This window comes from Lactuca sativa, chromosome 7 (genome assembly GCF_002870075.4).
Source record: "Lactuca sativa cultivar Salinas chromosome 7, Lsat_Salinas_v11, whole genome shotgun sequence".
NCBI lineage: Eukaryota > Viridiplantae > Streptophyta > Magnoliopsida > Asterales > Asteraceae > Lactuca > Lactuca sativa.
Genome location: NC_056629.2, coordinates 159,546,002 through 159,618,090, shown reverse-complemented (window position 1 = coordinate 159,618,090; position 72,089 = coordinate 159,546,002). Strand labels below are relative to the sequence as shown.

Sequence of the window (72,089 nt, the reverse complement as noted above, 5' to 3'; positions counted from 1 at the left end):
ACAAATGCCATTATTTGAGCACATCAGTATTCAAAAATCACAAATACCAAAAGGTACTAACTTGTGTCTATGTCTATGATATATATTCTTTTAAATTAGAGATGAATAATTGAATTCGTAAATTTTAGGAGGTTTTCTGCGATAAACAATTCTTGATTCTGATTAATCGAGTTAAATGGGTGAATCACTGCATGTGATTTTTGAGCAAAAGTAACAAATTTCCAAAGATTTATAAATATTGGAGACTTAACTATAGGATACAGACTAATTTAAAGAGATAGATCGCATGATCTTATGTTTCTAATCGGGATACTAAGATCCTTTATACTACATCTTTCTTCAAAATTTGTCCTAGTTGCTTAAAATCGTTTTTTTTTAGTCTTAATTAACAACCACATGTGTACTTACAACTCCAGTTAAACATGTTTTTCTTACCTATACGTGACCTTTTATTATTTATAATAACCAGAATTGGTAGGGTTGATCGATCCCTCATGGATTATGTATAAATCACGGATATCACTCGGTGATTTGGTCCTAGCTAGTCTACAAAGGTAGAATCGTTTGATTAAGCCAAACCAGATCGTATAGATGCATGGGTGAAGTTTTTATATGTATTAACGTTCATATCAGATTATATTTTGTTTAATTGATTCTCGTTTCATTTTATATTAATGTGTGAAATAAACTAATACCTATGGATACATTGTTGCTTTCCCATAACAATAAATAATGGTACTTTTACGCATTAAGTCTAGTGGTTTTGAAATATATGTTTTAAATAAAATTATGAGAGGATAAGGCATGCATAGTATATTGATAAAGTGTTAGCTAGGGTCAATTTTGTTTTCCCGTACATATTCCATGCATATTCTGCACCACATATTCAATATCAATAGTTGAGTTATTAGTTTATTTTGTATGCCCCTTCAAGGTTCCAATAGGCATATAAAACCTACTTCGTTCCTTTCAATTTCTTCATTTATACAAACACTATATATACACACACATAGATGCATGTTTATACAACACATATACAAACAAAAACAAAGAGATGGCTGGGAAAATGGCAATATGGATGAAACTAATGGAGGTGGGGTTTGAGTTTATAATGGAGTTCTTTGAAGCATTCAAGATTGCAATTCATCAAACAAACCCAAAAAGCATTTCTTTCACCTCCTCAACCCCTTACATTAGTCTTATTCTTTAAACAAAAATTGTGTAATTCTTTTATTAGATTTTGTTAGTGTCTCTTAGAGGCGATTCTTCAATCTCATGTCTAGCGGCTTATTACACTAATGAAGCTTTAGGGTTTCGAGAATTTGGTAGAACGGTCGATGGTGGAGGCTTCTAGTTTTGACTTGCGGTATTGTAACATTCGTTACTTTGACTTTTTGTTGAGACTTTCTGTCTATAACCTCATGCTATTGTATATTACTCTTAGCATATCCATTTTTGCACTTCAAGATTGTTGCATAGATGAATTTCTTTCTAAATATATGATTTTTGTAGCTTTTTTGAGAATTTGAATGAAGTTTTTATTCGTTTGGTTTGGAATCAGAATTGAATCGGTTTATTTTGTTTTTTTATTTTGTACTTTTCTGGTTATTTTTTTTTACTTTGCAAACAAGAAGAGACATATAGTTTTACGTTTATATTATAAAAATTGAAAATATACGAATTGAGCTAATTCAAAAAAGAAATCAAACCATTTCGGAGTTGTGGGAGGTGGGAAAGGACTAAGGGGGAAGAAAATATGGCTTTAGCAAAAGGGTAACATAAGAAAAAGAAAAAAAAAAAAAGTGCATGCGGTCGGGTGCGTAGAAATGTTTTTTAACATATAATTAACGGTTAATTTATAAAAGTGGCTATACAAGATTTTAAAGTAAAAAAGGATCATTAGGGTAAAATTGCTTAAACATAACCTTTTAGAACCTATATGGACCATTTTTTAATTTTGTCAAAATTAAATTAAATAAAAGAAAAACTGTAAAGAGGATATAAAATAAAAAAGTTAGCTATTTTATATGACCAAAACCACAAAGAAATCGTTGTCTAAAATACTTTATTTTTAGCAAAATTAAACTTTTTTTGATTACACCACCATATATACACCAGGTTAAAAAATTGTATCGGACAGACATCCTTTCACATCCTTCAGGGAATCAGGGTGTCCCAATTATCATCTTAATATGTTAAAATTAATCCGTTGGAAATTTTATTACTTAAAACTCAATCACAATCTCATCCATTACATTGACATGAATATTTTAATTTCAGTTTGCAACAACATCCACAACTTTAATTTGCAAAACATCCACAAGTTTAATATTTAACAAATACTATATAAATATAATCATCACCAAACAAAATTTATTAATATCCGAATTTCATTATAAACTAATAAAGATCATAACATAAATATTAAAGAAATCTAACAATTTCTAATTACATAACAAACTTTCTAGTATCACATATTATATTATAATACAACTTTGAAATCATACATAATAACAATAAAAGTAATTAAGTATTATAAGAATATAATGGTTCGAGGATGGGTAATTCGAGTTACCATAATTGGACGGGTATAACTGTAATATCATAATCATCCTAAACCCATGAAAACTTTTAGAAAAAAATCCCATACCCAGTCCCATAACTATTTCCCCAGTCCAAAACTCATCCAAAAAGTTTTTGTTTCGATTTTTACCATCAAGTTTGAATATTTTTACATCCCAGCCTCCAGCTTCAAGTCTTTTCTCTCTGCATGGAACTAATGAGAGGCATAAAAAAAACACTAAAAATTTCACGAGAGAATATATATGGTTCTCCCTTCCCAAAAACATGCATGATTTCGTCTGTTATCCATAAATATTGCAGCTTGGTATTCCAAACAATTAATAAAATGTACCATCACCTCCAATGTAACCTAGGTCAAACCCTATTGATAAAAGACTATTTGGTGTTATAGTCAAATTACCAAAATGCCAATTGAAAAATTATGGTTTAAAAAATCCAATTGATTTGTGTAAAAAATTATTTTGTCAAAAGTTCTTAGTTTGGATTTCCATAGAAACAATAAAAATGACAATAATGCGAAAATTGATTGAATTATATCAGACATGAAAATGAAGAAGAAATAAGATGAAAACAAGCATGTAACAACTAAAATGTTCCATTATAATATATTTATGAAAATACAAAGTATTGTACAATTGAGTACACTTCATAATATAAATTTGAATAATTCGTTCCTTTGACAAATGATAAGAAAATAAAATTTTCTCAAATGGATATGATAAATATTCTCTTTTTTCAAACGGACTGTAGGCCCGGTAGGGCGGTCCAGTCAGGCCGATGACCCAATATGCATGATGATTGATTGATTGTTACTGATATGGTATTGTCAATGTGGTATTGGTATTTTGGGGGTAGCTCACTAAGCCTCGAGCTTACAGTTTTCAGTTTATTGTTTCAGATACTTCAGGAGATCATGGAAAGGCGAAGGCGTGACCGTACCGCTCCTCATCCTTATGTTATGGTTTTTGGGACACTCTGATGGAAAATGATTTGAAAACATTTTGTAAACAATACTATTTGGTTTTTATTTATGATTGAAAAAGTTTAAATTTGGCGTTAAATTTATGGATGTTACAAGTTGGTATCAGAGCCTTGGTTTGAGTAAATTGGAGGAACACTCATGTGAATCCAGTCTTAAATCAAGGAGATTTTCGGAAAATAAGTTTTAAAATGGTTTTCAAAATAAAGGATGGAGGATGCAGAGGGTACGATCAGTCGGAGCCTGTAAGTAAACCCTAAAATACCATGCAGTTATTTGATATTCTGATATGTTAGAACGACATGCTAGTGCTAGGCTAGGGATCTTCAGGAATCACATGATAGATTTGCCTGATTGCATGATGCCTATTAAACTAGGATTTCTTGTATGTGGAATTGATATCATAATTGTAGATGTTTAGTGTATGCATCACGGCTGTGCATAATAAAGACCTTATAGCTTGAGAATGTTGATCCGGCCTTCGGGTAGGATTGGATATTCGAAAGTCTATTGGGTCCAGCGTTATGTGCAGCTAGCACGCACCAGCGCTGCAGGGGATGATGGAAGTTTCATGGATGTGTGAGTCGAGATAAGTGGTGAGACTAGATGCGAGATATTTGGTGTTCCCCTAGAAGTGAGGGTTGGGCGCATTTCTATGTTAATGATATTTTTAGGGCGTTGTGGTGATACTTGAGACAAATATGGGTAGGTGTGGAAGGTAGTATGGGCCCGTACTACTGAAAGCACAGGACCCATATGCGTAGCAAGGAAATCACAACCTCTAGAGTTTTGGGGGCTTTGGTCTCCCGACATTATGTTATTTATCTGATGACTTGTATATATTCCAGTATGGTGGTGACGAGACGTGTTGCTTCGGGATCAGGATCAGGATCGGGGTCAGGAGACGGAGGGTTGGAGGTGCCGGTAGCACATGAGGCCGTGGTTCAGATAGGGACTGAGGAGTTGGATGCCAGGATCAGGGAGATCATGCATGACGAGATTGCTGCTGCGTTCCGAGCGCAGCTGCCAGAGATGTTTGGGTCGACTAAGACCACGATGGTTGAGTATTTTGATGAGCGATATGCAGCTCTAGCAGAGACAGCTGCCGCTGCAGCCACTTCGGCTGTAACTGTGGCAGAGGTTGGAGGAGGAGCCGACAGGGCTTTCCAGTATCGGGACTTCGATAATACGAAACCCCCCGACGTTTGATGGTACACAGGATGCAATTAGGGCTATGAGGTGGTTATTTGACGTGGAGGACTGTTTCTTCACGGGCTCATGTCCTGCTGACCAAAAGGTTAGGTGTGCCCTGAACCTGCTGAGGCTTGGGGCAAAGGACTGGTGGAGGCTGATGACTGGAACGTATACTGATGATCAGCGGGCTGCTGTTACTTAGGAGCAGTTCAGAGATATGTTCCACACCCGCTACGTTCCATGCATTGAGCGGGAGCGGCTTGCACAAGAGTTTTAGACATTGAGACAGGATGGGGAGTCTGTGATGGAGATTACCCGTATGTTCACGGAGAGGGCTATGTTTTGCCCGGAGTTTGCTTCAGAGCAGTCTCAGATGACTCGTTATATGAGTATGCTCAAGACTGATATTCGACAGTTTGTGTCTACATAGCGATGTGATACCCTCCTGGACCTTCAGGAAGCCGCGCGGCGGCGTGAGTTAGAGATAGAGCTGCAGCTGAAGGAGCAGCATCAGGCACTGGTACAGTCTCAGCCGGCGCCTAAGCGGTGTAAGACCGCTGATACACGATCCAGGGGTCATCAGAGCCGCACTTGTGGATAGTGTGGCAAGGCTCATTCGGGGGTTTGTCGAGCAGGAGGTGGGTGCCACAAATGTGGCAAGAAGGGGCACTATGCTAGGGAATGCCCTCAATCCGCCCCTCCAGCAGATATGAGGATTTGTTACCATTGTTATCAGGTTGGTCATGTGAAGACCAACTGTCCGCAGCTCGCCACCAAGCCGGCGCAGGGTTCCGTGCCAGCTGCTGTGAGGATTGGAGATGGGAGGCCAGTCAAGGTGGAGACTCCGAAGGCTCAGGGTCGCGCCTTCTAGCTCACGGCCGAGGAGGCCAAGTCAGCACCGGATGTGGTTGCTGGTACGTTTTCTATTCTCTGTCTTAGTTATTGTATTCGTGTTATGCTTATTGATTATACCTGTGATTAGGTACGTTTTTAGTGACTCTTTGCCCGCTTTGGTATTATTTGACTCAGGGGCGAGTCGATCGTTTGTATCTTAAACCTTCTCTAGAGGGTTCAGTGTGCCGATAGATGATCTTGAGTGTCCGTTGCGAGTCTCGATCGCCAACGAGCATGGGGTCTCTGCTTCTTCGATCTTCCGGGGATGCGAGTTGGAGATTTTAGGGGTGTCCTTCCCGATAGATTTGATCCCTATTCCCATGAGGGATGTATGCGTGATTATAGAGATGGATTGGCTTAGCCGTTTTGGCGCCATGATTGACTGTGAGGGGCAGCGGGTGGTGGTTCGAACCCAAAGTGGGGGAGAACTTATAGTATATGGTGAGGGCACCAGGTTGGGATCAGGGTTTTGTTAGGCAGCCAGGGCTCGGCAGTATATTCAGCACGGGTGTGTCGGTTATTTGGCTTATGTTGTAGATACGCGGATTAGAGAGCAACTCTCAGTTTCTGAGGTCCCGGTGGTGAGGTAGTTTGCTGATGTGTTTCTGGAGGAGTTACCCAAAGTGCCTCCGGAGAGGCAGGTTGAGTTCAGGATTGACCTAGTGCTAGGTGCGACCCCTATCTCTAAGGCGTCGTACCGACTGGCATTGCCAGAGATGCAGGAGTTGTCATCCCAATTGCAGGAACTGCTGGGTATGCAGTTTATTCGTCCGAGTAGTTCACCCTGGGGAGCACCGATCCTTTTCGTCAGGAAGAAGGACGGTTCGCACAGGATGTGCATTGACTATAGGGAGCTGAACAAGTTAACGGTGAAGAACCGTTATCCGCTTCCGAGGATAGACGATCTTTTTGATCAGCTGCAGGGTGCATCTTGGTTTTCCAAGATTGATTTGAGATCAGGATATCACCAGGTCAGGGTGAGGGAGGAATACGTGGAGAAGACCGCGTTCGGGACTCGTTATGGTCATTATGAGTTCGTCGTGATGTCGTTTGGACTCACAAATGCGCCATCAGTGCTCATGGATCTGATGAACCGGGTATACAGACCGATGCTTGATCGCTCAGTAATTGTGTTTATAGATGATATCTTGGTGTACTCCAAGACTCAAGGGCAGCATGAGGAGCATCTCAAGGAGCTGCTGGAAGTTCTGAGGCGAGAACGGTTATATGCCAAGTTCTTGAAATGCGATTTTTGGTTACGGGAGGTCCAGTTCCTCGGACACCTCGTTAACCAGGAGGGGATTCTGGTCGATCCAGCCAAGGTGGAGGCGGTTATGCAGTGGGAGACCCCGAAATCTCCCTCTGACATCAGGAGTTTCTTAGGTTTAGTAGGGTATTATCAGAGATTCATTCGTGATATCTCCAAGATTTCTGTACCCCTCACTCGTCTAACGAGGAAGGGGGTGGATTTCCGGTGGGGCCCTGAACAGCAGAGGGCGTTTGAGACCCTCCGACAGTGTTTATGCGAGGCACCGGTGTTGACACTCCCCAAGGGAGTGGAGGATTTTGTGGTATTTTGCGATGCATCCATCACTGTCTTGGGAGCAGTCCTCATGCAGAGAGGACGGGTGGTAGCCTATGCATCACGACAACTGAAGCCGCATGAGACGAGGTACCCCACGCACGATCTTGAGTTGGGAGCAGTGGTTTTCGCTCTCAAGATTTGGAGGCACTATCTGTACGGGGTCCGTTGCACTATATACACGGATCACAAGAGTTTGAGACACATCATGGATCAGCCGAACCTGAACATGAGGCAGCGCAGGTGGCTGGATGTGGTCAAGGACTATGATTGCGAGATCCTTTACCATCCTGGTAAAGCGAATGTGGTTGCGGATGCTCTAAGCGGTAAGTCAGCTGGGTCCTCGACCCCAGCCAGGTGTATGAGGAGAGCGGTGGATTCCCCACTGGTGGGTTTGATCAGGGATGCTCAGATTAAGGGCATGAGACCAGAGAACTGGAAGTTGGAGAGGATTAAGGGTGAAAGCGCCCGGTTTGTTCAGGATAGCCGCGGATTGTTGACCCGTTACGGTCGGGTTTGGGTTCCGATGTCTGGAGGGGTCCGGCAGACAGTGATGGAGGAGGCTCATAAGTCTCGTTTTTCGATTCACCCGGGAGCCACCAAGATGTATCATGATTTGAGTTCGAGTTATTAGTGGCTTGGCATGAAGTGAGATATCGCTTGGTTTGTTGAGAGGTGCTTGACCTGTAGGATGGTCAAGGCCAAGCATCAGAGGCTGCATGGTAAGTTGGAGCCTCTGGAGATTCCCATGTGGAAATGGGAACGGATCGCGATGGATTTCATCACGAAGTTGCTGAAGACGGCAAGGGGGTTCGATTCTATATTGGTCATCGTGGATCGATTGACCAAGAGTGCCCATTTCCTAGCCATATGGGAGAGTTCGTCGGTAGAGAAGTTGGCTGACCTGTACGTCAGAAAGATCGTCTCTCGTCATGGGGTTTCGGTTTCTATCGTTTCCGATCGAGATGTCAGGTTTACTTCCTGTTTTTGGCAGAAGTTCCATGAGGAACTGGGTACACGACTGCATTTTAGTACAACATTCCATCCGCAGACTGATGGGCAGAGTGATCAGACCATTCAGACCCTCGAGGATATGTTGAGGGTGTGTGTCATTGATTTTGGTGGGAGTTGGGATTCCTACCTACCGCTTGCAGAATTCGCCTACAACAATAGCTATCATTCCAGTATCGGCGCCCCGCCTTTCGAGTTGTTGTATGTGCGGAGGTGCAGGACCCCAGTCTGTTGGGGGGAGGTTGGGTACAGGGTGATGGGTCGGACTGAGGTAGTTCTGCAAACTACCGAGATGATACAGCAGATTAGACAGCGACTGCAGACCGCTCAGAACTGAGAGAAAAGTTATGCCAACCGACGCCGATCTGAGTTGGAATTTCAGGTGGGTGACATGGTTCTTCTGAAGGTCTCACCCTGGAAGGGTGTGATCCGCTTCAGGAAGAGGGGAAAATTGGGTCCTTGTTACATTGGACCGTTCAGGATTGTTGCCAGGGTTGGCAGGGTGGCTTATAGGCTAGAGCTTCCGGAGCAGCTTAGCCGGATCCACAACACATTTCATGTTTTGCAATTGCGAAAATGCATTATGGACCAGGAGGTAATGGTATCGTTGAATGACATTCAGGTCGATGAGCGCTTGAACTATGTGGAGAGGCTTGTGGCTATTTTGGAAAGGAAGAAGAAGATTCTACGGAACAAGGAAATACCTTTAGTAAAGGTACAGTGGGAACATCAGAAGGGATCCGAGTGGACATGGGAGTCGGAGGCGGAGATGCGCGAGCATTACCCGACGTTATTTATTCCAGCAGACATCGAGGACGAAGTCTAGTTCAAGTGGGGGAGAGTTGTAACGCCCCGATGCTTAGGTATTGCTTAAATAAGAATTATTGGGTTAAGCTCTACTCGATGAGTTGGTTGACCTACTTGTCGAGTAGCAGCTGGATGAGATCGCGTTTTAAGTGACCTACTCGACGAGTCCATGTTGGGACTCGACGAGTAGGATCTGGCAGTGGAAACCCTAAATCCTGGGGTTTACACCTCTATTTAAAGGAGCCTTAGCCTCCTTTGGCCTCTTTACATTATTTGAGAGCCCCTTAAAACCCTAATTCGTGTGTGTGTGTGCCTTGGTGTGGTGTTTGAAGCTTGGAGAAGAGAATCTTGGAGGAAGAAAGCTAAGGGTGCAAAGGAAATTGAAGCAAGGAAGGAGTGGGAAGCAGGAATTACCTCAGCTAGCATCCTTTGGAGGTATCAAAGGATTAAGTTCCCTATTAAGCATGAAGTTCCATTAAGAACTTAAAATAAACATTTAGAGCCTTTATAGCCATGCATGCACGTAAATTTTGCAACTTTACGTGATAAGCATGCCCCAGAAGCTTGGATCTATGAGTTAGAGCCGTTGCATGGCTCAAAATATGTATGTATGGAAAAGAAGGACTGAATGGACTCGGCGGTCGCAAAGTGACTCGGCGAGTCACATGAAGACGGCCGTGAACTCAACGAGTTGGATGATCAACTCGGCGAGTCCGATGAAGATTGCCATAAACTCGACGAGTTGAAGAACAACTCGGCGAGTCGGATGAGTTTTCTCTTGGATATGTACGAGTGAGCATCCATCGAGTTGCAAGGAGGGAACTCGATGGGTGGCCTTTAAGTTTGATCGAGAATTAAAGGAACTCGACGAGTCACTCCGATGACTCGGCGAGCTGGAATGTACTTCAGGGAACTCGGCGAGTAGCCAAGGGTACTCGGCGAGTTAAGGTCAACATGGACTATTGACCTTGACTGAGGACTTTGACTTTGACCAGGGATTTACTAGTGGGTTATGGAGTACCTTATAAGGTTAAGGAACTTATGAGTATGTTGTACTATGACGATAAATGGTGGAGCCTGTTTCAAGTGATCCGAGAGTTGGAGTTTGCCTTTTGAGTCGACATCTGTGAGGTGAGTTATCCTCACTATATCGATAGAGTCTACAACACCAAGGCCGACCCTTTAGTTGTTATTGTTACGGTATGGTACATGTGGTTATGATCTGTTAGATCGGAATCGGGGTAGACAGTATGTTATGCTCTTATGATCTGTAGGGATTTGTATGTTAGTGACCTGCTAGGTCGGTACTCTAGTTACAGGAGAATTCTATAATTGATGTCAGTGTGACATATATGTTTGATGTTTGTATATGCCTGTATGTGATAGTATGCGCACATGGTTATTTGTTGGTGGTTGGGTTGAGGCGGTCCTGCTTTGTGCTGAAGGCCAATATACCCTATGAGCGGTTCGGGGAGACTGTAGGCCCACGTGGCGGACCAGTCATGCCGAAGGCTCGGGATAGATTCAGACGGACTATAGGCCCGGTAGGGCGGTCCAGTCAGGTCGATGGCCCAATATGCTTGATGATTGATTGATTGTTACTGATATGGTATTGTCAGTGTGGTATTGGTATTTTGGGGGTAGCTCACTAAGCCTCGGGCTTACAGTTTTCAGTTTATTGTTTCAGGTACTTCAGGAGATCATGGAAAGGCGAAGGCGTGACCGTACCGCTCCTCATCCTTATGTTATGGTTTTTGGGACACTCTGATGGAAAATGATTTGAAAACATTTTGTAAACAATACTATTTGGTTTTTATTTATGATTGAAAAAGTTTAAATTGTTGGATTAATGTCTAAGTCCATAACTATATTTGGTATGTACTTGACCCGACCCGGCATGGTCCATTTGGGTTGCACTTCACCGACACAATTGATATGGATAATCTTTTGAGAATAGTATGTTTTGATTAATATTAATATATTATAAGTTCTAATATATTAATATGGAATCATATTATTTAATTAGAATTGATCAAGAATTAATTTATAATTAATTAAGTGATCAAAAGGAACTAATTAAATATGGACTCTTATATATATGGAATGGGCCAAGTTCATTTAAGTTGGGCTAAGCTTTCATGGATAGTCCATGGAGTGTTTAACCCATGGATCCTAGGAAATGAAAGGTCATGGGTATTAGGGTTTAACCCTAATCCTCCATACTATATAAAGATGTCCTTGGTTGGTGAAATTGGTACTAGTGTGGTACACTAAGAAGGGCTAGCCAATTTCACTAGAGAGAACCAAGTATCCATATTCTCTAAAGTCTTCCAAGGTGTTTTGGTGATTTGTGATTCCATTTGATGCTTCCACGCTATTGGGGCTAAGCTCTTAAAGCTTGAAGACATCAAACTACATCAAAAGGTATGTCATCTAACTAGTACTTTGTAGTATAAGAACTTCATAATATGCTAGTTAGGATTAAAGCCTTGGAAAGTTCTTATTTGCATGTATTATAGAGAAAACATAGATCCAAGGTTTATAGGGTTGCATGTACACCATAGGAGTGTTAGAATGCTCAAAACCCAACAGTGGTATCAGAGCCTAGGCTTGTTTTTTTTGTTATACTTGCAAAACTGCTTAAAAAATCGAAATTGTTGCTGTCTGATCATCAGACTCGGCGAGTCCATGCCTAAAAAGTGATCAAATCGATCCAACTCTCCGAGTTGGTTCGTGCACTCGACGAGTTGGACCCCCAGACAGTATAACTTCGACTTTTTTGGCTGAAATTGGACTAGGAACATTACCCTAAGATGTTTTTGAACTTATAAACTTGTTTTTGATGTGGTAATGTTCATGCTAATCCAATTTCAAAGATAATTGTCAATAGATTCATGTTTTGTATTAGTTTAAGGTTTAGACTAATTACATGAAAAAGTTTGATTTGAATTATCTTGTTCTTATGAGTTGCTTAGATTAATAGAAAAGTTGAGTGAAATAGTTGTTTTCAATCCTAATTAATCTAAGAGTTGATTCTAAAATGTGTTTTTGTAACTTGTCCTCAAGTTATATGAAAAGTCACATTTAAGTTTCATAAAACTCATAAAAGTTGGCAAAGGTTACAAAAATGAAGAGTCTAGTTCTAATTAAATGGTTTTATGACTCCATAACTTGTCCTCAAGTTATGGAGGACCAAGAGTCTCTTCATTTAATAAAATAAAATAAAAAAAAAGGTGTAACCTTAATTAATTCCATAAGTTATAAAATAAAGAAAAGTTAATTCTTTTATTAGTTTAAAGTCTTCCATAACTTTTCCTCAAGTTATGGAACTTGAAGAGTTTTTTGATTAAAACTACTTTAAACACATAAGTTATGGAATTAACTAGTTTTGAATAGTTTCAAAACTTGCCCTTAAGTTTTGGAATTTGTAAAGTTTTCTCTTATGAATACTTTAATTCCAAGTTAGCCCTTAGAATTTTAAAAAGTTAAAATTCAATCCTTATACTTTATAATATTATAAGTTAATAATATATATATATATATATATATATATATATATATATATATATATATATATATATATATATATATATATATATATATATATGTATAAGAGTAAAGTCAGTCTTACCGCTAGTACGCCTCATTCACGAATCCGGTCTATAAGGTGGGTATAAGGTTGTTGCCTATAAATTGGCAACTTAATGGGTGTCCACTCTCACCCACCGCTTGCTTGACTGGTGGAGGGTCGTTAGCCGAACGGGTTTGACAGGACTATAATTCTCCCTTCATTAAAAGTATTAATAATAAATACTAAGTAACTAAACTCTTAATAGTACCCAATCTTAGTTACTTAGGAAAATGTGAATAAGGTGCTAATCCATGAAATTACACTTTGCACTTTGTTTAAATCGGTTAGTGGAGCGTGTGTGGTTAACCGGCACACTAACTCGTATTTAACAAGGTAGGCAAAGGGTAACTTAATGTTTATCATAGTATCGATGGAGCGTGTGTGGTTAACCGGCACATCGATTGAGGGGTAAACACTTAAGGGTACCAAGTAATTTGCATGGTTACTTCACACCTTGTTTTGTGATCCTCGACATCCCAGTCACAAAACCTGAAGGGCACACTTGAGATTGAAACATGCCATTGAACAGTTCAATGAATCTCAAAGATCTAGGAGTTTCAAATCCAATTAAAACCTAATAATACATTTCGTTTATCTTGGTGGAAATTGGTGAATCGTCATTCACCTACCTTCAAATATTTTATAGCTTGGATTACGACATACGTCTTCTAAGTTATAAAATAGTTTGTTGGGTCCTAGCCTTAATATTTCATATTGGGTGTCATATTAAGGACTTAAGATCAATTATCTTGAATATCTCCCAAAAGATGCCTGGTTTAGACATTTATGATCTTCCCAAATCTTTTGAAACAAGCTTTCCTAAATGAAGATGATGTCCCATGGAAATCATACTTCTTTCTCCTCCTCCAATTATTCTCCCTAACCCACAAGTTCAAGGTCACTCAAGCCCTATTGGCAAGGCATGGTCTAGGTTTGATCACATCTTGGAGATGTAGTCAAATATTGACAAGCCGGGAGAGTTGGGTGTCAAAGTCTTGAGAAAGTTGGTGGTTCAACTACTTTCTAAGTCACATAGTGAGTTCTTTTGGAACACCTATGGAACAGACTATGAAAAGACCCTTAATTATCTTATCTATTTTTTAAGATCAACTTCCTTAAAACTTGATGGACATTGACAATAGTGACACAGGAAATCCAGAAAAAAAAATTCTCTTCCTAAGGAAAGGGATTGACCGTAGTCAACTCGGTTGACCAAATGGTAAAGAGAAAAGCTAAGTCTGTGATAGTCCCGTGTACCATTATCAAAGGGTCCATATGTTTATTTTGCCAAAGAAAGGGGCATTGGTTGAGAAGCTGCCAAATTTACCTAAGGATGTTAAAGTCAATAAGTTTGACTCTACTTCAGGTAAAGTCCACTATCTAACTCTGCTAAGTTTCTATTCTGAGATTCTTATTACATGATGTGACTGGGTCACATGTTGATGTTTTAAGAATCAATGAAAAGTAAAGGAACTTAAAGAAAGAATATGTTGAATCTGATCGCGTAGATGGATTTCTATCGCGTAGTTTGAAGATCGGATTCTTGAGCTACTTCTTAGGAGTTATGAGATATTGCTTAGGAATAGATAACAACAATTTTTCATATGGATTGTAAGGATAAGTTTTTCCGCAAAGTTTTAAAATAAAAGGAAAATTTTTGATTTTATTTATTTTAAAATATCCTTACCATGGCATTTGAGGAAAAATTGTTGCTTATATGATTCCATTAATAGCAAGAGCGGAAATATGAAATTTATTCTTTCATTTGTGGTAATGTCTAAATTTACCAAATAAGGAAAGATTCTCATCACCCAAGTTTCAATTGGACCGGAACTTGGAATCATGCAAGTTGTATAGCATGATGAATGAGAACTTTCAAGTATCGAAAAATTAAGACTAATTACTTGTTCACATGGATGTGTGAGTCAAGTAAAGGACTAAGGGATGGAGTACACATTCTTGTGTACTGGTCAGGTCCACCACAAAAGATCGATAAGATTATTCGTCATTATTTACTATAGCTCAGTAAATATGGTTATACTTACAAGCTTAAGTGTAATTCTGAGACATTGGAAAAAGGTTCCAATGTATGGCAGAGCGAATAAGAAGAATCAAATTAGGCAGAAGGATAAAAGTTTCTCAAATATGAAAAGATGGGAGAGTACTTTAGTATCAGTTTTGTGATCATCTTAATGATTAAGAAACCATATCAAAATGAGTCCTCTAAGGAAAATCTTAGTGCATTCTTATGACTAAGAAGAGGAACTTGAATTGTAGAAGTGGTTAAATCAAGAAGATGAGGCATACTTCGTTCCAATACAAGTCTTAGAGTCATACTCCAAGATTGTAACTTAAGTGACATGTCTCAAAGAAGGTTTAAAACACTTGTCAAATGTAAGAGTAAAAGTTTTCTACTATTGTACATTTGAAATTGGTAAGTTGTGATGTTTTGGATAAAACAAAGACCAACTTAGGCCAATTGTGTGAAGTGTTTCTCTTGGTTAGAATCCACACTATCTCTCGGATGTTTGACAAGGGAGTCTTATAGGTCAAGAGGACAGTGGGAGTCTTAAAAGTCTTGAAAGTCTCAAGAACTAATCAAGAATAGAACCTGAAGTTCTTCACTAGCACACGACTTGAGGTTTATAATCTATCGTGTTGACATATTCTGTGCCCATTCTAGTTAAAGTTGTCTTTCCATATGAGTTCTTAGAGTTCTCAATGTGTTGCATAACAACTTGGAAGCAATGGCAGGCCCTTGAGCTGCCAGGTGGCTAGAAATTAAGATTGAGTTCAATCCATATGAGTTTGGATTTGTCATTATCCTTGTCTTGTGATTATGGTTTTGACAAATTCATATGGGTAGGAACTCATACACCATAAAAATCTAAGTGTCATAAGGTTTCTCTCCGATCCATGAAAATGATGGTGAGGAAACACTTTCACTAAGTAGATTTTAGCTAGATAGCAATTGTGATATTTGCATTCTTAAAGTCGTTAGTGGAGCGTGTGTGGTTTACCGACACACTAACCTGGACTTGTGAGAAGTGGCAAAAAGGTCTAACTATTATGATTACGACATCCCTCTTCATAATTGTTTAGACACACATGTGTGCTATCTAAGGGAAGGTGTATGATTTTGATAAAGTTTTATCAAAACAATCTAGTATCAGAAATCTAAACTTTGGTAAGAAAGTCAGCTGATTTCTAAGTACATGTCAAAGCTAGTGGGAGCATAAGTGTTATGCTAATAATCATCATGTTAGTGGGATCATGATAATTATGATAAGTATTGCAAGTTAGCAATGTTAATTATAGAAAACAAAAGTTTTAATTGGGAAAGAGTTGTTTTGCTATAATTAAGGGAGAGGAAATTATACTTCATCTCAAATCTATAAGCTTAGATCGTGAGGTTTTAATCATTTAGTCAAGGATATATATATATATATATATATATATATATATATATATATATATATATATATATGAATTTCATGTTGGAATGGCTCAACATAAGGAAATTTTGTATATGAGTCCATTATTTGCGTTCTAAAATTCGATTATGATTACGACATCCCTTTTTCATAATCTGAATTATGAGAACTTGGCAAATTAAAATGGAAATGTTATAGCAAAAGACTGGTTTAGTCTTTAAGTGAGACATCATGAATCGATTCCCATATGCTTCGGATATAGGATCGATTACATGTGCTATATTCATCCTTTCTAAAATTTTCCAAATGCCTAGGGCATTGAGAAGGGAAAAGGTTTAGAACTGGATATGACTAAAGGGATTAAACAGTTGTCGAGGACAATCTAAGGTTTACCAAAGATTGGTTGCTCAAGGACAGTTGGAAGTATAGTGATAATTCTGGAAGGACCATATTGACATAATCTGTAAGGAGGCAACTCTTGTTCAGAAGTGATAGTCAAAATGGAATCTGGAAATGTTTCAAAGTTAGAATTTTCAATCTGTGTAAGATTAAGGAAACTTAATGCAAGAAGGATGTTTCCAAGGAATTTGATCTCCTTTGTAATGCTCTGTAATGTTTGTTGTCAAGTCTTTATGACTTTGTGCATAATCATTACAAGAGAATCAATGCATATAAGTTTAAAATCTAACAGATTTCAGTAAATGGCATGAATTTGGAATTCTTGCATTTGCAGTAAGGATTTGGGAGTGTGAAAAGAGAATCATTGAAGTTATGTTCAATGGATCTAGTTCACAAAGTAAAGATCATAGACAAACATAGTATGCATACTTGGTGTATGACATGACTAGTGTTTAGATAACATAGTGTACATGCTTGGAGCATGGGACAACTATTGTTTTAAATTCAAGAATAAAGTTGATAGTTGAAACAGTATACAATGAATAATGTGTAATCATATGGTGATAAATAAAATGTGTTTTATTTATGTTCATAGGTTTTGATACCATATTGGATTCATTTATTATTGTGTTTCATTTTGCATGTTTTGACTTCCAGAATAAACTAGGTTATTCTTCCGGAATGACTAAGTTATTCAAACCATCCACAGTCGGTCATATGTTGGAAGTAGATATGAATTAAGATTGTCATGGGTTGGCTTGTAGAGGTCTAAGGTGTTGGACAAAGGGCTACAACACTCATGAGTGCTCATAAGTTCTGAGTATTGGATTCAACCCGCGCTCATTAGAATCACTTCATGGATTTTATCACAAGTGATCATGAGATGATAATATCTTATATTCTTCAAACCTAGAGATATGAGTTGTTACTATGAGTTGATAGTACATTGATTGCACGAAACGCATTTGGTAACTCGGTGCTATAAAACGTGCATTTGTGTATGATTCAACAAGTAGTAGAACAAGCCATATGAGTCAAAGTTTATCCATTCCTTTTACCTACGGGATAAAAGCGATATATGTGGGCCCCTCGATGATTTGATGATGACAAATGGAAGTGCTCGGCCGGGCCAGGACTGATTTGATTTTTTCAATTAGTCAGTCGTCATAAATCGGAAATCGGGAAACAACAAATGGACAGAGAGAATGATTATAATCCATGTCTCAGTCCATATGATATCTAGAATGGAGGAATATATGATCCCTTATCTAATGGATAAGTTCGTTTACAAGATCAGAGTTCGACAGCGGCTTTAAGAGCTACGATTGCCAGTTAGGTTTGAAGTCATACACAATAATAGTTTTAGAGTTATCCAAGTGGGAGACTATTGGATTAATGTCTAAGTCCATAACTATATTTGGTATGTACTTGACCCGACCCGGCATGGTCCATTTGGGTTGCACTTCACCGACACAATTTATATGGATAATCTTTTGAGAATAGTATGTTTTGATTAATATTAATATATTATAAGTTCTAATATATTAATATGGAATCATATTATTTAATTAGAATTGATCAAGAATTAATTTATAATTAATTAAGTGATCAAAAGGAACTAATTAAATATGGACTCTTATATATATGGAATGGGCCAAGTTCATTTAGGTTGGGCTAAGCTTTCATGGATAGTCCATGGAGTGTTTAACCCATGGATCCTAGGAAATGAAAGGTCATGGGTATTAGGGTTTAACCCTAATCCTCCATACTATATAAAGATGTCCTTGGTTGCTGAAATTGGTACTAGTGTGGTACACTAAGAAGGGCTAGCCAATTTCACTAGAGAGAACCAAGTATCCATATTCTCTAAAGTCTTCCAAGGTGTTTTGGTGATTTGTGATTCCATTTGAGGCTTCCACACTATTGGGGCTAAGCTCTTAAAACTTGAAGAAATCAAGCTACATCAAAAGGTATGTCATCTAACTAGTACTTTGTAGTATAAGAACTTCATAATATGCTAGTTAGGATTAAAGCCTTGGAAAGTTCTTATTTGCATGTATTATAGAGAAAACATAGATCCAAGGTTTATAGGGTTGCATGTACACCATAGGAGTGTTAGAATGCTCAAAACCCAACATAAATTTGGCGTTAAATTTATGGATGTTACATGTTGGGCCTTGATCAATAAACAAGCATCTTTGTGCTAACATGAGCCTTTGGTGATATGTCCACTTAACAGACAATAATAATATTTCTGTTGATGCCCATTATTTTAAGCATACTCGTTAAATATGTCATTAAGTTTGGTCTGATATATATGAAACTTCAGTTTTATTGATTTTTTTGGTGATGTGACATTAAGTTATATTACTTGAAGGTTGTTATCAAGAATAAATTAAGTGATTTTAGTTGTTGTTCATCGAGTAGAGACTATTCATTCACAATGAATTAGCTAGTTGGCTACCTTATATCGATAAGGAAAATCACATAGTTACTCTTGCTCGGTGAGATACTAAGATGGTCTCGGTATTTCTCTTGCTTAGTGAAGGAGTTTCAAGTGTTGATTATTCTTGATGGGATTTGGTCTCTTTACTACTTTACCTTGATGAATTGATCACTAAACGCTAAAACAGAAAAACATGGAACTGGAATTGCTTAACTCCCAGGGACCTTTTATTGTAGAAAATATCTCAAAACTACAATCTCTAATAAAGAGTACAAGAACCTAACATCTATATATACTAAACATAATTAAATTAGCATACAAATAGGATTCCTAATAATCAAGACTTTCCTTATAGCTCAAGGTGTTCTAGAATAACTTGGACACCACTCCAAGACTTGGACAACACTCCAAGGAATTGATTCACTTGACCAGAACATGCCTTTGAGACTTATCTATCTCATATATTCACTAACAATCACCCCCTGAATTTCTGACTCGAGGGTAATTCTGGCACGCCAAGCAACGCTCTCATCTCTGCGAACCTTATTCGAGCTAAGGCCTTCGTAAGTGGATCTGCACGTTGCTTGTCTACCGAAACTTGTTCAACTGTCACTTGTTTGTTTCCCACACGCTCACGAATGAAGTGGAATCGAGTGTGGATGTGTTTGCTTCTTCCATGAAATACATGATTCTTTGACATTGTAATTATTATTTTGTTGTCTATTCAGATCAGCACCTTCTGTTTCTTTATTCCTGTCAACTCAGCTTACAACTCCCTTAACCAAACTGCATGACACATAGCTGTAGTAGCTACCATGAACTTAGCTTCACACGAGGACAAAGCTATTGTATCTTGCTTCTGGGAGCACTAAGTGATTGGTAAGTCACCAAGGTAGAAGACATGCCCTGTTGTACTTCTGCCATCACCAACATATACATTGTGACTGTTATCACTATAACATAGCAAGCTCATATTTTTACTTCGTTTATATACTATCCTAAAAGATATTGTACCATGCAAGTAACAAAGAATTTTTTTTAATAACGTGCGCATGATATTCTCCTGGACTTTGCATATAACGACTAACTACTCCAACCAAATATGCTAAATTTGGACCTGTATACAAAAGATATCGCAAGCAACCCACTAGTTTTCAATATTGGGTAGCTCCAACTTCATGCTCATTTTCAACGTTAGACAATTTTAGTCCTGGCTCCATAGGACATTGAGCTGGATTACAATCTTCCATACCAGCTTCTTTTAGAATTTTCATGGAATAACTCTCTTGCTTTACCTTTACACAACCATTTTCTTGCAATACTTCAATACCCAAGTAGCAAGTTAGTTCACCAAGGTCGGACATTTCAAACTGCAATGTCATCAATTTCTTGAATTGGTTTATGAACTCTAGACTTGTTCCAATCAGGAATAAATCATCTACATAAACTGCAACCATTATATATTATCCATTTGAAATCTCTCTATAAACCGCATTTTCTTGCATGCAATGTTGAAAACCCATATTTTTCAACATATTATTAAGTTTCAAATTCCAAGCTCTAGGAGATTGTCGAAGACAGTATCAAGTTTTTGCCAATTTGTAGATTTTTATTTCTTCACCTTTCTTCACGAAACCTTCCGGTTGGCTAACGTACATTTTTCTTTTTAAAATCTCCATATAAAAATGTTGTTTTTACGTTCAAGTGATGAATCTTCCATCCGTTTCTGGCCGCGAGATCAATCAATAATCTTATTGTCTCGAGTCAAGCTACTGCCACAAATACTTCATCAAAATCAATTCCTTTCTCTTATGCATAGCCTTTATCCACTAGACGCACTTTGTACCTCGTAATTGATCCATTTTTATTTCTTTTGATTTTATACAACCATCTTAATCCGATAGGTTTAGCTTCTTTAGGTGGAGGAACTAATTTCCAAGTGTTGTTCTTCTCGATGGAGTCAATTCTGGCCTTCATTGCATCGAGTCTTGTTCGTTTTGGCTTCCTTATAATTCTTTGGTTCTTCATCAAATGTCAACATTAGATGATCCACGTTGAGCTCGTAGTCATTTAATCTTCTTGGCAAAAATGAAGTTCGAGTAGATAGTCGAAGTGGGACAGAATCTGCATCATTATTATCATCAACCGGTTGCGATGGGTTGCTACCAACATGGGAAGTGTCATTGGTTTGGTCGGTTTGGGCCGGATCAGTGGGTTGTCGCTTTCAGTTACAGTTGGGCTCGAACCACCATTAAATTTGGTTGCTTGATCACTACTCCATAAGACCGCAAATGTACCCGGTCCATTTCCATCTTGATTTTCGGGTTCATTACTCTATTACCATGTTTTATTTTCATCACAAATTTCATAGGAACTTATAATGATTTTATTTTCCTGCAGATTATATAACCGTTATCCTCCCGAATTAGGTTCCTTTTCCAAAATATACCAACGGACGGGACCTATCATCGAGCTTCTTTAAATGTTTTGAGACTACTCTTTCATATGCAACACAACCAAATAATTTCAAGTCTTCAAGCTTAATTTGGCTTTTCACCATAAAATTTATCGAATGGTGTAGCACCTATGAATGCTCAAGTAGGTGTACGATTTATGATGAATGTTGCATGATGTACCGCTTCACCCCAAAAGTAGTTTGGAATAAAGAAATGGAAATTGGAAAAAAGAAAGGAGGAGAACGATGAGTACCATTGGCTGACAAAAAATATAGATGAAATTGAAATTGCAGCCGAGTCGAGAGCTCTCACTGATTTTAAAAGAGATGAAAGGCAAAATTAGAAAAAACGGGTGATGGAGATCGAGACAATTATGAGGATGGACCTAAAGCAAAAATCTCGTGTGAAATGGGATATTGATGGGGACGAAAATACCTCCTTTTTCCATGGAATTATATACGAGAATAAAAGAAAATCAAGCATTATGGGGATATTTGTCGGCGGTTCTTGGGTTATTGACACGGTGACCATAAAAAGTGAAGTATTTAATTTCTCTAACAAATTTGATGAACTTGTTTTTGATAGGCTAAAGCTTATTAGTGATCGTTTCAAAAAATTGACGTTGATTGAAAAGGGTGCTCTTGAGGCCCCGTTCACGATGGAAGAAATACAGAATGTTATTTGGTGTTGTGGAAGTGAGAAGGCTCCGGGGCCGGATGGGTACACTTTTAAATTCTTTAAAAAGTATTGGGAGGTGCTTAAAGATGATTTTTTTAGATTCGTCAAATTCTTTGAAGTGTCCGGATCCTTTAACAAGGGGTGTAGCTCATCTTTTGTATCCCTCATTCCTAAAGTTAATGACCCAATTTCTTTAAGGGAATATAGGCCAATTAATTTAATTGGATCATTATATAAAGTGATTTCTAAGCTTCTTTCCTTGCGACTCAAGCTTGTGATGGATATCATCATAAACCCCGAGCAGTCAACTTATGTTAGTGGTAGAAGCATTCTTGATGGGCCTCTCATTATGAATGAGCTTTACTCATGGGAGAAGATGGTGAAAAAGAAATCCCTGTTTTTTAAAGTTGACTTTGGCAAGGCTTTTGACTCTTTAAACTTGGGATTTCTTGATTCGATTTTAACGAAAATGAACTTTGGGGAGAAATGGAGGAGATGGATTATGGGATGTCTCAAAGCGAGTATGGCTTCGATTTTGGTCAACGGTTCCCCAAATTTGATTTCAAGAAGGGAGTTAGCCAAGGAGACCCTTTGGCTCCTTTCTTATTTATTATCACTATGGAAGGTCTACATGTTTCTATGGAAGCGACTTGTGATCAACATCATTTTAGTGGTATATCTCTCCCCAATAATGGGCCTAATTTATTGCATCTTATATACGCGAATGACGTTATTTTTATGGGTGAGTGGTCCGAGATGAATTTCATTAATCTTAATCGGCTTCTTAGGTGCTTCTATCAAGCATCTGGTCTTAAAGTAAGTATATCGAAAAGAAAAGTGTACGATGTGGGGGTGGATAAAGTGGAGGCTGATAAGCTTGCTAGCTTCTTGAATTGTGAGCCTGCTTCTTTCCCTTTTATGTATCTAGGCCTCCCGATTGGTGTTAACATGAAACTCGGGAAGAGCTAGAATGTGATTGTTGAGAAGTTTAAAAATAAGTTGAATAATTGGAAAGCTAGCACCCTTTCCTTTGGTTGGAGGCTTACTCTTGTGAGATCGGTATTAAATAGCCTCCCTCTCTATTACTTTGCTTTGTTTCAAGCTCCAAATAAGGTGATTTCTTTGCTTGAGTCTATTAGGAGACGATTTTTTATGGGGTGGTAGTTTGGATAAAAAGAAAATAGGTTGGGTGTCCTGGAGTATGTTGGTTAAGCCTAAGAATAAAGGTGGTCTTAGAGTGGGTTGCTTGAACTCGCTAAATCTCTCGTTGCTTGCTAAGTGGTGGTGGAGAATGAAATCCGATAAAAATGAGTTGTGGTTTAGGTTTATCAAAGCAATGCACAAACTTCACCTGGTAGACGGGAAGCCTTTGGTGAAGAAGACTATCCCAGGGGTATAGCTAAGTATTTCAAATTTAAATTCTGATTTTGAAAAGCTTGGTGTTTCTCTTAATAGTCTCTTTGGTAGGGTGGTGGGTATGGGGAATAAAACAGTTTTTTGGAAGGATTGTTGGTGTGATGTGATTCCTTTAAAGAAAAAGTTTCCTAATGTTTATGTTATTGATGTCAATAAGGATTGCTTGGTCTCGGATAGAATCATTTTAGGGGCTGACTTGGTGCCTCATTTCTTAGGAGATTGGAGCAAGAGCATACGGAGGGGTCGAGAAACTAGACAATTGGATGGAATTTTAAATTTAGTTGTTAATTATAACTTATCAGGTGTTGATGACAAGTGGAGACGGTTAGGAGATAGCTCTGGGGAGTTTTCGGCCAAGTCCTTGAGGACCATCATAACAGATCGAGTTGAAGCGAATATTGATTACGATTTCTCTTGGATTAGTTGGGTCTCTCTCAAAGTCAACTGCTTCGTTTGGAGGTTATTAAAAAATAAAATCCCTCTCATGGTGAATCTAAGTCGTAGAGGCATTCATGTGAGTTCATCCACCTGTTGCTTCTATAATCAAAAAGATGAAGATATTGATCATATGTTTTTTAGCTGCGAATATGCTGCTGTGGTGTGGAATTGGCTCAGCTCTTGGGCTTCTTTTTTGCCTTCGGTTCCTAACAACCTTTCAGAATTTGAGTCTATGTTAAAAGCTCCCGTACCTGTAAGAATTTGGCGTTCCTTAGAAGTTCATTGTTGTATTCGGCTCTCTCATTACTTTGGAAGGCGAGAAATAGGGGGTTGTTTAGCAAATATGGGATTCCCTCCTTGAAGAAGGCGGATGAGATTCAAGTGACCACTTTTAATTGGATCAAACATATGTCAAAATTGGTTTCGTTACATTGGTCTATGTGGATATGTAATCCTATTTTAAATTGTTTTCTGTAATGTTTCTAGCTTCTTGCTAGTTTTTATTTTTATTTATTTATTTATTTATTTATTTTTTGTGTGTGTTAATATATGTTGCTATTCTAAAGAAAAAAAGTAATTTGGTCAATAGGTTTGGTTGATCGATCTTTCATGGGGAATTAGGCATGCATACATTAATCAAGGCTAAGTAAATTGGTCAATTGGTTTGGTTGATCGATTCCTCATGGGGAATAAGGAATGCATACATTGTTACTCTCCTATTTAATGTTTGATTAAGGCAAACCAAACCGTATACGTGTACACGCTCGATATTTTTATATTTAACGTTTATATCATATTATATTTGTGTTCGACGTTATTTTCTTTTTATATTAATATGTGAAATAAATTAAGCATACATTGTTACTTTCCTATAACAAAAATAATAGTTCTTTTTACTCATTCGTCTACGTGTTGAGATATATGTTTATAAAATTGTGAGTGGATAACACTTGCATGCATATAATATATTGATAAAGTGTTAGGCTCAATTTAATATATTGATAAAGTGTTAAGTTAATTTTGTTTTGACGTACAAATTCCATGCATTTTCTGCATCACATGTTCAATCTTGATAATTGAGATATTACTTGATTTTATATGCCCCTTCAATGTACCAAAAGCCATATACATGCTACTTCGTTCTTCTCACTTTCTTAATCGACACACACACACACACACACCACACACACACACACTATACACGCACATATATAGTCTTATATGTATATATATAGATACACATTCATACAACGGTCAAAGAAAAACAAAGATGGTTGGGAAATTGGAAATATGGATGAAAGTATTGTCGGTGGGTTTTGAGTTTGTACTGGAGTTCTTTGAAGCTTTCAAGATTGTAATTCATGAAACAACCCCACGAAGCATTTCTTTCTCTCCTTCAACACCTTACATTGGTCTTCTTCCTTAAACAAATTTTGTGTAATTCTTTTATTTGATTTCGTTCATAGATTCTTGTTTTTTTGGTTGTGAAGTCAATACACGAGTCATACACCGAATTATACTCTTGATGGAGTATCTTTTGTATACGGGATATATATAAAGGTTAGTTATAGTTTTCATGAACTGTATGTGTTATTATGATCTTGATTTTTGATTGAAGTATTGTAAATTGAAGTGATCCTTTAATCAAGATTGAGATGGTGTATCATTTTTATACCATTAAGCTGATTTCTTTGATAGTATTGCTTTTATTATGCTTTTTTGTTTATAGATTTATATACATATAATCATAGTTTAATGATGATATGTATCTTTTACAAATTTGTAGGTTCTCTTATTTTTATTTCTTTTAGATGTCTAAATGGTAGGTGGACTACACATATCAAATGGGCATTTGGTCTAGTGGTATGATTCTCGCTTAGGGTGCGAGAGGTCCCGAGTTCAATTCTCGGAATGCCCCTTTTTAGTTATTTTTTATTTAAAACTGGCACAAGTTTTCAACTTGGTCCTTCTATTTTACTCAAAGTACCAGCTTTGCTCCGATTTTTTAATTCCAAAACAAATTGTAAAGTTAAGGACAAATATTGGTCCTTGTATTTTACTAATAATGGCAAGTTTGGTCCGATTTTTCAAATACAAAACAAAATGCAAACCTACGGACAACTTCAGGAGGATTTCAATTTGTAATTTTGAGTAAAGTATCGAGACCAAATTTGCTTTTCCTTTTGATTTTCTTGATATATCACACTAATAGTTTATTTTGTCATGCAACTTTTTTTTTTTTTTTTATATATGAAATTGTATAGAATAAATATACACTAAGATGAGGACTTGAGGGGATTAAAGATGATAATAATGATAGTAAAATACAAAAAAAAAATATCATTTAACTTCTGTTGACTAATATTGTTAGCATGATAGAATTATGTGAGACGAAACATAATTCTTGATTGGCCAAAATTGCGTACATTTCAACCAATTTCAGGGCATTTCCAACTTTAATTATAGAATCACATGATTGCCATTATTTTCTTGAATGTTTGATTGATTACTCGTTTAATTTCAGCGAATTTGCATCAATTTTAATTTTTTGAAAGTTTGGCAACACAAGCCAAATTTGGATTCATCCTATAAAAAGGGCTTTTTGTAAGCCCTTTCAAGTCATATTGGAGATGATACTTTTATAGAAGACCTCTAACATGTGATAACCTCGGATATGTGTAATGTAGATCATATACATGTGAATAAAAGATAGAAAAGTTGATACTAATACAAGAATAATTAATAATACTAAATTATAAATGACAAAGTTAAATAGATAAATATCTAAATACATATAAAGTTTACCTCATTGAGGTTGAAACAACAAGGTATGCCAAATAGTAAGACCATCTTAAATTCTAGTCAATATTGAATCTACTGGCACGTAGATTCCAACAAACTGAATCTACTTTCTCTTGTATTAATTTTTCAACAATTGATCGACTGTCAGCAATAGGATAACAAAAAATAACTAACCACACCTAGATAGTTAGAATAAATCGGGTCGAATTCACATAGAATTTGTGGTTAAACCTTGTATTGAAGTGGTAAATTAAAAAACTACTAATTACAATTATTATGAAATAGATTTCAGGTAAGAATTGATTAAATTGTTGAGAATTTAATATTACACGAATTTTAAACAAAAAATTATTAGTAGAACAAACAAGATTACTTTTGCATAGTTGCTCATATGATCATAATTCATATATTTATCTTCCCTTTGATTAGAATTTAATTACACAAATAATTAAAGTTAACCAACATGTAATGTATAATTTTGGGCAAATAATATGTTTAGCCAGCTAATTTTCTTACTCTCAACGTCTACTTGGATTAGGAACAACGAGTGTTTTAGCAATATTATATCGTATAATTACCTATTACAATGTTAAACATTTAATATTACAAGTTCATAGTAATATATGTTGATTCAACCGTTGCCTTAATTCTTAAACTACTTGAACTCGTACGACTACTGAATTGACAATACCATGTCTTAGTTAGAATACCAAACACATAAATAAAACCCAATTCTAATTATTATTAACGAATGATTACTTGAAAAATAAAACCATAACAAAATTTGATTCGAATAAAAGTAATAATCAAAATACATTCATCCTAACATCCTACAACGTTTCCAAAAGTTATTCTAATGAGTTTAGACTTCAATCTTTACTTGTTAAACACATAAACTCAGGAAATTAGTAATATCCAATATAAAACCAACAAACAAATGAAAAAAATATATATAAAAACTAATGATGTCTAATACTTCGGAAAACTTGAAACAAATGAACCTTGTGAATTAAGTAATGTAATTCTAGAACTTGGGGAAGATGATGATGCTTCGACAAAATGATGATCTTCAACGAGGGAAAGACATTGAAATTGACTATTCGGAACCTTGAACTTGGAAAATAAGTGAAGAAAAAGGGTTTGAAAGAACTTTGGAAGTGATTTGAGACCTCCAAAGCGAGAGACTATGGCAAGGAGTTCTCTTGAATTGTTTGTGGAAGTCTCTATTTATAAATGAGTGAAAAAAATGATTTTAAGAGTTCAAAACTTCGCCACCGTCCTAGGAGGCGTCCTAACGCCTATTTTAGACATACATTTACGACATTATCTAATTATTTTATGTTATGGATTTATATTATTTGGAACAAAATGTTCTTATAAAGTTTTGAATTATTATTTTGTAGGTAAAAAGTACATGTTGATGAAATTGAACCGGAAACGGGCTAAAATGGAGCTAAACTGATGAGCTTGAAACAAAACAAAAAAAAGGCTTGCTAAATTATAATTGGCTCATGGACCCCTTTTCAATATTTCGGGGATATATGATGACATATAATTTCGATTAAGGAGATTCAAGATGTTCTGGAAACTTGACAAAATTTCGGACAACTTGTGTGTGAGGGCATTTTTTTTGCTAAATCTGTTTGTAGCATGTCCAAAATCGGCCTTGAAATGGACCATTAAAGTTGGACAAAAATTTCCTCCAAGTCACTTATTCCCCAAGAACCACTTGCCTTATCTTTATTTGCTTAATCCTTGAGCCACCATTAGTTTCTTAATTCCAATCCAACACTAACATTTCATATTAAATACACCTCCACAATTCAACTATAAATACCATCATTCCACCCTTTTGAGATATCTGATAATTCCATTCGTTTCTACAATAATAAACCAAAAAACTATGATTTTGAGAGTCTAGAAGGCGGCCAGAGGCCTTTAAGCTGATATGTGTGAAAATCTGAAGGATTCGAGAGCTGATTCATGACAATAATCATTCTGTTTGTTGTTCCGACCACAAATAGTATTCCAATTGTGTTCCTACTGTTTTTACTTTCTGAATTTAGGTGTTAAATTTTTTTGCTTTCGTATGGAGTAGATGAATCTCAAAACTATGTGTTGATTTCAATAACACGAATTTTATTAGTTTGGTTATTAATTTTGTTTGATTGATCGCATCAGCTATCATATTAAAGTAATGATTTCTATTACCTATTGCTGAGTTATGTGTAGTTTAGATGACCAATCTGATTACATTAACTTGACTCATAACTGTTTTATGATTATAAACTATTAGGACTAGAGATCGAACAAATCTTAGGGGTAAGTAATACTAATTGGTTATTTTGACTGTGTTAAAAGAGTTTAGGTATCCATTCTATGCTTCGATTGATTGTCATGATCATTGATGAGAAATCACTAAGTCATATCTTTAATATTCTGAATATATTAAATTAATTATATGTTCACTAAATACTGATAATTGTATTAGTTGTTCATTAGTTATTGGTACTACGAAATCCGATCAAGATAACTAGTCACACTAGAATTCGGTAACCAACTAATAAATCCATTGCACTATTAATGAATTTAACCATCATTTTGAGATGTAATCCAATATGAACCAAAGTACCTGAAGTGATTCGTTTCCAATCAGTTTATTTACTTCATTAGTAATTGATTACTTGAGATTTATAATAAAACCCCCATTTTTATTGTTTTATGTTATTTTGTATAACCTATAATTAAAAATTAAAATATTAATTCACTACCGTCCCCTTGAGTTTAACACCCTTACTTATCAAACTATATTATACTCGATCAGCTTCACTACCTGTAAGGTGTGTTTTAGATGTGATAGACTGAGATTTATAAAGAAAAAACTAGTGCATTAAAATACACATTACGTCCCTAAGATGCTTACTCCCTAGACATTTTTTTATGGAACATGACGTCCCAAAAATGAATGATATACTCCCCAAACGTGATGACCATCACAATTGGTGTAACACCTTGATCTAGGTATTTTTCCATTTATATCCCTTAGAATGAAATTTGTTGCAAAATTGGTCCCGTTTTCACTTAATGAAAAACGTGTGGTTTCTCGCGTACGCTGGGCGTACTCTTATGTGCGTAGGGCATACATGGCAAAAGTGCAAACCCGAATTTTTAGGGGTTTGAGCACTATTTAAGTATCATTAACTTCTCAAGTGCTTTTCCTTCACCAGTCTCCATCTCCTAATTCGTCCCTAACAAACCCTGATCTTTTGTGTGAGCCTTTTTAGCTTGAAAGTGCATTTTTTATGTTCTTGAAGGAAGAAGAAGGTATGGAAACCATCTCGGAAGCTCAAGGCATCTTAGATCTAGAAGTGTTTCACCCTTAAGCATCATTTAGAGGTATAAAGTCTAAAACTTGATGAGTTATTTGCTTAGATCTTGTTAGCCTAGTGTTTGTGTTCATTTTTGGTCCCATAAGCTTGGTGTTCATGAGTATGGATTACTCTAACTAGAAGAGTTGTCCTTTCAGATGTTTTTAGGTGTTAGGAACCATAAAAATTTGATCTTGGTCCTTCTATTCCTTCCATGCACGAGTTATGATGTCTTAATCGATTATTAAGTTAGGGTTTTAGCTTTTGGACATTTTCTAGACATGGAAAGTCATAAAGGTGGAAACTTTATGACTTAGAATGATGTTTTGGGTCTAGATCTGAAATAGGGTGAAAGGTCTTTAAGAAATAAGCACTTAATGATAAAGAGTTGGTCCAGATAGAGTACGTCGGGCATACCAAGTAGTTCATTATGCATACTGGGTTGAAGCCCCGATAAGTGCTTAGGTCGCTACTACGCCCAACGTCGTAGCTGAGTACGTGGGGCGTACTCAACCAGCTTGACTTTCCTTGAATTTTTGACTTTTTGACTTTGACCTTTGACACGGGGTTTGACAAAGTTTGACCTAGGGGCATTTAGGTATTTTGAGCTATTATTTAAGTTTAGGTCACTATTTTTCATATAAGTGACCTGTAGAGTTGGCATTTGAAGCAATGTTCTTTTCTGCTATCTTTTTAGACTGTGAGGTGAGTTTCTCCTCACTATACTCATGGATCGAAGGCACCAATGTCAGCCCACTAGGTTATGTATCCTGGTATATAGGATGATGCTATGTTGATTATATGTTAAATTGTTAGATCTGTATGATTGCATGTACCTGCTAGTTATATGTTGATATGTTACATATGTCGACATAGTTTGGTTTGGGTTGAGGTTGCCACTACTAGAAAAAAGGCCTTTTACGACGCTCATTGCGTGTCGTAAAACGCTCAGACGACGCGCAAATGCGTGTCAAGGAAGGCCCTGTCATAAAGAGAGACGACGCGCATTTATGACGCGCATTTACGACGCGCGGTTATGACACGCAATGCGTATCAAGGAAGGCTCTGTCATAAAGGAAGACGACACGCATTTGCGTGTCGTAACCTTACGACGCACGTGTTTATGACACGCAATGCGTATCAAGGAAGCCCCTGTCAAGAAAGGCCTTGTCATAAATGAAGATGACACACATTTTTGCGTATCATAATTTTAAATGTTCTAAAAAAAATATTTATATATTTATTAATTTTTAAATTAAATTTGCATTTAATGTCTCATAATAGAAATAAAATATCATATACAAAAAATACAATCCATTGCATAAAATTTAATGTCATACAATTCTATTTTTTACAATATCTAAATTTGCATCTAATCTACTATCTACATCAAATTCCAACTAAGTAAAGTTGCATCTTGCTTTTCATAATTCTTTAAGACTAATGCTCCAAACAGATGTTATATGGATAAGAAGTTGTACATTGGCCCATCTACTCTGTGTTTCACACTAACAATTGAAATGAAGAATGCAACACTTGCATTTGCAGCATCTTATCTCTTTCGGCTTGAGCTTTCTTTTCCTCTCCTAACTCCAAAGGTATTCGCTTTCATCAACCCTATAAACACAACACAAAATCACTTGTCATTTTCATTCTACTTTTAAAATTAATTCTTATCAGGACATTCTGCTTTTAAACCTACCAATCTAGCAAATTTTTCAAAGAATATAATTTATAATTTTTATGGAAAGTACATTGCTATTTCTTGAATACAAGATGTTACAAATCAAGAAGCTTACATGGACTGCCGACCACCATGAACCTGCAAGACACGAGACATCAAATAAATCAAAATTAAATTTTGATTTTTTTTGCTTTCAGTAACGATTAACATTTAACAAAAAAACAAAAGGTCAACCCACTCCCTTTGCCTTATTCCGACTGACCCACTCCCTGGAAACAAGAAAAAAAACTATCAACCAACATTTTACTTATATTTGAGAGGTTTTCATATTGATTTATTTATTTGTTAATAAAGAGTTTACATACTACACCTATGGTATGGATTAAGTATTCAGGGGAGGATTTACTATCAAGGAAAATGTTGAGGGTAAATTGTTCACATTGGTTTGAGTGATCTGCAATCTCTTTGAATTTGAAAGTATGACTTCGTCTTGAAGCTGCATAAAATAAATATCAATGAATACAAGCTCATAAGTCATAATCACATCTATTATTGTGTGCACATTAAACTAACACTGATTGCTAAAAGAATAAAGGTTTTGACATGTGTTTTGATTAAGAATGTAGTCATATCAAATACCTTTAAGCGCTCAGAAAGATCTTTGAAACCCTTGACAAGTTGGGGCCAAAGGCGTTCACGGTTGGAACTCTCCATATCTTCTAGCTTTCCCATTGCATCTGCCCACATATAATACACCCATTTAGAAGCGTATTATATGTATATATAATTAAACCAATGGAAGTACACATTGTTAACAGAGGCATCCATTTCATTGATGAGGCAGATGAAAAATATATTCAAAAGCAGGAATAAAATGAGTCAATTTGAAATGCTTTTTTCCTATTACAGTTTTCCTAACTCTATCATATCCTCTACCACCATCAGTCTCCACAAATCTACATAAATAAATAAAATAAAATAAGACTTACTTATGTTGTTAAACAAAACAAGAAAAAAGTAGTCAATTACTGATTACTTGAAATATGATAGTTTGTACATAAGTGGGTTTAGCATGGTTGGAGTCACATGTAAACCAATTTGGTATTGACCTGATAAGAAATAACAATGAAAAAGAAGTAATTTATTAGAATAGATAAAGAAAAATGAAATAGAAGAAATAACAATGAAATAGAAGTAATTTATTTTCCATTTTTTTAAAACTACAATGCCCTAATTAGAAACTATTTGAAAGTACAATGCTATAACTAATTAAAAAAATGAAAGTACATTACTTGAAGTACTTAAACATACAAGATAATCAGGCTCCTTCATATGTGGGAAGATGCCTCCTCCTATACACACCCATTCATAGGAACTTTTTTATATCATCACTAGAGTATCCCACGACACTTGACAATGATGAAAACTTCAAATAATTAATTTCTTATTTTCAATTCTTTATTATTATTATTTAAAAATAAAAAATAAAACTAGACATCCAAACAGTTGAAAAATTCTCAAGCAGCTTTTTTGGGTGATGACATGGCAGTACCAACAGTAGCAATGTGTGTTGTTCCATGTTGTATTATCAACTATAACTGTCCTGCTAGCCATTGTTTTTGTTTGGTAACATCAAGTGTGTGTGTGTGAATGAGTGCATTAAGTCCTAAGTCCTAAGCATGGATAAGACCTTATATAAATGCTGATTGAATACAGTGAGTTACTTACTTTATCATCTACTTCAGTGTTATGGCTTAACCATGCGTAAGCCTCTCTGAAATCATCAAAAACATGAAGACCTTCAGGTGGATGAGAAGTGAGCACAATTTAAAGAGATGAATATGCTTCTGTTGCATCCTGCACACTATGAACCTAAACAAAGGGTAAAATCGTCATTTACTTTGTCATTCAGATGGTTCATTAGGTGCAAATAAGAAAAAGTCCTTGTACATACAACAGACACCATTCATCACTTAATGGAAAAGAAAGAAACAAACCCTAATCTGGTAAGCTATGCATGGGTGTTTCTTTTTTACTTGATTAAAAAACCTACTTTAATGGAAGAAAGTATGGTTACCACATAGAAGGCACCCATCAACACAATTAAGAAAAAAGCAAAAATCAATGTGTCAACATGCAAGACTAAGGGCTACTTTTCAGTCTTCTTCTTGGAAGTCTCTTCCACAACCACCTCTTTTTTTAATTTTCTTGGAAGGTCTTTTCTTCAACAAATCTTCTTTTTTTGTCACTATTTTCCATGGAAAGAGTACTAGCAGATACTCCATCCCAAACCTTAGTGGTCAAAGTCAACAAAAAAGTCAATAAAATAATTTTGAGGACTAAAGAAGTGCATGTGTGTGATTGCAAATACTTACTTCATTTTGGGTATTTTCAAATAAACTAAAAACATAGAATTTATTTGATCTTGCGAAAACATCAAAGGCTTCAGAAAGAGCAATTTCGGATAATATGCATGCAGTTGGAGCAAGCACAAGCATTAGTTGTACCTGTCATATCGTTAGACAAAAAAGTTTAAGTTGACAGGAAATTAAACATATGAAAAAAAGGTAAAAATGTAAAATGAGTAGAATCCTTACCATGGCACTACAAAAGTATCCAAACATTACTATATAAAGGATCAGAAAGGAACTTGCATCAAATAGAGGTGAAAAGCATGCCTGCAACATCATGGGTGTTCAGCACTCCCGTGTAACATTCCATCTCCCCAATGTTCCTTTACTTTAATCTGTTCCAAAATTAGGCAAAATCAATGTTATATAAATGAGCATTATGCTTATTAAGCAAGAAAATCAATATAAATTACTATATTACCTCTTTGAATCGGGTCAAATAGTATTCAATCATCTGTGTTGTGTATTTTCTTGGTACTTTGACACAACAGCACCAAGAGCACAAGCTCCAGCACTTCCGCGTAAAAAGGTTACATCCCTATCATTATCGATTTCAATAATATGTTAAATATGGATTTATATATCAAGATAATGAGATTGGAGTACTATAGAGGGTACCTAAAGCTTGCAGGAGCAGAGTGACAAGCTTCAATAATGCAAGCAGAGGTGTTCAGATCATTCTTGTTGCCATTCACTGGAAAAAATTTCAAGAGCAAGAAAGCGGTCCCCGGAGTACCATCACAAAGAGTAGAGTCGACGTGTATTCTTCTTTCAATGGTCTGCCATGTGTTCACCACAACTTGTTAAACATTTCCACAAACACGTTGTAGGCATGTACACAAATGCAGAAAACCAAGAAACACGCAGTTCCCCCAAAAGATTCAGTATCTATAACCATGTGTGTGAGAGAGAGAGAGAGAGATATGGTACCGTGTTCTTGAGATATGTGGCGGCTCTTCTGAATTTTCTACAGATCTGTAAGGAGGGTCAAGGGAAATCAAATTCAGGAATCAAGAACTTAGATTCCATAAATACGAAATCCTAATTGGAAATCAGGCATTCGTTTTTCAACGAGTATTAGACTTTCAGTCAATCCCACGTTTGAGTAATAGATTTTTAGCAAATCCCAGACTTTTAGCGATTGAGCGAGTCTCAGTTTGGTTTCGGTGATAGGTTGCTGGCGACTGACATTTAGAAATCTCAATCTAAAATTAAAATCAGATGGAAGAAATCAGAAATCATAAAATCAGCTTGGAAGAAATCTGTGGAAAGAGTTGAAGTGGAAGGTGCGTTATGAGTGTCGATTCGCTTAGGTGGCGAAGCAGCAGCAATGGTGAAAGTTAAAACCCTAAGTCGTCAGTTAATAGAGAACAACATTACATGCTTCCTTCTGCGTACATTTACCCTAATTTCCCCTTTCGTCTCTCACTCTAGATACCCTAATCCCTCCGCCGCAATGAACACCATTACAGTTTCCACGGCGCCTTGAAATCCCTAACCTGAATCTCTCGATCAGAAGCGTATCTAGAAGGAAGCAGGTCAAGGAATAGTGCAAGAAAACTATTGGCGAGTATTCTCAATAACAGCAGAGAGATGAAAAAGGTGAAATTACAGCAACGATGAAGTAGATGAATGGAAATCAGAAGCCCTTTTTCTTGATTAAGATGATGAAGTCGAGAGATGGAGATGAAATCGTAACCTTCGATCTTTGATTGAGAAGTTGCACAACAGTGTGAGGAGAATGAAAGATGCGTGAAAATGCTTAGGGCAGGGAGGGTAGCGGGCTTTTCTAATTTTTTGGCTTTTCTTTTCCCGCTTGTAACTAAGGAACGCGCGTTCATTAAAATTATAAAGCGACACATATAGAGGGCGCACATTTAAGGTGCAGCGCCCTCCGTGTTTTTAATTTTTTTTTTCTTTTGACACTAATTTAAAGGCACGCAATAATGCGTGACCTAAATCCTTAAATTTTCTGAAGAGATGACACTTTTTTAATGTCACTCTCCTTTGCGTAACATAAATTAATGAGTGTCGTAATTTGCGCGTCGTAAAAGGCTATTTTTCTAGTAGTGTGCACTGCTTTGTGTGTTGTTGGCCAAAAAACCCGGTGCCAATCCTATCGGGAGATTGTGGGCCACGGTGACAAGCAAATCGGGAGATTGTAGGCCAGAGTGGCAATCCAACCGAGAGGTTGTGGGCCAAGGTAATTCAGTCGGGAGACTATAGACCCAACATGTATTTTGTATATTTTTTTGGTTGTCTGTGGTATTTAGGGGAAATCACTAAGCTTTGACTAATAGTTTAAGTTTTATGTTTCAGGTACTTCAGATGATCGGGGCAAGACGAAGGCTTGATTGTGCATATCCTTAAGTTTTTATGAGATTTGATTTTGGGATACTCTGATTTGTGATTTTCACTTTTGGAAACTAAGTTTGTAAACATTTATGGTTGTGGTTTGGTTTTCAAAAAATGAAAATTTCACCTGATTTTTGGGATGTTACAAGTTGGTATCAGACCCATGGTTTGAGAGAATTGTATGAGCGTTTCTGTGAATCCTGACTCAAAATTAGAATCTGTAAAGGTTTTCAATTAATTTTCAAAAAAATGTTTTCAAAATGATTTTCAAGGATAACCAATGAAGGATGATATGTGTACTATTAGCTGGAGCAAGAAAGTTTACCCCAAGATACACACATTGTTAGTTGCTTATAATGATTATGATAGAACTGCATCCTATTGTAGTTGTTTAGTGTGTGCATCATAGTTGTACATAACTAGGATTTCATATTCTAAGAATGTTTTATTTAGCCTTATTTCATGTTCCTCGTCTGGTTGTGGGCTTAGGGTAGAATCAAGTATTTGATTGTCTATGGAATCCAAGGTTATCTACGATTAGCATGCACGAACGGCTACAGAGTTAATAGAAGTTCCATGAGTGAGTGCGGGGTTAGCAGGTTGTAATGCCCGCAGATCCGGGCTAGTAAATTTAGAGGCAATAGGGGTCGAAAACGAATTTTCGACAAAAAGATTATTTAGAATAAATAATCTTAACCAAGTTTTAGAATATTTCACAAGGTTTCCGTACATATAAAGAACGCCGAAATCCGAGTTATAACGAAGAAGTTATGACTCGTCGAAGTTTCGCGTCGGAACCGGCACGGCACCGGGAAGCGTAAATAGTAAATTTATGATAGAGCAAGATTTAGCCTTAGCGCTCTAAACGAAAGTCATAGAATATGTTATACTAAGAACATCGATAAAAAGAACGCCCAAATCTGACTTCGTATGAAGAAGTTATGATTTTTCGAAGTTTCGGATTAGCGGTGTACAACCCGAAATTCGAATTTTAGATCGATTGATTTTTAGCCGACACAACCTAAACGAGAATCGAAGATCTCGTTATTAGTAGCATAACGATAAAAAGACAGACGAAAATGGACATCGGATAAAGAAGTTATGAGATTTTAACGGACCAATCCTGTCCCGGCCTGTTAAAAATATAACTTTAAAAATAAATTCAAAATTAGCCGACGGAGTCTAAACGAAAGTTGTAGAGTACGTCTCCACCTACGCGTGGATATAAAGAACGTCAAAAACAGAGTTCGTATGAACAAGTTACAAATTATAATAGCATATTTACGTATTAAAATAAAGTATAAATCATGTATACGTACACATTTATATACATATGTATAGATTATTAGAAAGGTATCGACGATGCGGTCATTATAAGACTAATGTTGAGTTCTTTCGACATTAGTTTAGTACAAATATCATTAAATCCATTTAAAATAGTATTATAGAGGGGTATTTAGTTGTTTATATAACTAAAAGGTCATTAAGTAATTATGGAGGGTAGTTTTTAAAAATTCAATTAGTATAAATAAGAGCTTTGGGCTCTCATATTTCTTGCACCATTCTCTTGATTCAAGAGTCTTTCTCTCCTTATCCCCCAAGCATTTCGGTCTCTCGTGATTCAACTTCTCTTTCTGTAGTTTAGTATAGTAAGGTCAGCGCTGAAGCGTTGCACGAATCTTTCTTAGAAAGATTCAGCGACGAAGTTCTGCCCCCGCAGAGCCCGACTCCTAGCTAAAACCCCCTTGTAAGTAAGTTATGCTTACCTTATTTTAATATAGCTTATATTTAAAATTAGTATTGTTATTATGAACTTATAATAAATATTTGAGCTATTATTATAACTTATATAAGTGTCGTTATAATATTTTTTTAACTACTCGCGGTACGGGGAATCTGGTTTAAAGGGCCGCATAGGGTTGTTGGATTTCAGAAGTGCTATATGTCAAAATGGTCCTGCCCTCCGGTGTTTTATGTCTAGCCCCTGTCTGTACACAGTGGTTGGAAAATATTGTTTAACGCTTATAATAATAATAATAATAATAATAATAATACTAATAATAATAATAATAATAATAATACTAAGACTAATAGTTGGTCACGGTAAATATTAGACTAAAATTTAGCGATAATAATGCTAAGTTTCGTCGAAGGAAAATAGAATCGTTAGAAGCAAGCGCTGCCCGATTTTGGAATCATCACTTTAACAAGTGAGTGCATAGTTACTTTCAGCTTACACATAGATATGAAGTATTTTATATAAATTACGTGCTATGTGTGCATATTATCTGAATACTTGCTATCTATGCTGGATGAACGTTTTATACATGTTTTCAATGATTTAAACTGTATATGTATTTTATATCTACAAAATGTGTTGGGTAAAACATGGGTAGATGTAATAGTTGCTGTGTGACAAGATAAAACGATGAGAGGCCTCGTTATAGATGTTATTGATGATCTAGTCATCTAGCGGAGTATAGATGACGACCACGGACTATTCTAGACAGTCCAGTGGAACACTAGCAGGCTCGCAACCTGTAGGTGTTTATTCGAACTGTGTGTTTATTTGAACTGTGTGCTCATAAGATGTACTCCATCCCCCACATGGTTGCCTTAAGAACATTTATTACTGAGGAATCCCCTTAGCAGTAGTGTCCGTCCTGATGATAATCCTTAGGATAGGTCCCTTATGATAGATGCTTAGGGACGTAATGTGAGGATAACGGGAACGGGTAATCGGGTTTGTTTAATTTAATGAAGTTAATAAACTTATTTATTATGGGTTGAAAACCCTATGTGCTCACCAGGCTCCCAAGCCTGACCCACTCAGTTTATTTGTATCATAGATGTCGATATGAAGTCACATTACACTGAGAGATTTAAAAGAGATGTAGATCACTAGTGTAAATAAATGTAAGTTTTGTTTATGCTTATGTTTCTGTATTGACGATAACATCCAAAATGTTTTTAAAAGTGAATAAAAATATATTTCTTTAGAAATGCTTTGATAACGCGATTATCATGTTTTTCTGGGAACAAATTCCGCAACATTTTTATTAAAAGAAGTACTCTGATTTTTATAAAGCATAAACAAAATCGGTCTTTTCTGGCCGTGAAAATGGGGATGTCACACAGGCCAGCTTGAAGGAACTGTTAGTTACTCTCGAGAGAGTGGATATAGGGTGTATGTGTATCCTGGATGCTTGGGCCTATTGGTTGGGAATTTGCGTTTGAGGATCTGTCTGGTTCTTTTGATGTCCTACTTTCAGTCAATTTCACGACTCGAATGATGCTTACTTTTTGCTTTCTATGACTTATATTGATGTGAGTTAACTACTAAATGAATATGTTAAGTTGCATGCTACAAAGGTTAAATAATTTTAGAATGATTGATTCAACCCTATTGTGCAGCTCTCGTTTGTGTCCAACCATTGTAGGGCTGATTCTTTTAGTTGAAGGATTATTTAAGCTTGGTTTCATGTAATTGTATTTATGGAGTAGTTAGTTGACATTGGTAGAGACTTTTCAGTAGCTGATGGAAGGGTGAGGTGGGAATCCTAGGAGAGCTTAGGAAGTGCTTTAGTTCGGACGGTATGCTATTTAGCGGGTTTTGGGAGTACCATTATAAGGAGGTGATTTAGAAGATTCAAGATCATTCTTGAGGAAAGTATGGATATGTGTGGAAGGTTGTATTGGGCCGTACTACTGGAAGCAGAAAATCCATACTCGAATCGAGGAAAGTCATGAGGATTCTAAAAAGCCAGTGGAGGATTTATGTGCAGATTTTTGTATTATGGGTAAAGTGTGACGGATTAATGATGGCATTTTGGTTATGAAATGACAGTTTGGTTTTGTTGAATAAGATGTCGGTGCCCGGGTGGGAAGCAAAGTCCTACAAGATTGATTAAGATGAAATAAGGTTACACGATACGATTGCCATAAAGGTTTCACATATTTTACTGGAAGAATTGTCAGGTATTGTTGGTTGAATCATTTACAGGCTGATTGTCAAGTTCGAGGAGCGATTGGTAACCATTCGGACTATGGAAGAGACTGTTGAGGCGACTAGGGGAAAGATCTTGATGTGGGAGCACGTCCAGGGAAGAGGAAGCGGGCACATGATCCAAAAATTATAGTGATGGGCGAAGAGTTCGATATTGTTAACCTGAGTAGTGGAGGCTAGAGGGACCACTTCATGCACATTAAGTATGGAGGAACCCATGAGCCTGTACGCTGCAACTTCAAATGCGGCAAGTGCGGATGGAAGTGCCATTTTCACTAAGATTACACCTTGGAGGTAGAATTATGGCATCATTGTCATCATTCTGGTCACATTAGGGCAAATTGCCCACATTTGATGACCGGAGTAGCTCAGACTCCATCATTCGCGGTTTTCCAGAAAGCGGAGTCAGGACCTCAAGACCTCGCATGTATGTATCATATTCAGATCCTTCATGCTCGTATTGTACATGTTTATGATCATATAATTGTGTGTGTGAAACGTTATGATCGATTTACTTAAGTCTCCACCTAAGAATCATAGTTTCATTAAAATTAATTGGTTATTATTGTTATTATTCAGAGGATTGTCATTTGACATTCTCCATGCCAAGAGTTGTGTTTAGAGGGTATGGGATGGACTGGTTTTAGGTTTTGGTGTGGATGACATCATCCAGTGAGGAAGTAAGCCTTGAGTAGGGGAGGACTGAGTGTTCTCTTAATAAATCAGCATCCATATTGATTCGATGTATTGATTTTGATGGTCCCAGCTCAATGGGTTGGAAGAAGTTGTAATGTAAGTTCGTTGGATATTTTGGTGTTCGAAATTGCTGAAATTTTTCATGGTGGTGAGGATTTAGGGATTGATCAAGAGCAGATGCTGGGTGATCAGATGTCATATTCATGTTTTCAAGGTTGTGTGCATGGTATTCGCGTTGAAAGCTTCTAGATAAAGGATCTAATTGTAGCCGATTATCCCTTCTGGGACAACGAAATAGAGTTGAGAAAAGCGCACGTTGCTAAGGTTGTATATTAATTGAAGGGTTGGTTAGCTCGTAACCCAATCGTTATCATTAAGTATGGCTAGTGTTATTGTTGATTTCACAACATACTTCAAGGTATGATGGATGCACTTTCGCATGGGTTTTGTTCAATGGTTGAGATCTTTCAACAATTGTCAAATTGTATCAATTGAGGGTGTTGTGGTGCATCAATATTTCTTCAAGTGTGGAACAATAGATATTTTGGACTCATGAATAGAGCGTCAGAGTTGCATTGACCATTTTTCTAGGAGGACTTCGGATCTCCGCGAAATCCCTTTTCGGCGGGTCACGCCGATGAGGTTGGAAAGAAATCAGTCTGATCTCGGTTCTTATAACATTCAAGAAGTTTGGTTCAATCGGTGAAGAACTTGTAGGATCGATTTGATTATTTAAATTGGAAGGATTTCCGCGAAAAGGTTTATGGTTGAGATGTTTATTGATATAGATGGTGATCGAAACAGAAAAACTTAGGGTATGGACACTATGGATTATGAATGTATATTAAAAGTATTCAAGTCGTTAGGTAGGGGTGATTCCAAGTGGGGGAGAACCTCTTGGAAATATCGGAAATAATTTCAAGTGCGAATTAACATGGAATTCGTATCTATGGGCAAGAGAATAGTTGGTTTTTGATCATAACAAGGGAATCAGAGACTAATGATTTGGGTTATCTAGGTCGGGGGTCCAGCTCATACTGATATTTAATTAGGTATTATATGGATGGTTGGAAAAACCATGTGTCGGGCCTATGGTAGTTAGGAAAGTGTTGTGAGACTGTGGGGTAACTGTAGCGTTTACTAGGTGGTAGACAGGCATGGAAGTGTGGTAAGTCTACGACTTGGCCCGAAGCATTCTATGGAATAAGTTAGGTCGTACTAGGAATGGTTGTGAGAATGTGGAAGGACTGTGTATTGTAGTATGGTATGGGTCATGTGGTTTTGGTAAGTGGTAAGCGAGATGTTGTTTGTATTCTTGCAGGTCGGTAGGATGATGGTCGTATGTATATAGGGCCACCGGATGCTAGTTTAGAATCCGTATGGTTGAGATCGAGATTTGGCAAGAACAATAAGGAACTGTGAGCTTCTCATCTTGATGATTGGATGGTTTTATGATGTATCGCGGACTAGTGGTGGAATGATTCACATGGGTGAAACCCAGTAGTTGATCGTTTGAGGCTCTTAAGTATTGGATCGTTAGTCTTTCTAGCATGTTCAGGTGATAGTGCATTGATTGGGAGTCGGGTGATTCAGTGACTAGCCAACTTGGAGCAGGTGGACAGTAAGAGTTTGTTGGAGTGTTATTTCTGCTTTAGAAGTATTTTGCTAAATATTTGCTTTGTGAAACCCGTTTTCTTGCGAGCTGCCTATTTGAAGCTTGATTACCGTTGTCGAGTATTAGTTCTGAAACCTCGAGTCATGAAGTTCATCGTAAATGTCTCGAGTGTTTTGTCAGTTGGGGATACACCTGATCTGATGAAGGATTTGGATATAATATGAGATTCTTGGAATGACCATCTTTACACTCATGGGAGTATCAGGTCGGTGATAACTTGTCAAGGGTTAAGGGTATACACAAGGTTTTCGGGCATAATTTCCGGAATTTGGAATTTGGTGAAATTCACGATCAAGATGTTTTGAGATTCTTTCTGCTTGGTTGGGTGGTGTTTGTGACATCTCCATTTCCATGGCCAGAAAAGACCGATTTTGTTTATGCTTTATAAAAATCGAAGTACTTCTTTTAATAAAATGTGCGGAATTTGTTCCCAGTGAAACATGATAAATATGTTATCAGGAAATTTCCAAATAAATGTATTTTTATTCATTTTAAAACATTTGGGATGTCATCGTCAATACATAAACATAAGCATAAACAGAACTTACATTCATTTACACTAGTGATTTATATCTCCTTAATCTCTCAGTGTAATGTAACTTCGCCTCGTCACCTGTGATACAAGTAAACTGAGTGGGTCAGGTTGGGAAACCTAGTGAGTACATAGGGTTTTCAACCCACAATAATATAATTATTATGTTTAATCATCAAACAATTAACCCAATTACCTATCCCCATTATCTTCTTTATTCCTAAGTACCTTCCCTAAGGATTTATCCTAAGGATTGTCTCCTACATCATATTTACCTCTCATCTCCTTACATCGCATTTTCTTATATGTTTGTTCCTAAGGACTCTCCCTAAGGATCATTTCCTACATTGCATAGACAATATTGATTAAGGGATTACTCCATCAATATGTGCCCAACAAGGGTTAGGGCATCATCGCATGATTACGTAGTTACAACATCGCCTAAACTCGTAATTTATAGTAAGGGGTTAGAGTATCGTCGCATTAATACGTAGTTACAACAACGTCTGAACTCGTAATTCGTCACCTACAGGTTATGGGTCTGCTGGTGTTTCTATGGGGTTGTCTATAATAGTCCGTGGTCACCATCTATACTCTGGTAGATGACTACATCGCCACAATGCCGGTTAAGGTTATGGTATCTCCTTTCATCCTACATCACCTATTCATCATCATCATCTATTTACCTAATTATCATCACCTATCTCTCATCATTTTATTTCATCACACACCAACTATTTCATCTACCCATGTTTCATCCGCAACATATTTGTAGATATAAAATAAATATACCGTTTAAATCTTTTAAAACATGTATAAAATCGCTCATCCAACATGGACAACAAGTATTCAAATAACATGCACACATAGCAAGTAATTTATATAAAATACTTCATATCTATGTGTAAGATGAAAGGGACCATGCACTCACTGGAAAAGGTGGTGAATCCGAACTCAGACAGCGCTTCGATTCTTAAAAATAATTTCTTTCGACGAAACCTAGTATTACTACCACTAGAGTTTAGTCTATTATTCGCCGAGACTAATTAATAGTGTAGCTACTATTACTATTATATAAGCGTTAAAAAATACTTATATAACCCATAATAATAGCTCAAGTACTAATTATAAGTTCCTAATAACGTTACTATAATTAAATAAACGATATATTAAAAATAGCGTAGGTGTAGCTCACTTACAGCGGGTTTGATAGAAAACCAGGCTTTGCTTGGAGCAGCGTTTCAGAGCCGAAAAGCTCTTCTTCTTGGAGCCTTCGAGCACTCCAGGGCTTCTGCCTCGTGCTAGGAAGGTTCCTAAGGCTTTTCGGGGGGTTTCGGGGCTAGAGAGAGGTTTTAGAGAGAGATAGAGAGAGAGAGAGAGAGTAAAGAGAAGAAAGAATGGGAAAGGTGTGAAGAAAATGAGGATGGGAGAGGTTCTATTTATAGGGTGAAAATGGCTGAAACTGGTGCCACATGTCACCATTTAGTGGTAAGACTTGGGGAGAAAGCAATGGCCAAGATTGTGCCACATCACCCATTTTCGCACAGCACACTTCCGACTTCTAAAATCCGTAACTTTCACATACGAGCTCCGTTTTTGACGTTCTTTATATTCACGCGTATTTAAAAATAAGATCTACAACTTTCATTTTGATTCCTTCGGCTAATTCTCGACCGATCTTATATTTAACTGTACGAGGAGATTATACTGTTAAATGTCCGCGTAAAATTCATAACTTCTACATACAAAATTTGTTTTCTTCTGTCTTTTTACCGTTGAGTTCCTATTAATGAGATCTTCAATTCTCATTTAGGTCGCATAGACCAAAAACTGCTCGAACTAAAATTCGAGTTTCGAGTCGTGCACTGCTATGCCAAATCTTAAAAAATTCATAACTTCCTCATACGAAGTCAGATTTGGGCGTTCTTTTTTTGTATGTTCTCGGTTTAATGTATACTAAAAATTTTATTTAGATCACTAAGGCTAAAAAGTCCTTTATCAAAAATTCACTATTTACGTCTCCTGGTGTCGTGTCGGTTTTGCAGTAAAACTTCGACGGACCATAACTTTTTCGTTATAACTCGGGTTTCGGCGTTCTTTATATGTACGGAACCCTTGAGACATATTCTATAACTTGGGTAAGATTATTTATTCTAAATAATCTTTTGTATTATCTCTAATTGACTAGTCCAGATCTACGGGTCCCCCTTAGGATGATTATATCTCGGAATCATCAACGAAACATGACTAACATGATGAATCAATACGTTATCTCTTCAACCTAAGTAATAACTGTAACTTTGATGTTTCTTCGAATGAGTATCTAACTCTAAGACTTCCTGATTGTAGTTGGTGCTCGATCTTGCACTTGCTCCCTATCTCACGTTAGACTCCAAATTATGACCTTCAAGTCACAATCTCGATCCTTACTGGAGACTGCTTCTTCTTCTTAACAAACTTAAGATAAGTTATTTTATTACTACAATGGAACGATGTGTCATATTCTAATGACTTATCATCGTATGTTCCCACGGTTAGACTCAGGTCTCTTAGACTGGCGTACATGCACGGTAAGTTTGTTTTTAATTTGTTGAAGTAAACGCCTTGTTTCTTCCATTTGTTGATCGAACATCACCCGCACCATTGCATGTACGCCTTGTTTCCCCTATTAACCTAGTGTTTGTGTCTATTCAGGTGTACTTCCTAAAATATATTAGACACGCTACTCATGATCATCGCTTAACATTCTAAGTTTAAGTCTAGAAATAAATCCTTATTCCTAGTTCGCTTAAACTAATGCACTGATACCAACTGTGACATCCCCATTTTCACGGCCAGAAAAGACCGATTTTGTTTATGCTTTATAAAAATCAGAGTACTTCTTTTAATAAAATGTGGGGAATTTGTTCCCAGTGAAACATGATAAATACGTTATCAGGGCATTTCCGAAGAAATGTATTTTTATTCATTTTAAAACATTTGGGACGTCATCGTCAATACAGAAACATAAGCAGAAACAGAACTTACATTAATTTACACTAGTGATCTCCTTAATCTCTCAGTGTAATGTAACTTCACCTCGTCACCTGTGATACAAGTAAACTGAGTGGGTCAGGTTGGGAAACCTAGTGAGTACATAGGGTTTTCAACCCACAATAAGATAATTATTAAGTTTGATAAAGGACTTTTTAGCCTTATTGATTCAGGGATTACTCCCTCAATACGTGCCCAACAAGGGTTAGGTCATCATAGCATGAATACATAGTTACAACATCGCCTGAACTCATAATTCATAGTAAGGGGTTAGAGTATCATTGCATTAATACGTATTTACAACATCGCCTGAACTCGTAATTCATCACCTACAAGTTATGAGTCTGCTGGTGTTTCCACGGGCTTGTCTATAATTCATCACCTTTCTATCATCACCTATCTCTCATCATTTTATTTCATCACACACCAACTATTTCATCTACCCATGTTTCATCTGCAACATATTTGTAGATATAAAATAAATATACCGTTTAAATCTTTTAAAACATGTATAAAATCGTTCATCCAGCATAGACAGCAAGTATTCAAATAACATGAACACATAGCACGTAATTTATATAAAATACTTCATATCTATGTGTAAGATGAAAGGGACCATGCACTCACTGGAAAAGGTGGTGAATCCGAACTCAGACAGCGCTTCGATTCTTAAAAATAATTTCCTTCAACGAAACCTAGTATTATTACCACTAGAGTTTAGTCTATTATTCGCCGAGACTAATTAATAGTCTAGCTATTATTACTATTATATAAGCGTTAAAAAATACTTATATAACCCATAATAATAGCTCAAGTACTTATTATAAGTTCCTAATAACGTTACTATAATTAAATAAACGATATATTAAAACTAGCGTATGTGTAGCTCACTTACAGCGGGTTTTATAGAAAACCAAGCATTCCTGAGCCGAAAAGCTCTTCTTCTCGGAGCCGTCGAGCACTCCGGGGCTTCCGTCTCGTGCTAGGAAGGTTCCCTAGGTTTTTCGGGGGGTTTCGGGGCTAGAGAGAGGTTTTAGAGAGAAAGTAAAGAGAAGAAAGAATGGGAAAGGTGTGAAGAAAATGAGGATGAGAGAGGTTCTATTTATAGGGTGAAAATGGCTGAACCTGGTGCCACATGTCACCATCTAGTGGCAAGACTTGGGGAGAAAGCAATGGCCAAGATTGTGCCACATCACCCATTTTCGCACAGCACACTTCCGACTTCTAAAATCCGTAACTTTCACATACGAGCTCCATTTTTGACGTTCTTTATATCAACGCATAGTTAAAAATAAGATCTACAACTTTCATTTTGACTCCATTGGCTAATTCTCGATCGATCTTAAATTTAACAGTACAAGGAGATAATACTGTTAAATGTCCGCATAAAATTCATAACTTCTACATACAGACTTTGTTTTCGTCTGTCTTTTTACCTTTGAGTTCATTTTAATGAGATCTTCAATTCTCATTTAGGTTGCATAGGCCAAAAACCGCTCGAACTAAAATTCGAGTTTCAGGTCGTGCACTGCTATGCCAAATCTTAAAAAATGCATAACTTCCTCATACGAAGTCAGATTTGGGCGTTCTTTTTTTTGTATGTTCTCGGTTTAATGTATACTACAACTTTTATTTAGATCACTAAGGTTAAAAAGTCCTTTATCAAAAATTCACTATTTACATCTCCCGGTGTCATGCCGGTTTTGCCGTAAAACTTCGACGGGCCATAACTTATTCGTTATAACTCGGATTTCGGCGTTCTTTATCTGTACGAAACCCTTGAGACATATTCTACAACTTGGTTAAGATTATTTATTCTAAATAATCTTTTGTATTATCTCTAAATTGACTAGCCCAGATCTACGGGCGTTACAGTGTTCCTAGTCAAGGGACTGGGGGTAGGTGCGACAGTTGGATGATCATCAACCTTAGGGTATGGTTTCTTAAGTTTAGACTAATTAGTACCCGGTTTCAGGGAATATTATCGGATTTGGTTTGTAGTTGTAGTTATGGGAGTTCCTGGTTTGAATGGTAGAAGAGGGGTCATGTAGTTAAGAGAAAAAGATAGTTGTTGCGATTGAGTGTACTCAAGTTATTGGGTTGTTTGTTGGCAGCTGTGGGTTTCCGAGTTGGATTTCCAGGTCGGAAATATGGTTTTACTAAAGGTATCACCCTAGGAGGGTGTAATATGCTTCAGGAAGAGGGGCAAGTTGCGGCCCCGATATATTGGGTCGTTTCAAGTATTAGCCAGGGTATGCAGGGTAGCCTATTAGATGGATTTGATGAGGAGCTCAGTCAGACTCACAACACCTTCCATGTTTCTTAGCTTCAGAAGTGGCTGATGATTCAGCAGTTGTTCCTTTGGATGATATTCAGGTTGATGATCGCCTGAATTATGTTGAGAGACCAGTGACAGTTTTGGATAGGAAGATGAAGGCTTTATGCAACAAGGTGGTTTCATTGGTCAAGGTTCAATGGAAGCATCGAAAGGGTTCAAGATGGATTCATGTTAATCAAAAAAGGATTTTCTATATTATTACTTGTAAATTTGTTAGTCTAAGTTAGAGACACGTCCTTGGTAACACTCACCACAAGAAACAGAGTGTAGGACTAGTACTCGTGACCAGAGTCTCTTGTAGGGAGAGCGTGACTGTTGTGTATAGATCTATACGGGACTGACAATCCTGCACTTGGCTGCTAGCTACAGTCGGACCAACAGGTCTACGAGTGAAAAAGTCATTAAGGATACCGGCCGTTGCGGGTCGTATCCAGTCAATTATGGTCATGACACTCGCAACCTAGATAACAGAGATTTACTTTTGTAATAATGAATCAAGTGAACTAACCTCAAAGTAATAACCGATTTGATTACTAGAGGGTATTAATAGTACCTTCAGGATTTAGTTCAGCACGTTTTCTTTTATTAGTTTTATTTATAAAATAGGGCTAATATACCTCACTGGGAGTAACCAGGGTTTTTAAAAGAAAACTACGTTTATCGAAATAAGTATGGTAGAAACTTGTACACCTCAGTTTAGAATGGATAACCAACCATCAACTTTTAGGGAAAATATAGGATTTTTCCGGGATAACTCGGCTTTTCATAAACAAATTGGTTATCATGCAACTAACGGATATTCATATTCATTCCATGACCCCCTTGGATTGTACATATCTTGTATGAATCTGGAAGTCATGGAAGAAATGGGTTTTCAAACACACTTTTCATAAGAAAATATAGGATTTTCTTGAGGAACACTTTACAAAAGGATCTAAGAATCATTTTCCACCAAAACTAAATGCTTATGAACTCACCAGCTTTATGTTGATATTCTTTCAAAATTGCTTGTATTCTCAGGGATTTAGTAGACAGGTACTTCCAGGACTTTTGGAGAAGTCGGTGTGCTAGAGTCATGTCTTTCTATTTTATTTTCGATAAGAACAAAACTTTGTATTAAGACAGCGTAAACATTTTTCATATATGTATTCAATGTTTGGTTGTGTTTACTATGCTTGCTATGATACAATTGTTGTGATACTACACATGACGTCAACCACCACCAAACGTTTCTGTTGTTCCGGTTTGGAGATGTGACAAAAGTCAAAAAATCAATGGATGGTTAAGTTGGTTGAGTATGCCCTATGTACTTAGCTACTATGTCGGGCGTAGTCAAATCTCATCCAAAACCACAAGACTCTAACCCAGTATGCACAACGTACTCCGTCTAAATCCAAAACTTCATATTAAAAACTTATACCTTAAAGACCTCTCGTCCAAACTCAGATGTAGACCCATAACATCATTCTAAGTCATAAAGTTTCCACCTTTATGACTTTCCATGGCTAGACAAGGCCCAAAAGCAAAAACCCTAACTTAATAATCCATTAAGACATCATGACTCTTGCCTGGAAGGGATATAAGAACCAAGATCTCATTTTTATGGTTCTTAATAGCTCCATAATGGATAAAGTTTCCAACTTTATCCATTAGGATGGTCCAAACAACCAATATCTAGCCTTTAAGTCTCAAAGGGACCAAAAATGCATCTTTCTCAACTTAATCCATTAAGTCCAAGTCTCCGACCTTTAGATCTAAATCAATATGATATTTAGATGGATAAAGTTTCCAACCTTATCCATAACAAGGTCACAAAGTTTCCAGATCTAAAATTTATGCCCTAAAGTGACCAAAAAGTGTCAACTATGAAAATTAACAAGATCTATGGAAATAATGAGCAAGTTTGAAGCTTTTTACTCACAATGGTCCAGAAATGATGTAATCTTATTGGATCTATGCTTGAATCCTTCTTCCATACACTTTTGCCACTACCTTGTTCTTCAAGATTCCACATTCTAATGGAGAAAGAAGCTCATAAATGATGCCAAGACTCAAAATAAGTGAGAGGAGGATATGGATTTGAGTTAGAGGCTCAAGAGGGTGGAGGTTCATGATAGGAAGGACCCCAAAGGGGTTAGAGGCCTTAAATATGACTAAAAACCATGAAAATAGGGTTTTTACTCTACGACGGTACGCCCTGCGTACCTAAATTTATGCCCAACATAATGCCCTAAAAATGCATTCTTCAGCCTAGTACGCCCAACGTACTAACTAGTATACACCTAACGTACTGTCAGACTCCTTACTTCCAACTTAACTTCAAACAGCTATAACTTCTTCGTTTCAACTCTGTTTTCGATGATCTTTATATGCACGGAAAGGTAATGAAGAGCCTCGAAATCCTACCTAATTAATTTTAACTTAAAACATACCGAACTTAAATCCTTATTCCAAGAAAGAAGTCTGAAACATCACTTTTTCCGTTTTACCCTTTGACTCCAAAACACAAACCAATGGCTCAGATTGCATAACCAATATTATCAACATCCAAAGGGCCTAAACCCTATTCCCTTGAGGCCCGATGCCTTTACTTGATCCATTTATTGTCCAAAATCCTGAAATAAGAAACTTATCGAAACAGGGTTTTGCAACTCTCGAAGCCTGTTGTAGGGTTGAGTCTTTTAGTCGAAAGATTATTTAAGTTTTGTTGCATGAAATTATATTCATGAAGTGGTTAAATGATATTAATAGAGAGTTTTCAGCAGCTGATGGCAGGGTGAGGTAAGGATCCTAAGATAGCCTAGGATGTGCTTTAGTACCGTTTAGTGGTCATTAAAAAACACAAAACAAATTTAAACCCCTTTAAGCTCCTAAAAGGAGCCCTAGCTGCCACCACTCTCTCCCTTAATCTCTCATCATTGACTTTAAGGCAAGATTAAAAAAAAGACAATATAATGTTGGTCAATTTGAGATCTAGCATATTTTATTCTTGTTTTGTTTGGATCTACTATGAAGATTATCTAGATTTGACAATCACGTAATTTTTGAGATAGTAATCTAAATAGTCTATGTGTTTATAATTGTTGATATAATTTTTTTATTTGGATCCATGAATTTGGGGATTACAAAAGTTAAAATATGGATTTTATTTTACATTGCTATTTTGATATGTAATCTATTTTTGTTTCAATTCCTAACAGTGAGAGCCACTTTTAGAACATTAGATTATATAATTAATTTTTTATTGCTCTTGAATATATTATTGGACGTTCTTTGAAATAGACAAACAAAACAATCTAATATTTTATCGTTTTGATAATTTAAATGATTTTATTTTTAGCAAATTATTAACATAATTAACTTTTACATACATAAGAATCAACGTTATCACCACATTTATTTTATGAATAGGATTGGTGTGTTTTCCTTGTTAGGATTAGTCAGGATATGCACTTGTTTCTTTTCAATCCACGACCCATTCTGGCCTCTTTCCTCTCATGTGGGGTGGAAAACAGTCAATGACTTTTTCATGAGCAATTTTTTCTTTTTGAGTCTTTTTTAATATATTTTAATAGTGTGAATAATTAAATTGATTTTTTGTGTGTAATTTATTTCTTGATGACTCAAGAAATAATTCTTCAGGATTGTGCTCGGGCAACACATTTTTTTCGTTGTTATTATAAATTGTGTGATGAATATGTTTGACATGATTTATTTTTTGTCCGAAACAAATTAAATTGCCAACTAAATTTTATTTAAAAGGAATAATTTTAAAACTTTAATCTAAAATTATTTCAGTGGCTTTAAAATTGTTTTCAAACATATTGTTTGCATGTAATCTGTTTTGTAACACCGTATTTTGTAATTTAACAAGTATATAAATTTTTCAACACGTTAATTTTGAATCTTCACATCCAACTTTCCAAGAGGTGTAGCAATTTGAAGGTATATTTTGGAAAAGATCAGGCCTAGTTAGACCCGAGAATAGGGTAAAGATGAGACTAAGATGTATAAATCATTAGTGATTTTAATGAGTTTTGTCAAAATCCAATAGTTGTATAGTTGATATAATTAATAATCTTTTACTGCTGATTGGACCTATCATTTTGTGTTTCATAAAAAAGGAGTAAATTATACGAATGGTCCCCATGGTTTGGGGTAATTTGCACGTTTGGTTTCTAATTTATTTTTTTAACTCGGAAGGTCTATACTGTTTGTTTTTGTTGCGCGCTTGGTCCCTTCTTACCTAAAAAGGCTATTTTGCCATTGATTTTTTTTTAAAAATTTATTTAAATAAACACACATCCAACCTCACTTCCATCTCACCTTACCTTATTTTACATACCTCATTTTAGTTAAACAAATTAAAAATCAAGGGAAAAATAGTCTTTTTAGGTAAGACAGAGACCAACGCACAATAAAAACAAACTGTAACGACATTTCGAGTTAAAAAAATAAGTTAGGGATCAAACGTGCAAATTACCTCAAACCATAGGAACCATTCGTGCAATTTACTCCAACAATAGTCATCCAATGTGGATCTTAGCGTCCGTTTGGTTGAGGAAAATTTTACAGTTTTCTAGGAAATTTTTTCAAGAAAAATGGAAATTTTAAAATGCGTTTGGTTCGTTCAATTTCTCAAAGTTTTTTAAGAAAATAAAATTTTTCATTTTTCCAAATTGTATGTAAATTAGAAATTGATTTTTAAAATTTTCCAAAGCTTTTTAAAATTTTTAAGATGGAAAATAAAAACTTCATCGGTTCCAATCAAACGTGTTTTTTTAAATTTTTATTGAAAACTGAAAATGAGAACTTAACTTTATTTTCTGAAAAAAAAAAAAACAAAAACAAAAACAATGTTCCACCTTTAGCCTTCTTAAATTGAATCTAAAAACAAACGCAACAACAGATGATCAATTTATTAAGGATTTTTTATCTCAAAATTACTAAAATTCATAACATTCTAAATATTCTGTAGTGCAATTTATTAAGGATTTTTATAGGCATATTATTTTTACACTCCACTCTCTAAACACTCCAGTCTACTATTATATTCTAGAACTATTTCCAAGAAAATTACTGACTTTCCCATGCTTAATTTTTATTTTTCACGCCTTAAACCATGAATATTAAGAAACAAACTTTATCGGGTCATGAAATCCATTTATGAATTTTCTACTTTTTTTTATATAGTTTTTCTATTAAATGTTATTACGAAGGAATCTCCACTTTCTCATGCTTAATTTTTTATTTTCCAAAGTTAAAATACAAAAAACAGTAACTAATTAAATTTACATTGACTATAAGTTTGTTTACTTAATCAGTAAACTTAATAGAAGTTTAATACAGTAAACTTAATACAAAATCAATAAAGTTTATACAAGCTGCCGGAAAAGAAAACATGTTTGCCGGAAAATAGTCGACGGAGTCGTTGTTCGCCGGAAAACGGTAAGTTCTTTCTTTCCAACTTCGTATCTTCATTTATATGTTGTTCGTCGGGGTGTTCGCCAGATGTTGCCATTCGAGTTGGTGGTGGCAGTTCTCCGACGGAAAAAAAAAAAACGGAGGTAAGTTGGTGGTGGCAGTGCTCCATAGAGAGAGAGAGAGAGAGAGAGAGAGAGGGCCACATTTTGCGGCGGCGACATGGTGGCCAACAAGATCGAAAATCCGGCGAGACGGCGAGTTGGTTGCTGCAATGCTCCGTCGAGATAGTGACAGGAACGTGCCATATATTGTGGCGGCAACATGGTGGCCAATGAGGTCTACAATCCGGCGAGATAGATATGGAAGAGGGATACAAAATGTTAGATGGTGTGGAAACTGATTTAGATGGTGTGGAAACAGAACATTGGATGCTTATGCCTGAGACAGACATCTTGATAGCCAACAGGTTTGGTGTGATCGTACATTTTTTGACCACTGAAGGCCCCGTAACTTTTTTCCCTCTTTGGAGAGGTCCTAGAGAGTTTCAAAATCATCGGGTCCTTACGTTTGCACTTGTGTACACCAATCATTATGTGATGGTACAATTGGAAGGAGAGTACCCAATGCCTCCCATTGCGGCATTGTGGATCCGCAACAAAGCCCCGTCAGCAACCGAATGGCAAACTATGTATAAGTCACGGCTAGAATTTTATAAGCATCTGAAACCTACTGAAAGATCTTTTATGACTATAAGTGATTAGTTGTTGCTTGTTTTTGTATCAAAATTTTGCTATGTAATATTTGAAATTTAAAAGAAAAAAAAGATTGGTGAGGATTTGTTTAGAGTATTTTTTTTTGAAATTTATATCGTTATTATCTTATTTATCTTATAAACGTATGAATAAATGGTCCAATTTTTTTTAAAAATAGTTGTATTAACATATGTAAATCACAATAATAAGTTAAAAACTAAAACATGTTACTGTAAAAAATACGACGTACATAGAAAAAGAAAAGTCATATTTGTTACTATTTATTTATAAACTATTATTTAAATAATAATAAGATTAATAGAAATTTTTAATTGTAAGAAATAATTAATAATTGAAAAATAAAGTTAATAAAATTAATTGGTCTGTGATTGGAACCAATCTCATTTACGTCAAAGTACGAACACATATTGCTTCGATTCCAATTTCAAAATATATATATATATATATATATATATATATATATATATATATATATATATATATATATATATATATATATATATATATATATATATATATATAACTTGATCAAGTTACCATGAATTTTAAAAGTTTGTGCCAAATAATTGAAAAATAAATAAAGTTAATAAAATGATTATATAAGAATAAGATAATAAATAGTAAAAGTTAGTAAAATTTTAGGTAACATAACAACCTATATAGATTAGAGTGTATTAGACTAAATTAAAGTGGAGTGTCGATATCAACACCCGTTTCTATATCAAAATTACCATTACATTCATTAACAATTCTCTCCTCGAGCCAAACAAACTTTTACACCCTATGATACGAAGGATCCGGGTCATATTATATGTTTCATGGACCACGTTTTTCATTAAACTCATCCTCGATACTTAAAATGATATTTTGATGCACATTGATTAGGGTGAAAAGCTTATCAACAAAACACTCCATTGATATGATACATAACAAGGTTACACTTTACAAGTTACACCCTATTTATTAATAAGTAATAAGTAATAACATTAAACATCCCCCAAAAAAAGTAAGAAAAATAAAGGGGGATCCATTATCCATCATCCATTATACAATAACAATAACACCGATTTATAACAACATACAACAACATTTTTTTTTTTTTTTTTTGAAAAAACAATAAAACTCACATTGCATAAACTATCTCCCCACTACTATCAATATCCAAATCCGGATCACTCTCCAAATCCTCGTCCATGTCATCATCAATATCCAAACTCCCAGTAAGATATTGATTCAAATTATTAGCTCCAATTGGAGGAATTGTAGCTTCTGCAATTATTTGCATTATTTCATCGACACTTTGACTCGGTTCATCGGGCCCACCAAATTGGTCCATTGCATTTTCTTTCGTCAATTCGGATGGTAAGTTCTTCAAAAACCATTCGTGGTTTCTTATTTCATCCATTGTTATCCGCTGTTTTATTAAAAAAAAAAAATCCAATCATTTTTTTTATAATAAATAAAAGAGTTTATATTTTATGTTTTTACCGGATTAAACCTTAGTTTTATTTTTTATTTTCTTCTGAAAAAGACCTTGTATTTTTTTTTTTCGAAAAAAACCCTCAACCTTTCTGATTGTTTTTTAATAAACCATCAACTTTTTTAGTTTTTTACGAAAAAACGCTCACATCTTACAACTTTTTTTTTGAAAAAAATGATTAAAAGGGTTAGATTGAAAAAAAGGTTAATCTAAAAAAAATAGCTTATATTTTGTGTTTTTTATCGTATGAATTTTTTTTTTTTTCATTTTTTCGATCTGGCCTTTTTGTCGTTTTTTTTGCCTAAAAAAATGTAAAATGCGATGGTTTTTTCAAGAAAAACTAAAAAAGTTGAGGGTTTATTTGGAAGCAATTAGAAGGTTGAAGGTTTTTTTCGGAAAAAAAATACAAAGTTGAAGGCTTTTTTGGAAAAAGTGAAAAATACAAGGTCTTTTTTCAGGCAGAAAATAAATATGAGGTTTAATCCGGAAAAAAATACACCGTATAAGGTTTGTTTTTGAGATTAACCCTCTAAAAAATTTAAAAATGTAAGGTCTTTCTCAAGGAAAAATAAAGATAAGGTTTAATCCGAATATATATATATATATATATATATATATATATATATATATATATATATATATATATATATATATATATATATATATATATATATATATATATATATATAATGTCTTTTATGAGAATAATCCTAAATAAAAACCAGGAAAATGGAATAATGTTGTATAATAATTAATAAATATACTTACTTTAGCAGGATCAGCAACAAAGATTCTTGAGATTAAATGGCGACACTCAGCAGATATATGAACATACGATGGAATCGAGTATTGGACATTGAGAATTCTCTGCATATGTTGAGCAAGGGTAAAATGGTCATTTTACATAGGAGATTATATATATATATATATATATATATATATATATATATATATATATATATATATATGATTTATGATTGGTTATTAATTAATTAATTAAAATTAATTACCTGTATAGTCTTGCGGAAATTCTTGGGTTCATCAGGGTCTTCAAAAGGATAAGCTCCAACAAGCATAACATATAATGTTACACCACATGACCACACATCTGCAATCTGAATTAATCAAGAAAATGTTTAATTTTTCTTTTTCTTTGTTTTTTTTTTTTTTTAAATATTTTTAATTATAATAATAATATAATTAAATTTGTGGTTTACTTTACCTTGCCATCATATTCTTTTTTAAGCAAGACTTCTGGAGCAATATATGCAGGCGTCCCAACGGTGGATTTTGGTTGTGAGTGTAACACAGATGACTGATGAAAAATAAAAAAAATAAAAAAATATATAAAAAGACTGAATTTTTATAAAACCCAATAATCAAGAAAATCAAGAAACACAAAAAAAAAAAAAAAAAAAAAAAGATCATACCTTGGAGTACCCAAAATCACAAATCTTTAAACGAGGAGCTGGGCTTCCATCTAGAAGTGTGTTCTCTAGTTTCAAATCGCGATGACATACTTGCTAGATTTTTATAAAATCATTAAATTATATAAGTAATTAATAAAAATACGTTTATATAATTATATATACACATATACGAAAGTTGTTAAATACCATATTATGACAGTAGCTGACTCCTGAAATCAGTTGCTGGAAGAAGAAACGTGCCTAACAAAGATATGATAAGTCAAAAAGTCAACACTAGAATTTGAAGTCAATGCAATAAGATTCAAGAACAATTGAAGTATTGAACAAACCTCATCTTCTGGAAACCTTCCAGCATTGCAGATACGTTCAAACAGTTCTCCTCCAGATGCATATTCCATAACAATCGCAAGATGTGTTGGTGTTAAAATCACCTGTAGATGAAGTGAAATTAACATCTTAATTAAGAAATTACTCGATTAGTAGTAGTTTAAGATGTTATTATAGTAATAGAAGATGACGAATTACAAACCTCTTTGAATCTAACGATATTGGGATGCCTTAGTGATCTGTGGTTAATGATTTCCCTCTGTACATTTTCGTCAATCTGTTGAAGACAAGAGTTAGAACTTTCAATAAGCTCTGTTTATATCAATTACTACGTTTTACCCCTGTTTCAGCTTCAAATCACAAGCTTCGATTTCAAACTATTCGCTAAATCAAATGAGGAAAGAACAGAAGAACGGAAGAACAGAAGTGCGAGAATCTATGGAGGATTGATACTTAATTTTTAACACTGACCTTCTCACCTCTCTCGATGTATTTGACAGCAACAAGCTCGTTAGTATGTTTATCCCTCATCAACCTCGCCACCCCAAAATTACCAGAACCAATGTCTCTCACTAACTCGTAGCGATCGCTATCGTGCATGATAGGCAAATCCATACCCGGACCCACTGTAAGCGCAGATCGATCCATTTGATTCTTCACTGATAATTATAACCCTAATAAAGCAAACCTGTTCGAGACTTCAAAACCTCTCAAATCACCAGTTCGCATTACAACCATCCACGTAAACAGGGGGAAAAAAATCCAATCGATTTTCAATTCTTGGTCGAATTCATCAAAATCAAACGTGGCAAAACAGCGATCACAGGGATTGGGGAGAAAGCTGTTTGATTTTGGTTGGGGAATAGTGATAGTGAAAGAGATAGAGATAGAGATAGGGATAGGGATAGAATACCGAAAGTGAGCTCAAAACCCGTGAAACTTTTACGTGCACAACCACAAACACCCAACAAAAATTAGGGTTTTAATAGAATAATAGGGATGGCTGAAATATAGGTGGTGATGACGATAATTCACGATAAAAATAACAGCAATAATAGCAGTGACATATGATACCTTAATAAATTAATGGCGATATATAGATACAGGTGGATAGATATAGAGAGAGAAGAAGAAAGGAGCTCGTGAAGATTGCTGCTTTTTTGCTTCACTTTCTCTCTCTAAAGCAGGCTACATAGTCGCTGTGTGTTTGTATGTGTGGATGAGGGAGACAGAATACACATATTTTAGTAGAGTTAAATGAGGGGTGGAAGCCCCGAGAAAATGGCACCGCCACCTTTCTGTTTTTAAGCAGGTTTACGAATCTAACTACTTGTTTTGTTTTTTTTATTAATTTTACCTTTTTTTTTTTTTGTTTTAATTTATTTTTATGCAGACAATAAAATGTTGATTATAAGCCATTTTATGCAAAACCCACCTCAAATAATACTAGTAATGGGTGGATTTATATAAGCAATTTTTTTTAAAGATATTGAAATTGTATCCGAAAAGTTCTAATATCTTGATAAATGTTCACAATCCATATCATTACTAATACTATCTAAAATATTTTTTTCAATATATGTCACTAAAATATCCACTAAGTAAACAATCAAATAAAACTATATTAATTTCACCATTGATTGAATTAAAGACAATCTATATTAAAACATACCACATGAAGTGATGAAACCTACCACACAAAACATATTGTTCAGAAGTCAAAATAGATGTTCTTATCATTGAGGCCAATATTAGAGATTACATATTAAGTTGATTATGTCTTGAACATTTGATTTCATTATATTTATTCATAACTATGAAGAAGATTAGAAGAAGTGTAAAACCGTAGAAGGCCATCATTATCAATCACAAGTTCACAATTGAGAACCTTCAAAGTTAACACTCGATGTGAAGAAGAAAACAATGTAGATTGCGGGCCGGGACTAATATGAATGTGAGGTTGTCAGCGGCTGGAAGGAGGCGAACATGCGGCTTGATCGAGTGATCAATAGGAGTGGTCAATAGGAGCGACTTCTGTCTTCGGCCGTTCCTTACTATTTGTGTGATTGCGTCATGCGTATTTGCTGGAAACGAACGGGCAATTCACATTAAGTTTGTATTTTTTTTTCTTTATTTAATTTTAAAAGACATTGGGTTAATTTTTGGCGGCCATTATTTGAAATAAACTAAAATTAGACCATTGAAATACAAAAGATGGGCTAAAAGTCATGACAAATAAATTAAGGTGGGTCATCTACAAATTTCAAGATAGGTTTTAATTTTTTTATTAATTACTTGTAACACAATTTTTTTTTTTTTGTTTAGGTGGGTCAAGTGACTCACCTTCAATTGCAATAGCCTTGCCACTGATATATATTTGTGGGGTACCCGTGTGATGCGGCGTCGCTAGCTAGTTCGTATCGGAATATAACTTATTTCGGCCTTTTGACGGACTGTTTTACACTAGATAGTTCCCTTTCGCATATAGTTTATTGCTAGATTCATAGCCTCACAATGCGGTGGGCAGCAGTCACATGAGATTGTGATAAAGAGAGAACCATGTGGTATAATATAGGGGGTAGGTTAAGATATGGGCCAAATTTAAGTTTTAAAATTACACTGAACAAATAAATAATAAGTATAAAAAGAAAATATAAAAGGGATATAAAGACATTTTTTGGTTTGGCATGACTAACCCAAAATAAAACCACACCATTGGGATGTTGCTAGTTAAAAAAAATATTGAGCAAGTATAAATAATATTGCAACCCATAGGGACCTTTCGTGTAATTTACTTATTTAATTGACAAAAAATAAGTATGTTTTAGAAAATGTTGTATAGAGTCTTATTTGTTAATTAATCTTAGAAGGACAATAAAACACGTCGTTGTTAAAGGTATAAATTAAACTGCCAATAACAAACATTGCATTTGAAGAGAAAAACAACCTGTTAAGTAAATTATTTACATAGATAAAGTCAAACCACGACATGTAAAGTTAGGAGAATGAAATGTAAACTTTCCAAAATTAATAAATCAAAAGAACTACAAACTCTCAAATAACCAATTATTGATTTTTTTTTTAATTTTTAAGTTTTAGACTAAAATACACTTCAGTTTCTACGCTCCTGCTTCATTGCTTATATCAGATGTTCATGCTGCTATGAATTATGATGCTTTTCGAGTATTTTACTTTTGTTTCTCTTTGTTTTTCCCTTCGAGATTGTTCCCGGTATAAATTGTGGTTGACTTGTTTTCCTACTTCTAATCGATGTGAAAAAGTTCAATCCTGACCAAGGTCTCAATTTGTGCTGTTTAACACCACTATTACATAATCAAATATTGATCTGGTGCTTTTTTTAAAAGTAAAAAGTTGTTCATGTGCTAATTCAAATTTGGTTACTATAAATTTTTGGTGTGACATTTTCAAAGAAGCAAAGTATAGTTGGGTTGCTGTTTCACGCTGATGTCTAGATCAATTCTTCTAGAATATATAAGTTGGATGCTATTTTAGGTGTTGTCTTTAAAGTTTGTTGCTATAATAGCTCTTTTGGACTACTTTTCCTTTCACTTTAGTGACATTCTTAATACTTGCTTCATAACTAATACTTTTAAGGTGTGTTTGATAGATGTCTGACTGGGTCGAGTCAGCGAGTTGGGCTGACTCAGTCAGACCCTAAGTGCTTGATTTGTGCTTTCTCGGTAAGATTATTGGCCCAAGTTTCTTTCTCACTCAGTTGCTTACCTATCACTGACTGAAAATTAGACAATCCTACCCCTCCATGTTTATTCTTTATTCCATCGTTCGTTCCCATCCCAGTGACCTAAAAGCACAACCGCTATATCCAAACAGTGGTCGCCTCATTAACAACTCTACATCGAATGCCAAACAAAGGTCGCCAGGAGCTCCGCCATCTCATTGGTCGGACCTCCGCCAAACAGAGTTCTCTTCCATCGGTCGACGCCATCTCTCCGGACAGAAATTCATCAAACAGGCAAGCTAATCTTTTACTTTTCTGTTAATAATTTTTAAAATCAGATACCATTTATGCTTTGATGTTATGAAATTTGAAGTTCTTTGTGTATAAGATATGAAATCAAAATATTTTTTTGTTAGAATATTATGAATTCTGAAATTGTATGTGGATTGGAAGTTCTTTTTTGTTTTTTTTTTTTTTGTAGTTCTTTGTATATAAGAACTAAAATTTGAAGTTCTTTGTTCTAATATGATGAATTCTGAAATTGTATGTGAATTGGAAGTTTTTTTTTTGTTCTTTTTTGTAGTTCTTTGTGTATAAGAACTGAAATTTGAAGTTCTTTGTTCTAATATTATGAACTTTTAAATTGAACGTGAATTGGAATTTTTTTTGTAGTTCTTTGTGTATAAGAACTGAATTTTGAAGTTCTTTGTGTACAAGATATGAAATTTGAAGTTCTTTTTTGTTTATAAGCTATAACATTAGAAATTATGTTTGTTGTATTATGAAATCGGAATCAAAATCCAAATGTTATGAAATTGTTTAGGTATATGTTTAGGATCTTGGTTTATACCTTTGTCTTGATTTGAATTATTTGAATATTGATTTTTTATGAAATCTGAAATTGTTTGTGTATATGTTATCAAATCATAATTTTTTTTTTGATATTTAGGATGATGTTGACTTCATTAGTTGAAAACTTTTTTTATGTTTAAAATTGTTCTTGATCTTGATAAAAGCTATAATAAATTACTTTAAATATTAATGTTTTAGGATGTTGGTTTGGAACGAGAGTGAGGACAAAACGTTCATTGATGCATGTATCCATGAACTAACCACTAATGGTCGCGAGGGTTCTGGGCTTAAGGCAAGTTCATGGAAGACAATACGCGGAAAATTGATAAACGAACACGGTAAAGAGGTTGATAATAAGCAAATGTGAAACCACTTTGAGTACTACAAATCAACATATGTTGCTTGGGCGAAACTAAAAAACAAAACCGACAATATATATGATCCTATAAAAAAATAAATTTAATCTGACCGATGAACGATAGAGGGAAGAAGGGAAGGTAATACGTTTTATAACAAATACTAGTATGATTATTTTTATAACAAATACTAATATTTATAAAAATTGTAAATAGTTGAACAAGTTCATGTTGTCATTGAAAACTAAACCCCTGCTGTTCCCTGATCTTTGCACCCAACTATTTGAAGGCTCGACCTCAACCGACTTTCAAAGTTGGGGGCTATCTTCTACACTCCCTCGTCCTGTAGAAGAGTTTGGTGCCCATGATTTTGATGATGATGTTCTAATGAAAACCTCAACACAACATGTAGGTGCAAGTGAAGAATCTTCAGGGCGTTCAAAAAATAAGGAAGTTGGTGGAAACAAAAGAGTTGGTGGAAAAAAAATGATGCAAGTGCATTAGAAGTTGAGGAGGAGATTGTTAAGCTTGCAAGGTCGTTAGTGGAAAAAAATGAAAGAATTGAAAAAAGTGAAATGGATAAGGATATTGATGTATGTATGAAGAAATTGAACAAAATAGAATGGGGATAAGAAGATGAAAGACACAAGACTGCTCTTTTGCTATTTGGTGAAAGTGTTGATGCTAGGAAAGTTTGGTTACAAATTTCGCATACTATTTGTGAGCCGTTGGTGATGTCTAGTAGGAAAATAAACATTGAAGAGAAGATGGCTATTTTCTTAAAGTAGGAAAATAAGCATTGAAGAGAAGATGGCTATTTTCTTGAATGTTATAAGACATAATGAACATTTTCGCGCGGCTAAGAGAAGATTTCATCACTCCACACAAACAATTCATCAATGTTTTCATGAGGTCCTAACTGCAATGATGTGCTTTGCAAAAGAAATTATAGTACCAACAACTCCTAATCCAACAAGACATAGCTCGGGACGACATAGATGGTTAAAAGAGATTTTTTTCGGAGCAACAAACTCGTTATATTTTCTTTTGTACCCGTTGATCAACAAACTCGTTATAGGGGAAGAGGAAAAGGAGAATGTTTTCAAAATGTAATAGGAATTAGTGATGTTGATATGATACTCACTTTTGTTTGGGCTGGATGGGAGGGTATAACACATGATTCAAGAGTTTTGAAAGAAGTTGCATTCAATTCGACTTCTGGATTTCCATTTCCTCCTCCAGGTTTGTAATATGTATATAAATTTTATTATCTATCTTCTTTATATAATATGTGTCACACTCATTTGCAGATAAATATTACCTTTGTGATGCCGCATATACAAACACTTGTGGGTTTATGGCTCCATACCGCAATACTAGGTATTGGTTAGCCGATTTTCGAAGAGGCAGACCTTTAACTAGAGAATAAAGGTTCAATTATGATCATGCACAACTTAAAAATATTATTGAGCGTGCTTATGGTGTATTGAGGGCGATATTCCCAATCTTAAAACAAATGACTCTTTATCCTTTTACAGTTCAAAGAGACATAGTCATTGCTTCTGTCGCGGTCCATAATTTAATAAGGAGATACAATATAGAAGATGACTTGTTTACAAATTTTGAGGAGAACACTATGGTTACTCCTAACATCCAAGGTGGGGGAATTGATCGAGAAAACATACAAGGCATAGAATGGGGTTTAGAAGCCATTCAATATATGCGTGTTTTGCGTGATCAAATTGCAAATCAACTACTTTCACCTACTTTACATTAAATTATTATGTTATTTTAAATTTCATTATGTTTTTATTTAGATATTAAATGATTTATGTTTAATTACCATTTTGTATGACAATTTTTATTTGGATTTTTAAATAACTTGTGTGCAATTTACATTTTGTATGACAATATGTATGTTTTTATAATTATTCAACAACTTCATCCATCGCTATATACAGCAGCAAGGTAAAATGGTCATTTTTCATCAATCAACACATTCAGTCAAATGTATAATCAAACAACATGATTTCTTACTCAGTCAGGATTTCTTACCCAGATAGACATTTCCCAGTCAACACTTTCTCAGACAACATCTATCAAACGGGGTCTTAGTTATTTTGTTTGTTATTCATTTTTGATTCATGTATTTTATACAAATTGTTCATGTCATAGCAGGATGCTCGCTTGTTTGTATGTCTTTATAAAATTTTCCAGCCATTATAATATAAATTTACCTTTTAAATCATAAATTCAAATAATACTTCAGCCAAATCATACAAAAACCTAAAAATACATTTATTGTTTAGGTCTAACATTACAAATATCCATATATAAAATCAATGATCTTTGGGACACAACTAAACAACACAACCCATTAATGAAATATTTTGAAGAACAAAAATATTCATTCTACTCATCAATAAATAATAGATCAAAAACCTGTATATTTTAAATGACATATTTTGCCCTCAATATCACCATAGTTGATGTGAACGACATATAATATCGCTCACAACTCTCTTGTAGCTGTTGCAATCTTACATTCTAGAGGAAATAAGGAAAATATTTTCTGCTTTGATAAATTTGATCTCATCTTGTAAGTTTTTTGTTGCTTCATCACACTTATTTTCTCTTTTTAAATGAACAAGACTGTTTCTTTCTTGATATCCAAAATCTGACTTTCAATGTGCATTTTTATTCAAATTTGATAATAAAGTTGAGTAGGTTCTCACAACTCCAAAAGATTATAGAAAACACTAAAATTTGAATAAAAACTCACCGTTTCTTCTCACATTTATTGACAACACCTATGATGAAACAATAAAAATAAAAAAACAACACAATCGAACCAGAAAAATCAAAACTTGTAATTAGAAAGAGAGAGAGAGAGAGAGAGAGAGAGAGAGGTCCAATGGAATGAAATAAATTTGGAAAAGAAAGAAAGCAAACCAAAGGCAGAAAAAGACCATACCTAGGTTCGGTGTTCGAAGGCATCAACGATGGTGGAGATGGTGGTTGAAGGGAAGAAACCTAGTTATTCTATTTAAACAAAACCCCTAATTTCTCGATATGAGATAGAGTGTTCATTGGTCTTATTTGTTTCATGATTTCCTTTGTGGCATTCTTCACCTATAAGAGGTGGATTACGATGATAGTAATTTTGACATATAGACTTTCTTGAGGGCGGCTTGCGATAATGGTACGGTGGTGAGTGACATGAGATCGTGGTGGTGACTTGTGTGGTGATCCGATAGTTGGTACTGCACCGGGAGCTTGGATCTATGAGAGAAAATAAGAAGAGGAAACAGAGGGGCCAAGAGAAAACGACAATGGTTAGCGGCAGAGAGAGGTTAAAAGTGACTTTTAAGAGATCGATAAACTGAAGAGACTGGTAACGAAGAGGGGCATTGGAATCTGATAAATTCTTCCGTGTTGTATATTTCATTTATAATGCGGAAACATGGGTAGATGCACTATGATGAAGTCGAACCCTTCCCTTTCGAACTGGAAGTACCTGAAACCATAATCATAAAAACTATAAGCACAAAGCTTAGTGAGTTCCCCAAAATACCTCATACCATACATACCATTGGGCCTAGTCCTCATATTAGGCTCAACCCGTATATTGGGCCCAACTCACCATAATGGGCCTAGCCCTGCCAAACCAATGGGCCTAGCCTGATCATACAAATAGAAAAGTCACAAAGACAGTTAGCACCTACATAACATACAATGTTCCTAGCCCCTCCTGATCCATGGGCCTAGCCCAACATACAAATGGGCTTAACCTGACATATAATGAGCCTAGCCCAACATACAAATACAAGAGTCACAAAGACGACTAGCATAACAGAACCTAGTGGGCCGACATTGGTGCCTTCGACCCACGAGTACTATGAGGAGACTCACCTCTAGCTGTTGAAACTCTCAAATAAATCTCTGAGAGCTAGTCCAAAAAATCCCCACGCTATCAACATCAAATGACATCCAATTATTAATTGGGTTCCGACCCATAACGAAGAGTCTAAGATACTTAGCCCAAAACCAGGGTAAAAGACCGTTCTACGCTTTATCTCACTTGGCCTAAAGCCAAGTCCCAACTCGACTACTTCTAACGCCCAAATCCTAAATGATATTCCAAATCCCAATATGGCCTAATCTTCCAAATTGGGCCCAAAACCCATCATGAGCCTAAATCCAAAGGAGCCCAAAAATACAAGCTAGAAGCCCAAAGTGGAAATCTAATGGCCCATCAAGGCCCAAACTAAGAAAAAACAACCAATGGGCCAAACCGTGAATATCAAGCCCAAACTTCTATTTGTTGATTACGCGAGGCGTACTCAGCTCGTACGCTAAGTGTACTCCATTCAGGGTCAGTACGCACAACGAACCAGCTGGGTACGCCCAACGTACTCCCCATATCACCTTTCTCACTCCAATAAGCACTTAATCGGCTAAGACAAAGTTCCAAGCTCTCATATATGATTCTTTAAGGCTACTAATCACGTAAGTTGGCAACTTTACTCTCATGCATAGATTAAAGGGACCCAAAATCTCAAGAAAGAGCTTAATAAAGGTCTTAAGGCTTGCATGGACCAATATCTTCCTTAAAGTTGACATATTTATGAAAATGGGGACAAAATGGGGCCAAGATCTAGCATCCATAGCTTCTGGAGTAGATCAAGAGGCCACCTTTAACTCAAAAGTCTCCAAAAGTGCACAAAATACACCATAACTAGATCTAACACAAAAGATCATCAAGGTAAGAGCTTTTTACCTCCAAATGCCTGCAAATGAGCAGAAGATACTGGATCTACAAGCTTAAGTTATCCCCTCAAGTTCTCCTCTTCTTTTTCTTCTTCACCAACCACCAACAAACACTCTTCCAAGCTCAAAACTCACCAAAACACTCTAGGGTATCGATTTCAGGGTATTAAGAGATGGAGGCTGGCCTAAAATGTCCAAAAGATGACATGATGATGCTTGAATAGGGTGAAATCCCTAAAAATTAGGGTTTTCATCTAGCTAAAGTACGCCCAACGTACTCCATAAAGGTCCGCAATCCTCTCAGCCTAGTATGCTAAGCGTACTCCCTTGTATGCCCTGCATACAAGGCTTAGCCTTTTAACCCACCAACTTCCGGAGGCCATAACTTCTTCGTTATGAGTTCGATTTCGACGATCCTTATATCTGCGGAAAGGTAACAAGAAGCTTTACACATCTATCAACTCATCCTTACCTTAAAACTTCCTGAACTAAAATCCAATTTCCATAAAAGCACGAATTGACACTTTACCGATATACCCCATGGCTCCAAAACACAAACTGAATTCCCAGATTATGTGACTTACCTTAACCACACCCAATGGGTCTAAATCCCTCTTTCCCAAAGGCCCTAAGCCTTATGAGAACCGATCTTTTGGTCACAACCCCGAATTAAGAAATGATTCGGAACATGGTGTTACATTTCATGTATGTATTGTATATGTAATATGATATATAGTATTTTTGGGAACTCATTAATCTTTATGCTTACTCGTAGTTTCCAAATATTTTTTAGGTTGTTCTAGTGATCGAGGAAAAGGCGGAGCATAATTGAACACTTGTATCAATGCGTTTTTATGATTTGGTCTTCCGCTGATTCTATGTAATTACGCTATTTTGGAAACCTTGTTTTTACGAAGTTAAATGAATAGGTTTCTTTATTTTGTCCTTCTTTGTTTTGTCCTTTAAATCAATGAGTTGATGTAGGATTCATTTCTCAACTCATCCAAGGCATTAAGTAGCATCAAACGATTATAACACAATTCAAATAATTCAATGTTACAAGTCCTCAAAGACCAATGAGCCTTGTGTTCAATTTCGACCGGTAAATGACAGTTTTTCCCAAAAAATAGCCTATATGGCGTAGTACAAATTGGTGTTTTGAAAGTGATTCGAAATGCCCACAATGAGTCATCGAGCTTTCCAGACCATTCTTTTTTATTGGTTATGACCGATCTTTCTAAAATTCTTTTAAGGCATGATTAGTGACATCGGTTTACCCACGTGTTTGAGGGTGATAAGGTGTCGCAAACCTATGGTCTACACCATATTTTTGTAACACCTTTACAAGATGATCATTGCAAGAGTGGGTACTCTGATCACTTATTAAAGCTCTAGGCATATCAAAACGAGAAACTAATATTTTAAGGAATTTAACGACTACACGTGCGTTATTATTGGGTAAAGCTTGCGCTTCCGCCTACTTCGACACATAATCAACCGCTACTACAATATACTTGTTGCCTCAAGATGACGGAAATGGACCCATGAAATCGATACCCCAAATATCGAAGACTTCACAAACTTGAATGTTATTTTGGGGTATCTCATTTCGAGAAGAAATACTACCCGATCTTTGGCATTAATCGCACTAAAATCCTACATCAAAAATCTTCTTGGTTGTGTCAGAGTCGGTCCAAACATATATGGGGCCCATGGCGAAAAGAAAAAAAGGGCCCCTCAAAGACAAATATAATAAAGATTCAAAAAATATCATTTACTCTTCAATATAGATCTGTTCAATTAGCAATAAAAAGCAAACTAAATTGTTTATCTTTTGAGCTAATTTGAGTTTAAACCAACTTTAGACCATAAAAATCATTTAGATATTAATTTTTTTTATATATAAACTACATAGCCCATAAAGTTTGGGACCCCTGAAGTCGTGGGCCCTAGGCGGTCGTCCGGGTTGCCCACCGTCTGGACCGCCCTGGGTTGTGTATTGGGCCTCATGATGTCCTCCAATTGGGCCATTATGACACTGGTGTAAAATATCATTGGCCTCTTTCCTAAACATGCATCTCCTAGTTATTCCATCAGGGCAACTTCTGAATAAGTATGGCTCATCCCAAAAATAATATTTGATTTATGAGAAGAGTTTCTTCTTTTGCTGATGAGATAAGCCCTTTGGAAGATAAATTTTTTCCAAATAATTAACTATGTTTGTTTACCATGGTTCTTCACCTGCTACCACCATCATGTATTCTTCGGGGAAGTTATCACTCATTTTCTTTTAATTCGTCAATTTCGGATTTTCCAAACGTGAGAGATGATCAACCACCACATTCTCTATCCCCTTTTTGTCCCTGATCTCGATGTCAAATTGTTGAAGTAAGAGAACCCATTGAATCAATCTAGGCTTCACATACTGCTTACTAAACAAATAATTAAGAGTAGAGTGGTCAGTAAAAATAACCGTTTTGGACAAAATCAAATAGGGACGAAATTTGTCAAACGCATAAACCACAACCAAAAGCTCTTTCTCAGAGTGGTATAATTCTTCCCCAAAGGGTTAAGTTTTTTGCTTGCATAATAACTTGGTTGAAAATGTTTTTCAACCCTTTGACCTAAAACTGCACCAAATGCAAAATCACTTGTGTCACACATGTGCTTAAAAGGGAGGTTCCAATTTGGGGAAACCATGATGGGGGCGTTTGTTAACTTCTCTTTTAAAGTTTAAAAAGCTTCTAATCAATCATTAGAAAAACTAAAGTCCATATCTTTTAAAAGCAACTGGGTCAAAGGTCTCGTTATTTTTGAGAAATCTTTAATGAATCCGTGGTAAAATCCCGCTTACGCCTCGAGGCAGTTGAAGCCTCATGAGGCAAATTACCTGATGCACGACCTGGAGTTAGGCGCGGTTGTTTTTGCCCTCAAGATTTGGCGACACTACCTCTATAGGGTCCGTTGTACCATTTACATCGATCACAAGAGCTTGAGGTACTTGATGGACCAGCCAAATCTGAACATGAGATAGCGACAGTGGTTGGACGTAGTGAAGGATTATGATTGCGAGATCCTCTACCACCCGAGAAAGGCTAATGTTGTGGCCGATGCACTTAGCCGTAAGGCATTCGCTGCCCCGATCAGAGACATCTACCTGAGGATGACAGTAGTGACTCCGCTTTTGGAGCGGATCTGGGAGGTTCAACAGGAGGCTATGAAGGAGGAGCACCGGAAGAGTGAGCGTATCGTGGGTCAGATTTCCTCCTGCAACTATGATAGTCGCGGGCTATTGACACTCCATCGTAGAGTGTGGGTTATGTACTCTGGCGGTGTGTGCCAAATCCTGATGGAGGAGGCACACAAATCCAGATTTTCCATCCATCCCGGGGCGACGAAGATGTATATAAATCTTCGTCCTGATCACTGGTGGCCATGCATGAATCGGGATGTAGCCTGGTACGTCAAGAGGTGTATGACATGCAGGAAGGTAAAGGCCGAACACTAGATACCTCACGGGAAGATGCAACCTTTGGATATCCCTATGTAGAAATGGGAGGATATTACCATGAACTTCATTACGAAGTTACCTCGGACGCCATGTGGAGTTGACGTGATATGGGTCATCGTGGATCGATTGACCAAGAGCGCCCATTTCATACTGATTCAGGAGAGTATTTCAGCCGAGAAGCTGGCAGACATCTACATCCGAGAGGTAGTAGCTCGACACGGGGTGCCGGTTTCTGTGATTTCTGACAGGGATGTGCGGTTCACTTCCAGATTCTGGAAGAAATTTCATGACGAGTTGGGTACTCTTCTGCACTTCGGCATGACTTTCTACCCACGGACGGATGGTCAGAGCAAGAGGACCATGTAGACCTTGGAGGATATGATGCAGGCGTGCTTTCTATACTTCGGTGGCAACTAGGACACCTACCTTCCTTGGCAGAGTTTTCCTATAATAATAGCTACCAAGCTAGTATCGACCGGCCTCCCTTCGAGATCCTCTATGGGAGGAAGTGCAGGACACCAATATGTTGGGGTGAGGTTGGTTAGAGGGTCATGGGGAGTACCGAGGTGGCATTCAAGACGACGGAGAAGATCCAGCAGGTCCGGAGTAGACTCCAGA

General features: G+C 36.0%; 1 protein-coding gene and 1 non-coding gene across 2 annotated transcripts; one reads left to right on the top strand and one right to left on the bottom strand.

Moving 5' to 3' along the window:
• The first annotated feature begins 25,794 nt into the window (after positions 1-25,794).
• TRNAP-AGG (transfer RNA proline (anticodon AGG)) lies at positions 25,795-25,866 on the top strand. The gene has a single exon. It is a non-coding gene; the product is annotated as a tRNA-Pro (tRNA).
• Positions 25,867-55,986: 30,120 nt separating this feature from the next.
• On the bottom strand, positions 55,987-59,536 carry LOC111895678 (serine/threonine-protein kinase SRK2E). Its single transcript, XM_052765313.1, has 9 exons — positions 58,754-59,536; positions 58,485-58,559; positions 58,285-58,386; positions 58,142-58,195; positions 57,956-58,048; positions 57,748-57,840; positions 57,536-57,640; positions 57,294-57,392; positions 55,987-56,459 (listed from the first exon to the last, which is right to left on the bottom strand). Exons 1-9 carry the CDS (start codon positions 58,928-58,930, stop codon positions 56,169-56,171), a joined length of 1,089 nt encoding a protein of 362 aa, XP_052621273.1. The 5' UTR covers positions 58,931-59,536; the 3' UTR covers positions 55,987-56,168.
• Positions 59,537-72,089: the final 12,553 nt, after the last annotated feature.

What these genes read in the sequence shown, in the direction of transcription:
- LOC111895678 (XM_052765313.1), bottom strand. Translation starts at nt 58,930, where the DNA reads ATGGATCGATCTGCGCTTACAGTGGGTCCGGGTATGGATTTGCCTATC. An exon ending in GTGATTTTGGGTACTCCAAG is followed by an intron (nt 57,841 to 57,955) that starts GTATGATCTTTT and finishes ATTTTTCATCAG; the next exon opens with TCATCTGTGTTACACTCACA. An exon ending in AAAAAGAATATGATGGCAAG is followed by an intron (nt 57,641 to 57,747) that starts GTAAAGTAAACC and finishes TGATTAATTCAG; the next exon opens with ATTGCAGATGTGTGGTCATG.